We start from the raw sequence: 66,782 nt of genomic DNA on the forward strand, positions 1-66,782 counted from the left end.
TTGGTGTCAATTGCATGTCTTTATTCTTCTTGCATTTTTTGAATACATGCATTATGTTCTTCATTAATCTTCAAGTTGTTCTTGATGATTTCATTGCTCTGATCTTTAAATTCTCTTGTTTTGTGTGTGTTGTTGTTTCTCATATGCATTCTCAATTTGTTAGTGTCTCTTATATGAAAATTTTTAAGTTTGGTGTCCTGCATGCATTGTTTGTTTGATTTGAGTTTCCTAAGATTAGTTGTATTTTGATTGTTTCTCCTCATTAAAAATTCAAAAATATTTTCAAAACTATGTCTTTTCAAGTCAATAATACAGAGAATTGAAGATTCAGAACATTCAGCAGAGGAATCAAACAGAAAAAGCTGGGCGTTCAAAATGCCCAATGAAGAAGGAAAACTGGTGTTTAAACGCCAACCAGGGTTAACGCCCAAAAGGGTAGCATTTTGGGCGTTAAACGCCAGAATGGATAGCATTCTGGGCGTTTAACGCCAGAAGGACACTAGAGAGAAGATTTTGTTTTTAATTCAAATCTTTTTCAAATTTCATAATTTTTCAAAATCAAATCTTTTTCAAATCATATCTTTTCAATCATATCCTTTCAAAATCAATTTCTTTCCTTTTTTTATTATTATAATTTTTGAAAATCCTTGCTACTATTAATGATTTACTTCAAAATTTTCAAGTTGTTACTTGCCTATTAAGAAATGATCAAATTTTAAATTTTAAGAATCATATCTTTTAATTTCTTGTTAGTCAAGTAATCAACTTTAATTTTAAAAACTTTCCTTTTAAAATTGATTTTCAATCATATCTTCTCAATCATATCTTTTCAATCACATCTTTTTTAAAATTAACTCTCAATCATATCTTTTTGATTTCTAATTTCAAAATCTTTTTCAAAAATCACTTAATTTCTTTCCTAATCTTAATTTTCAAAAATCTCAATCAAATTTTCAATTTTTTTTATTATTTCAAAATCTTTTTAATTAATTTTCAAAAATTCTTCCCCTCTTCTCACATCCTTCTATTTAAGGGACTAACACTCCTCCTCAAGGTGCAATTCGAACTCTATCTCCCTTGATAAGTTCGAATTCTCTCTTCTCTACCTCCTCCTTCTATTCTTCTTTTCCTCTGACACCTCAAGGAATCTCTATACTCTAACATAGAGGATTCCATATTTTCTTCTCCTCTCTTTTCAGATGAGCAGGAGCAAGGACAAAGGCATACTTGTTCAAGCTGATCCTGAACCTGAAAGGACCTTGAAGAGAAAGCTAAGAGAAGCTAAAGCACAATTCTCTCTAGAGGGCCTAACAGAGCTTTTCAAGGAAGAAGAAGCCATGGCAGCTGAAAACAACAATGCCAACAATGCAAGGAAGGTGCTTGGTGACTTTACGGCACCTACTCCCGACTTCTATGGGAGAAGCATCTCAATCCCTGCCATTGGAGCAAACAACTTTGAGCTTAAGCCTCAATTAGTTTCTCTAATGCAACAAAATTGCAAGTTTTATGGACTTCCATTGGAAGATCCTCATCAGTTCTTAGCTGAATTCTTGCAAATCTGTGACACTGTCAAGACCAATAGGGTTGACCCTAAAGTCTACAGAATTATGCTCTTTCCTTTTGCTGTAAGAGACAGAGCTAGGACATGGTTGGATTCACAACCTAAAGAAAGCATGAACTCTTGGGAAAAACTAGTCAATGCCTTCTTGGCAAAGTTCTTTTCACCTTAAAAATTGAGCAAGCTTAGAGTGAAAGTCCAAACCTTCAGAAAAGATGAAGGTGAATCCCTCTATGAAGCTTGGAAAAGATACAAGCAATTGATCAGAAGGTGTCCTTCTGACATGCTTTCTGAATGGAGCATCATAGGTATCTTCTATGATGGTCTGTCTAAACTATCCAAGATGTCATTGGATAGCTCTCCTGCAGGATCTCTTCATCTGAAGAAGACGCCTGCAAAAGCTCAGGAACTCATTGAAATGGTTGCAAATAACCAATTCATGTACACTTCTGAAAGGAATCCTATGAATAGTGGGACGACTCAGAAGAAAGGAGTTCTTGAGATTGATACTCTGAATGCCATACTAGCTCAGAATAAAATATTGACTCAGCAAGTCAATATGATTTCTCAGAGTCTGTCTGGAATGCAAGTAGCAACAGGCAGTACTAAGGAAGCTTCCTCTGAAGAAGAAGCTTATGATCTTGAGAACCCAGCAAGAGGTGAATTACATGGGAGAACCCTATGGAAACACCTATAATCCTTCATGGAGAAATCATCCAAATCTCTCATGGATGGATCAACAGAGACCTCAACAAGGTTTCAACAATAGTAATGGTGGAAGAAATAGGTTTAGCAATGGCAAACCTTTTCCACCATCTTCTCAGCAACAGGCAGAGAATTCTAAGTAAAGCCACTCTGACTTAGCAACCATTGTCTCTGATCTAATCAAAACCACTCAAAGTTTCATGACTGAAACAAGGTCCTCCATTAGAAATTTGGAGGCACAAGTGGGTCAACTGAGTAAGAAAATTACTGAACTCCCTCCTAGTACTCTCCCAAGCAATACAGAAGAGAATCCAAAGAGAGAGTGCAAGGCCATAAACACGTCTCACATGGCCGAACCTGGAGAGGAGGAAGAGGCAATGATCTCCACTAAGGAAGACCTCAATGGACGTCCACTGGCCTCCATGGAGTTCCCTGATGAGGAACCATGGGAATCCGAGGCTCACATAGAGACCATAGAGATTCCATTGAATTTACTTTTGCCATTCATGAGCTCTGATGAGTATTCTTCCTCTGAAGAGGATGAAGATGTTACTAAAGAGCAAGTTGCTAAGTACCTTGCAGCAATCATGAAGCTAAATACCAGGTTGTTTGGTAATGAGACTTGGGAGGATGAACCTCCATTGCTCATCAAAAAACTGGATGACTTGACTAGGCAGAGATTACCTCTGAAGAGACAAGATCCTGGAAAGTTCTCAATACCTTGTACCATAGGCACCATGACCTTTGAGAAGGCTCTGTGTGACCTAGGGTCAAGCATAAACCTCATGCCTCTCTCTGTAATGGAGAAACTAGGGATCGTTGAGGTACAAGCTGCAAGAATCTCACTGGAGATGGCAGACAATTCAAAGAAACAAGCTTATGGACTTGTAGAAGATGTCTTGGTAAAGGTTGAAGACCACTACATCCCTGCTGATTTCATAATCCTAGAGACTGGGAAGTGTGTGGATGAATCCATCATCCTTGGCAGACACTTCCTAGCCACAGCAAAAGCTGTGATTGATGTTGACAGAGGAGAATTGATCATTCAAGTGAATGAAGACTCCCTTGTGTTTAAAGCTCAAGGATACCCCTCTGTAACCATAGAGAGGAAGCATGAAGAGCTTCTCTCAGTACAGAGACAAGCAGAGCCCCCACAGTCAAATTCTAAGTTTGGTGTTGAGAGGCCACAACCAAACTTTAAGTTTGGTGTTGAACCCCCACGCTTAAACTCTAAGTTTGGTGTTGGGAGGTTCCAACATTGCTCTGAACATCTGTGAGGCTCCATGAGAGCCCACTGTCAAGCTATTGACATTAAAGAAGCGCTTGTTGGGAGGCAACCCAATTTTTACTTATCTATGTTAAATTTTTATTTTCTTTTGCTATTTTATGTTTTCTGTAGTTTGATGATCATGTGAAGTCACAAAACAATTGAAAGAGCAAAAACAGAATGAAAAATAGAACACCTTGGAGGAGAAACTTACTGGCGTTTAAACGCCAGAAATGGGCACCAGCCTGGCGTTTAACGCCAGGAATGGGCAAGAAGCTGGCGTTAAACGCCAGAAGGGGGAAGCAGCCTGGCGTTTAACGCCAGGATTGGCAGCAAGGGGCGTTTTGCATGCCACATGGTGCAGGGATGAGAAATCCTTGATACCTCAAGATCTGTGGACCCCATAGGATCCCCACCTACCCCACCTCTCTCTCTCTTCTTCATCCATTCACTAATCACCTCAATACCTCTTCCCCAAAACCCCTCACCTATCAAATCCCACCATTCTCTTCACCACTCACATCCATCATTCATAAAACCCCACCTACCTCACCATTCAAATTCAAACCACTTTTCCACCCAAACCCACCCATAATGGCCGAACCATACCCCCCTCTCCACTCCTATATAAACACATCTTCACTCCTTCATTTTCACACAACATACACACTACCTATCCCCTTGGCCGAAACACTAAGCCCCCTCCATCTCCTCTATTTCTTCTTCTTCTACTCTCTTCTTTCTTCTTTTGCTCGAGGACGAGCAACCTTCTAAGTTTGGTTTGGTAAAAGCTAAACCTTTTTTATTTTTCCATAACCATTAATGGCACCAAAGGACGGAGAAACCTCTAGAAAGAGGAAAGGGAAGGCAAAAGCTTCCACCTCCGAGTCATGGGAAATGGAGAGATTCCTCTCAAGGGTGCATCAAGACCACTTCTATGAAGTTGTGGCCAAGAAGAAGGTGATCCCCGATGTCCCTTTTAAGCTCAAAAAGGGTGAATATCCGAAGATTCGACATGAGATCCGAAGAAGAGGTTGGGAAGTTCTCACCAACCCCATTCAACAAGTCGGAATCTTAATGGTTCAAGAGTTCTATGCCAATGCATGGATCACCAAGAACCATGATCAAAATGTGAACCCGGACCCCAAGAATTGGCTTACAATGGTCCGGGGGAAAGACTTAGACTTTAGTCCGGAAAATGTAAGGTTGGCATTCAATTTGCCTATAATGCAAGGAGATGCACACCCATACACTAGAAGGGTCAACTTTGATCAAAGGTTGGACCAAGTCCTCATGGACATCTGTGAAGAGGGCACTCAATGGAAGAGAGATTCAAGAGGGAAGCCGGTTCAACTAAGAAGGCATGACCTCAAGCCCGTGACTAGGGGATGGTTGGAGTTCATCCAACGCTCAATCATTCCTACTAGCAACCGATCTGAAGTTACTATAGACCGGGCTATCATGATTCATAGCATCATGATTAGAGAGGAAGTAGAAGTTCATGAGGTTATATCCCAAGAACTCTACAAGGTGGCGGACAAGTCCTCTACTGTGGCAAGGTTAGCCTTTCCTCACCTCATTTGTCATCTCTGTAACTCAGTTGGAATTGACATAGAGGAATTTAGGGGTGTTCATGGTTTGGTTAATCCAAAAACCAAACCAGTTTTTTGGTTAACCAAAAATATAGTATTGGTTAATTAACCAAATTGGTTTTACATGATGAAACTGGTTATTAACCGGTTAGTGAATTTTAAAACCGGTTTTTAACCGGTTATTAAAATAAAAACCGGTTTTTATACCAAAAACCGGTTTTTGTACCAAAAAACCAGTTTTTGTACTAAAAACCGGTTTTTGTACTAAAAAATTGGTTTTTATACCATAAAATTGGTTTTTACATGTAAAAATATATTTTTACACAAAAATTAATATTTTTACATATAAAACCCAAATTTTTACACAAAAAACCGGTTTTTGTCCCAAAAACCGATTTTTATACTAAAAAATTGGTTTTTATACCATAAAATTGGTTTTTACATGTAAAAATAGATTTTTACACAAAAATTAATATTTTTACATACAAAACCCCTAAATTTTAAATCTTTTTTAATTGAATTTTTTTAATCTAATTTTTTTCTTTCTAAATGATACGAGTAACATTTGTAAATAATGAAGTCCCTTCCATTGCTTTCGTTCCATTTTCTTTCTTATCTCTTTTCAATATTTTCTATAAATAATTTTTTCTCTTTCTCTCTCTCTCTCCTCTTCTCTTTCTTTTCTCTCTCTCTCTCTCTCTCTCTCTCCCATTTTTCTCTCTCCTCCTCTCTTTCTCTTCTCTCTCTCCCCCTCCTCTCTATCTATCTCTCTCTCTCTCTCCCCTTCCCCTTCCCCCTCTTTCTTCCCCTCCCCTTTCGTTCTCTCTATCCTTCTCTCCCTCTCTCTCCCCATGCTCTCTCTCTCCCCCTCCCTCTTTCTCTCTCCCCTCATCTCCCTCTCTCCTTCTCTCTCTCCTCTTCTCTTTTCTCTCTCTCCTTCTTTTTTTCTGTCTCTCTCTCCTTCTCTCTCCCCATCCTCTCTCTCTCCTCTCTCTTTCTCTCTCTTTGTCCTCTTTCTCTCTCTGCTTCTCTCTCTTATCCTTCTTCTCTCTTCTTATCTCTCTTCTTTTTTTTCTTTCTCCTCCTCTATCTTCGCCTCCTCTCTCTCTTCTCTCTCGCTTTAGAGAGAAGAGGAGAAAAGAGATAGAAGAGGGATAGAGATGGAGAGAAGGTTGAGAGAGAAAGAGAAAAGAGAGAGTAAGAAAAGAAAGAAGAGAAGGAGAGAAAATGAAGAGAGGAAGAGGAGGAGAGAGAGAGAGAAAGAAGAAAAAGAAAGAGAGATGAGCGAGAGAGAGAAAGAGAGAAAAGAAAAGAGAGAGAGAGAGAGAAAGAGAGGGGAGGTAAAGGAGAGAGAGAGAGAGAGGAAGGAGAGGGGAGAAAGAGAGAAAGAGAAAGAGAAAGAGAGAGAATGGAAAAGAGAGGAGAAAGTAGAGAGATATGGGAGAGAGAGAAAGAGAGGAGAGGAGAGAGAGAGAGAGGAGGGGAAAGATAGAAAAAGGGGAGAGATGATTAGAGAGAGAAAGGGGAGGAGAGAGAGAGGAAGAGAGAACAGAGGGGGAGAAAGCGGGCAAGGAAAGAGAGAGAGAGAGGGGGGGGGAAGTGAGAGAGCGGAGAGAAGGAGAGAGAGATAGAGAGAAAAGGAGAGAAATAGAGAGGGAGAGAGAGAAAGAGGGAAGGGGAGAGAGAGGGAGAGAAGGATAGAGAGACAAGGGAGAGAGAAAGAAAGACGAGAGAGAGAGAGAGAGGGAGGGAGGGGAGAGAGGGAGAGAGAAAAAGAGGAAGATAGGGAAAGAGAGAGATAGGGGAGAGAGAGGAGGAGAGAAAGAGAGAAAAGAGAGAGAGAGAGAGAGAGAGAGAGAGTGAGAGAGAGAGAAGCGGAGAGAGAAGGAAAGGAGAGAGGAGATAAAGAGAAAAATGAGTTAGAGAGAAGGGAGAGAGAGATAGGGGAAGGAAAAGGGGAGAGAGAGGGAAAAGGGAGAGAAATAGGGGGAAAAGAAGAGAGAGAAAAGGGGATAGAGAATAGAGAGAGAGAGAGAGAGGATAGGGAGAGAGAAAAGGAGAGGAGGAGAAAGAGAAAAATGAGAAAGAGAGAGAGAGAGAGGAGGGAGAGAGAGAAAGAGAGAGAGAAAAAGAAGGGAGAGAGAGAGAGAGAGAAAGAGAGAGTAAGGGGGAGAGGGAGGGAGAGAGAAAGGGAGAGGAAGTGGGAGATAGAGAGAGAGAGAGAGTGAGTGAGAGAGAGAGAGAGAAAGAGTATGTAATTTGGTTTTAAAATTAAGTTTTGATTTTAATTTGGTTTTGGTTTTGGTTAACCGGTTAAAAACCGGTTTTTTTTAATTTGGTTTTGGTTAACCAATTCTAAAAAATTTGGATATGGTTTTTAAATTGTTTCATTAAACTGGTTAACCAAAATGTGGTTATGGTTTTTTAACCGGTTAACCACATTTTGGTTTTTTTATGAACACCCATATAGAGGATGACATCCTCATTGATGAGGACAAGCCCATCACTAAGAAAAGGATGGAGCAAACAAGAGATCCCACTCATGGACAAGAGCATGAGGAAACTCCTCATCATGAAATCCCTGAGATGCCTCAAGGGATGCATTTTCCTCCACAAAACTATTGGGAGCAAATCAACACCTCCCTAGGAGAATTAAGTTCCAACATGGGACAACTAAGGGTGGAGCACCAAGAGCATTCCATCCTCCTCCATGAAATTAGAGAAGACCAAAGGACCATGAGAGAGGAGTAACAAAGGCAAGGAAGAGACATTGAGGAGCTCAAGCACTCCATAAGATCTTCAAGAGGAAGAACAAGCCGCCATCACTAAGGTGGACCCGTTCTTTAATTTCCTTGTTCTTTATTTTCTGTTTTTCAAAAATTGTGCTTTATGTTTATTTATGTTTGTGTCTTTATCACATGATCATTAGTGTCTAAGTGTCTATGCCTTAAAGCTATGAAAATGAATCCATCACCTCTCTTAAAATGAAAAATGTTTTTAATTGAAAAAGAAAAAGAAGTGCATGAATTTCAAATTTTAAAACAGTTTAATTATTTTGATGTGGTGGCAATACTATTATTTTTCTGAATGAATGCTTGAACAGTGCATATTTTTGAATTTGATTGTTTATGAGTGTTAAAATTGTTGGCTCTTGAAAGAATGAGGGAAAAGGAAAAATGCTATCTGATGATCTGAAAAATCATAAAATTGATTCTTGAAGCAAGAAAAAGCAGTGAAAAGCTTGCAAAAAAAAGGATATATGCAAAAAAAAAGAAGAAAGAAAAAAGGAAAAGCAAGCAGAAAAAGCCAATACCCCTTTAAACCAAAAGGCAAGGGTGATAAAAAGGGATCCAAGGCTTTGAGCATCAGTGGATAGGAGGGCCCACAGGAATAAAATCCTGGCCTAAGCGGCTAAACCAAGCTGTCCCTAACCATGTGCTTGTGGCGTGAAGGTGTCAAGTAAAAACTTGAGACTGAGCGGTTAAAGTCGTGGTCCAAAAGCAAAGAGAGTGTGCTTAAGAGCTCTGTACACCTCTAATTGGGGACTCTAGCAAAGCTTAGTCACAATCTGAAAAGGTTCACCCAGTTATGTGTCTGTGGCATTTATGTATCCGGTGGTAATACTGGAAAATAAAATGCTTAGGGTCACGGCCAATACTCATAAAGTAGCTGTGTTCAAGAATCAACATACTTAACTAGGAGAATCAATAACACTATCTAGATTCTGAGTTCCTATAGAAGCCAATCATTCTGAACTTCAAAGGATAAAGTGAGATGCCAAAACTGTTCAGAAGCAAAAAGCTAATAGCCCCGCTCATCTAATTAATACTGATCTTCATAGATGTTTTTGGAATTTATTGTATATTCTCTTCTTTTTATCCTATTTGATTTTTAGTTGCTTGGGGACAAGCAACAAATTAAGTTTGGTGTTGTGATGACCGGATAATTTATACGCTTTTTGGCATTATTTTTAGTATGTTTTTAGTATATTTTAGTTAGTTTTTATTATGTTTTTATTAGTTTTTAAATAAAAATCACTCTTCTGGATTTTACTATGAGTTTGTGTGTTTTTCTGTGATTTCAGGTTTTTTCTAGCTGAAATTGAGGGACCTGAGCAAAAATCTGATTCAGAGGCTGAAAAAGGACTGCAGATGCTGTTGGATCCTGACCTCCTTGCACTCAAAGTGGATTTTCTGGAGTTACAGAAACCCTATTGGCGCGGTCTCAATTGAGTTGGAAAGTAGACATCCTGGGCTTTCCAGCAATATATAATAGTCCATACTTTGCCTGAGATTTGATTGCCCAAATAGGCGTTCCAAGTCAGCTCAAGAATTCTGGCGTTTAACTCCAAAACTGGCACAAAAGCTGGAGTTAAACGCCGAAACTGGCAAAAAAGCTGGCGTTTAACTCCAAAAAAGTCTCTACACATGGAAGCTTCAATGCTCAACCCAAGCACATACCAAGTAGGCCCGGAAGAAGATTTATGCATTAATTACTCATTTCTGTAATCCTAGGCTACTAGTTCTCTATAAATAGGACCTTTTGATATTGTATTTTCATCTTTGGACGTTTAGTCCCTAGACCTTGGAGGCTGGCCATTCGGCCATGCTTACACTATTATCACTTTTGTATTTTCAACGGTGGAGTTTCTACACACTATAGATTAAGGTGTGGAGCTCTGCTGTTCTTCATGAATTAATACAAAGTAATATTGTTTTTCTATTCAACTCAAGTCTATTTCTTCTCCAAGATATTCATTCGCACCCAAGAACATGATGAATGTGATACTCATCACCATTCTCACCTATGAACACGTGACTGACAACCACTTCTGTTCTACATGCAAACAAGCTTGAATGTGTATCTCTTAAGTTTCTAATCTAAGATTAGAACCTTCGTGGTATAGGCTAGAATTATTGGCGGTCATTCTTGAGATCCGGAAAGTCTAAACCTTGTCTGTGGTATTTCGAGTAGGATCTGGGAAGGGATGACTGTGACGAGCTTCAAACTCGCGATTGTTGGGCGTGTGACAGACGCAAAAGGATCAATGGATCCTATTCCAACATGATCGAGAACCGACAGATGATTAGCCGTGCGGTGAAAGCATGCGTAGAACATTTTCACTGAGAAGACAGGAAGTAGCCATTGACAACGGTGATGCCCAACATAAAGCTTGCCATGGAAAGGAGTATGAATGATTGGAAGAAGGCAATAGGAAAGCAGAGGTTCAGGAGGAACAAAGCATCTTCATACGCTTATCTGAAAATCCAACCAAAGAATTACATAAGTATCTCTATCTTTATTTTATGTTTTATTTATCTTTTAATTATCAATTCTCCATCACCATCTGAATTCGCCTGACTGAGATTTACAAGGTGACCATAGCTTGCTTCAAGCCGACAGTCTCCGTGGGATCGACCCTTACTCACGTAAGGTTTATTACTTGGACGACCCAGTGCACTTGCTGGTTAGTTGTGCGGAATTGTGACAAAGTGTGATTCATGTTTAAGAGCTCCAAGTCCTTTGGCGCCATTGTTGATGATCACAATTTCGTGCACCAGTGACCCGTCCCTGGTTCGAATTGCTTTGGGTACTGTCTGACTTATTTCTGTACTTGTTTCTTAGTTTTGCTTCCTCTTTTTGTGATTGTAACCCCTTACTGTGGTTGATTCTGTATTTTCAGAGATGTCTAAGAATAATGATTCCATGAAGGCTTTCAAAAAGGCACGGAAGGCTGCTGCTGCTCAAAATATCTCGGCCAAGATGACAGGAGAGGGATCGTCTTAGGTTCCGGTGAAGCTGCCCGTGCCGAGTTCTCCTGGGCTGAAGAAGGTGATCCCCACTCCTCGGGTTCGTCTGGCCAACCCTCTACAGACTTCTGCCGCTACTTCTGGTGCTCCTCCCAACAAGAAACAAAAAATAATTGAGCCTTTCAACCTTGACGCTCCTGACTTCGATGCGGTGGAGTTTGTTGATCAACAAATCGGTCCTTATGGTGCCCTCCCCATGGATGATGTATCACTCCTTCGCTATTTAGATTTTATAACTCGGAGTAGCATTAAGATGGCATATATGGGAGCTGCCCTGTATCGGACTGCCCAACATCTTCCCCTTCACACTACCAAAGCCTTCATGGAGGAGGCTAAACAGGAGTTCGATCGGATGAAGAGCCTGAAGGAGGAGCTTGAAGTAAAAGTAGCCAAACTCGAGAAGGAGCTGAAAAACGAGAAGGCTAGCTCTCTTGCCCTGGCGGCTTCTGTGAGGTTGGCCGAGGACACTGTATTGAGGCATAAAGATAGTTATGTTACATCCTATCGGGAGGTGATGCGTCTGAGGAAGGAGTTGGAGTCTACCCGGGTTGATTACTCTGAGCTCCAAGGTCACCTTGTCGGCAGCGTAAATGCTGCTTATGAGAACCTGAAGGAGCAGGTTCAAGTTCTTGCTCCTGAGGTTGACCTTACTCTCTTCAGCTTAGACAATATTGTGAGGGATGGTAAGATTGTCCCCGATGACCCGGATGATGATGATGTCGGACCTCCCTCTGTGCCTGATGCCAAAGTGTCAACTTCCACAGTTCCTCCGTCTGGGGTCGTTCATCCAGAATTAGATCCTAATTGCCAAATTCTGAATAGGGACGATGGTACAATGGATGCAGTGCCTCTCCAGGCTCGCCCTCCTTCTCCCTATACTGAAGCTACCGAGAAGCCTTCTGATGTTTGACTGAATTTCGTATCTGTTTGTGTATATTGCCCGGCTTGTGGGCTTTTAAACTCTTTATTAATGTTTTGCTAGCTGTTGACACTTCTTAGTTACTTGTTTAGCAACTTTATTTTGAAAAACAAAAGTAGCTTCCAAGCTTTTGGGACAGATTTTGGTGGCCTCTGAAGCTTGTTATAACTTCGCATTTTTATATCATGCTTATTTGCGCTGGACTTGGCATCTTTCTGGGTTTTGAGAATGTTGGAGCCTTGCTGTTCGACCTCCTTTGCGCTTGTAACTTTGATTCCTTTAAGGCTAAAAATCCTGTTTTGTGTGGACCTTTTGTGAGGTCTCTACCAAGTGTAGCTTTCGCACTTTTATGTGGGTCGACTTCATCATGTCGGGTCCTTCTCGACATCGTTATGTCGTATCCAGTTATTTTGTAATCCTCTTTTTTGGACTTTTGTTCAAGTTACTTTCAGGGATTACTTCTATAACTTTATGTTTTAGGCCGACATCTTCGTGTCAGGCCCTTTTGAGTTATTTTGTAATCCTCTTTCTTGGACTTTTGTTCAAGTCTCTTTCAGGGATTACTTCTATAACTTTATGTTTTGGGCCGACTTCTTCGTGTCGGGCCCTTTTGAGTTATTTTGTAATCCTCTTTGTTGGACCTTGTTCAGGTCTCTTTCAGGGATTACTTCTATAACTTTATGTTTTGGGCCGACTTCGTCATGTCGTGCCCTTCTAAGTTATTTTTGTAATCCTCATTTTTGGACCTTGTTCAGGTCTCTTTCAGGGATTACTTTTATAACTTTCGTGTTTTTGGGCCGACTTCGTCATGTCGTACCCTTCTAAGTTATTTTTGCAATCCTCTTTCTTGGACCTTGTTCAGGTCTCTTTCAGGGATTACTTCTATAACTTTTAAATTTTGGGCCGACTTCGTCATGTCGTGCCCTCCTAAGTTATTTTTGTAATCCTCTTTCTTGGACCTTATTCAGGTCTCTTTCAGGGATTACTTCTATAACTTTTAAATTTTGGGCTGACTTCGTCATGTCGTGCCCTTCTAAGTTAAAGTAATCCTCTTTTATAGGGTTGGCCAGACCTCTTTCCAGGGTTTACTTATAACTTGGTTTGACTTGGTCCGACTTCTTAACGTCGGCCAGTCTTTTAAGTTATTATTTAGCAATCCATTAGGACCTCGTCAGGTCCTTTCTCCGAATCACTTTCGATAACTTCTTGCATTATTCTATTTTCATCTTTGCCGATTTGTGGAAGGTGGATTAAATCCTCGTTTAATTGACCTTTAGATGAATTTGGTTTTCATCTCTGTTGGTCTTTATCGTGATTGTGTAGTGAATTTGTTTCACTTTCTGCCAATCTGTCGCTTTATAATCGGACGATGAATGTTTCAGATTAATGCGTCTTGAAGACTTGTAGAACATTTAATATATTTTATTTAAAATGTAAAATGAAAATATGTACATATAGGGTTTTTATCCTTTTGAGTCGGATAATTTCTGGATCTCAACTTGGTGCCTCATTAAAAAACCTTTTCAGAAAAAAGAGTGCATCCTATGATGAGATCTTTTACCTTCTCTAACTATAGTACCTTCTTAGGTTGCAGGCGTGCCACGACCTAGGAAGTTCTCGTTCGTCGAGTTCGGCTAGTTTGTAGTAGCCCTTCCCAAGTACTTTTATGACTCGGTAGGGTCCTTTCCAGTTTGCTGCCAGCTTTCCTTCTCCGGGTCGAGTTGTTCTAATATCATTTTGGATTAGGATGAGATCGTTCTTAGCATAACCTCTTGGCACTACCTTTTGATTATATCTGGAAGCCATTCGACGTTTTAGTGCTTCTTCCCTGATCCGAGCTCTTTCTTGGATTTCAGGAAGTAGGTCGAGCTCTTCCCTTTGAAGTTGGAAGTTGGCTTCTTCATTGTAATGGACCACTCTAGGCGACCCTTCCTCGATCTCTACTGGGATCATTGCTTCCATTCTGTATGCTAATCGGAAGGGTGATTCCTTTGTGGTTGAATGCGGCGTCGTTCGATACGCCCATAGGACTTGTGGAAGTTCTTCGGCCCAAGCTCCCTTTGCGTCTTGTAACCTCCATTTTAACCCGGCCAATATGACTTTGTTAGCAGCTTCGGCTTGTCCATTGGTTTGGGGATATTCGACAGAGGTAACTGGTGCTTTATGTTCAAGTCGGCTACTAATTTTTTGAAGCCTGCATCTGTGAATTGAGTGCCATTGTTTGTGGTGATGGAGTATGGAACCCCGAACCTTGTGACAATGTTCCTATATAGGAATTTCTGGCTTCTTTGAGCAGTGGCGTTAGCTAGGGGCTCTGCCTCGATCCACTTTGTGAAATGGTCTACCCCTACTATGAGGAATTTAACTTGTCCCGATCCCTGGGGAAAGGGTCCGAGAAGATCGAGTCCTCATTTTGCAAATGGCCAAGGTGAGGTTACGCTGATGAGCTCTTCTGGCGGGGCGATGTGAAAGTTGGCATGTTTCTAGCATGGTGGACATGTCTTTACAAACTCTGTAGCTTCCTTTTGTAGAGTTGGCCAATAAAATCCCGCCCGGAGTACTTTTTTATAAGAGCTTGTGCTCCGAGATGATTGCCGCAAATGTCACTGTGTACTTCCTCTAAGACTTCCCTTGTGTTGGAGGTCGGCACACATTTTAATAATGGTATTGAAATCCCTCTTTTGTATAGGGTGTTGTTTATGATAGTGTAGTATTGTGCCTTCCGTTTTAACCTCTTTGCCTCCTTTTCATCTATGGGGAGTGCTTCTATTTTGAGGTAGTTAATTATGGGGGTCATCCGTCCTTGATCCTGACTTGTTATGGCTAGGACTTTTTCCTCTTCCGAGATTGACGGGTTCTGTAGCATTTTCTGGATGAGGCTTCTATTGTTGCCCCCTGGTTTGGTGCTGGCTAGTTTTGAGAGTACGTCAGCTCGGGCGTTTTGTTCGTGGGTATGTGGCGGATCTTATATTCCCCGAGTTGTTCGAGCTGTTCCCTGGTTTTATCCAAATACTTTTTCATGGTGGGATCTTTGGCCTGGTAGCTCCCTGTTATTTGTGATGTGACTACTTGTGAGTCGCTGAAGATGTTGAGTTTTTTATCTCTAACCTCCTTAGCCAGCTTCAAACCAGTTAGTAGTGCTTCATATTCCACCTGGTTGTTTGAGGCCGGGAACCCGAATTTGAGGGAAAGCTCAATTTGGGTTCCTTGGTTGCTTTTAATTATCACACCTGTGCCGCTTCCAGTCTTATTTGAGGAGCCGTCCACGTAAATATTCCATTCTATGGGGGTCTCTAGGGTGTCTGTAAATTCTGCAATGAAGTCGGCTAAGTATTATGATTTAATGGCTGTCCGAGCTTCGTATTGGAGGTCGAATTTGGACAACTCAACAGCCCATTGTAGGATTCTGCCTACTAGATCTGTTTTCTGCAACATCCCTTTTATAGGCTGGTTGGTCCGAACTTTAATGGTGTGAGCTTGGAAGTACGGGCGGAGACGTCGAGATGTTAGTATGAGCGCATAGGCAAATTTTTCTATTTTTTGGTAGTTCAACTCGGATCCTTGTAGCGCTTTACTAATGAAGTATACAGGTTGTTGCCCTTTGTCATCCTCTCGAACCAGTGCTGAGGCTACTGCCCGACTTCCTACCGCGAGGTATAATACGAGTGGTTCTTCTTCTCGTGGCCGAGTTAGGATAGGTGGTTGTCCCAGGAAACTTTTGAAATCCTGGAAGGCTTACTCACACTCTGTTGTCCATTCGAACTTTTTTCCTTTTATTAGAGTGGCGTAAAAGGGGAGAGACCTTATTGCTGATCCCGCTAGAAATCTGGATAAGGCCGCCAACCTCCCGTTGAGTTGTTGTACCTCTTTGACACAAGTTGGGCTCTTCATGTTGAGTATAGCCTGGCATTTATCCGGATTTTCCTTGATTCTTCTTTGTGTTAGCATAAAACCCAAGAACTTGTCAGCTTCTACTGCAAAGGTGCATTTTGCAGGATTGAGTCGCATGCCATGCTTCCTTATAGTGTCGAACACTTGGACCAAGTCGGACAATAATGTCTCTTCACTTTGTGTCTTTATCAACATGTCGTCCACATAGACTTCCATGATTTTTCCGATATGGTCTGAAAAGACTTTGTTCATTAGCCTTTGATAAGTTGCTCCTGCGTTTTTAAGACCAAAAGGCATTACGATGTAGCAATAGTTTACTTTTGGTGTTAGAAACGAGGTTTTTTCCTGATCAGGTGGATACATTGGGATTTGGTTGTATCCAAAATATGCATCCATAAACGAGAGGTATTTATATCCGGATGAGGCATCCACCAGAGCGTCGATACTTGGGAGTGGATAAGGATCTTTTGGGCAGGCTTTGTTGAGATCGGTGTAGTCGGTGCACATTTCGCCACTTCCCATTAGATTTTTTCACCAAGACGACGTTGGCTAGCCATAGTGGGTACTTGACTTCTCTTATGAATCTGCCTCCAGTAATGCTTGTACCTGTTCTTCCACAGCTTGGGATCGTTCTGGCCCAAGTTTTCTTCGTTTCTGCTATACCGGCCGAGATCTTGGATAGACCGCCAACTTGTGGCACATTTGTTTGGGGTCTATGCCTGGCATGTCTGCAGCTTTCCATGCGAAGAGATCGACATTATCTCGTAAGAACTGTACTAGTGATTCTTTTGCGCCTCCTTGTAGGATCATGCCAATATTAGTTATTTTGTCTGAAGTGTCTCCGATCTGGACTTTCTCTACTTCACCTTCGGGCTGTGGACGAAGTTCTTCACGTCTCTGAACTCCACCAAGCTCAATTGTATGGAATTCTTCTCCTCTGCCTCTGAGGTTTAGACTTTTGTTATAATAGTGGTGTGCCATCTTTTGATCTGCTTTTATTGTAGCTATCCCTTCTGCAGTTGAAAATTTCATGCATAGATGCGGAGTTGAGACTATTGCGCCGAGTTGATTTAAGGTTGTCCGTCCTATTAAGGCATTGTAGGCTGAACTCACGTCAACCACGATGTAGTCTATTTTGAGTGTTCTAGATTGGTTTCCTTTTCCAAAGGTTGTGTGTAGTGGCACGTATCCCAATGGTTGTACCGGGGTATCTCCCAGTCCGAACAGGCTGTTCGGGTATGCTTTAAGCTCTTTTTCTTCTAAGCCGAGCTTGTCGAAGGCAGTTTTGAATAAGATGTCGACGGAGCTCCCTTGGTCTATTAAGGTGCGGTGGAGATTGGCGTTTGCCAGTATGATGGTGATGACCATGGGATCGTCGTGTCTCGAGATGATACCGGATGCATCTTCCTTGGTGAACGAAATTGCAGGGATGTCGGGCGCTTCCTCCTTTCCTTCAACATGATATACTTCTTTAAGATATCTTTTGCGGGATGATTTGGAGATTCCTCCTCCTGCAAATCCTCCGTGTATCATATGAACATGTCTTTCTGGTGTACGAGGTGATCGCTCGGTTTGCCCGGCCTCTTCATCCCTCCTCCTTTTTCTTTGCTTATCATCTCGGGTGGCCAAATACCGATCTAGTTTTCCTTCTCTTACTAACTTTTCTATGACGTTCTTTAGATCGAAGCATTAGTTGGTGGAATGTCCACAGACACGATGGTATTCGCAATATTCATTTCGGTTTCCTCCTCCTCTTTTGCCTTTGAGTGGTCGAGCTAGGGGTATTTTTTCTGTGTGGCAGACTTCTTTGTACACGTCCACAAGAGACACCCAAAGGGGGGTGTAATTATGATATTTTTTAATTTTTTCCCCATGTCGATCTTCCTTCTTTTTGGGCTCTTTATCTTTATCTCAGTAGGAGAATCCGGATTTTGAGGTTTCTCCTAGTCGAGAATTTTCTTCCATGTTGATATACTTCTCCGCCCGTTCTTGCACTTCGTCTAGGGATGTGGGGTATTTCTTTGATATAGATTGACTGAAAGGTCCCTCTCGTAGACCATTGATGAGGCCCATGATGGCGGCCTCTGTTGGTAAACTTTGTATGTCTAGGCATGTTTTGTTGAATCTCTCCATGTAGTTGCGAAGACTTTCCCGATCTCCTTGCTTGATTCCTGGTAGACTGGGGGCGTACTTAGCTTTGTCTTTTTGGATGGAGAATCTGGCCAGGAACTTTTTGGCTGGATCATCAAAGCTTGAGATGGACTTTGGAGGTAGGCTGTCGAACCATCTGATTGCTATCTTTGTGAGAGTTGTTGGAAAAGCTTTGCAACGGACTGCATCTAAGGTGTCGGTGAGGTACATTCTACTTCTGAAATTGCTGAGGTGATGGTTGGGGTCTGTAGTGCCATCGTACAAGGTCATGTTTGGAAGTTTGAAGTTCTTAGGAATTTTGGTCTTCATAATTTCCCTAGTGAATGGATCTTGATCTTTGCGTGGGCTATCCTCAGGGGTGGATCGAGTAGCTTTGGCTTTGAGATCGGCTTCGAGTTTTAGAAGTTTATCTTCTAATTCTCGACGTCGCCTTACTTCTCTCTGTAGATCCTTCCCGGCTTCCCGTTGATGATGGGTTTCTTTTTCAAGTTGCTTTAAACGATCGTGAAGTGCTTCTATAACTCCCGGATTTGATGAATTTTTGTCCCTGTTGGATTCCGGAGTATCTTTTAGCGTAGTGTCCGCGTTTTTATGCGGTGTTCTATCCTCTAGATCTGAATCATGGTCGTTGTCGTGATCATCTGCCATGGTGATGGGATGACTTCCAAGTTCCCCGGCAACGGTGCCAATGTTCCGAGGTTTACCTGAAACTGTAAGTCGATCTTGGACGAGATCTTCTATACTGGTCGGCGATGACGTGTCCGGCTGATGGGTGGTGGCCGGAGCTGTCGTGTCCGACTTGTTGGACTGGCTGCACTGCTGATCCTTAGTCACCGGAGGGTGGGGGGTATCTGCAAGAGACTCCGATGCTTAAGTTAGCATGGGTATTAAACAGGTTTTTTTAGTAGAATCAGAGTATGAGTTATAACTGGGTGCTCCAGTGTATTTATAATGGTGTAGAGTGACCTTTTTAGATAAGATAAGTTAGTTATCTTATCTTATCTTATTTTTGAGTGAGGTCATCTTATCTTCAAGGGAACCGCCTTTATCTCTGTAGGCTTGGGTTGCCTTTGGATTTGGATCGTGTTCCTCTGTTTGGGCCCTTTACTGGGCTTTCCTGTCGAATTGACCGAGCTCTTTAAAAAGAGGTCGGATAATCTGACCCGCGGAGGTCGGTCGCTTTGTCGCTATCATCCCGGGTCGGACAGCTCGATCCAGGGTATGAACACCCTCGTTCTTTAAATCACGCTATCTTGGATAGTTTAGCTAAAACGAGCCTCAATGACCTGATTTTCGACAAGTTCGCACGGGCCCCGCAGGGCTTCGCAGCTCGACTTACCCTACGTCGCGAGACATGCTTATGATAATTGTGTGTGCATACTTTAATAGGTGCGATCATACCATCACTAATGCACCAGATCCCATCAGAATTTCGCAATTAAGCGTGCTTGGGCGAGAGTAGTGCTAGGATGGGTGACCTTCTGGGAAGTCCTCGTGCTGCACCTCTTTTTTTTTTTTTTTTTACGTCGTTCTTTAAACAACGCTATCTTGAATAATTTAGCTAAAGCGAGCCTTAATGACCTGATTTCCGGCAGGCTCCCATGGGCCCGCAGGGCTTCGAAGCTCGACTTACCCTACGTCGTGACACATGCTTATGATAATAGTGTTGATGACATGTCACCATGTCATATTTTTCTATGCTTTTTTCCTTTGTTTTCAATAGGTTTTATGCACTTTCTTGAGCCTTAACTAAGCCAATTGGGCAGAATTTCATATTTCCTTTGATTCAATCAACCATGGATGAATTAATGCAATTTCATGAGATTTTATGCTATAATTGTCATATATTATGAAAGAATAAAAAACTCATGATTTTGAGCATAGCTTTGATGTGTTTGGTTGATTGATGATAGGTGAAAAGAGTTTTGAAGAAGGTTGAAGGAAGAAGGAATGGCTAGGAGCAAGAGAGGAAAAAAGTTTGAGCCAAAGTTTGCCTCAAACTTTAGCTCAAACTTTTGGAAGAATTGAAAACACCCTGGAGGAAAAAGATTGAGCCAACGTTTGCCTCAAACTTTTTGGCAAACGTTGGCATCACAAAAACGACACCCTGGAGGAGAAAAGCTTGCGCCAACGTTTGCCTCAAGCTTTTTGGCAAACGTTGGCGCCACACACCACAACAGCCTAAAGGGGTATACTTCCAACAAGAATAACTTGAGCTACAGAGCTCCAAATGAGGTGATTCAAAAAGCAATGGAAAGTAGGAATCGAGAGCTTTCCAAGCATATATGGCACTGCATGATGAACACTAAAATTAAGGGAGAAAACTGCCCCGCAATGTGCATAAACGAACATGATAGCAACCTGCAGTGAGGCCAACTGACCTCTGCACTTTCGACGGAGTATAACTCGAGCTGTAGAGCTCCAAATGATGTGCTTCCAACGGCATTGGAAAGTAGAAATTTAGGGCTTTCCAACAATATATAATAGTATGGGGTGGACAATGCGTTTGAGGCATCAGAACTGGCGTTTTCGACCACGTTTGAGGCAAACTTTTCCTCAAACGCTGCACACCAAAGCCAGCGATCCTGTCCTCTTCAAATGAGCATAACTTGAGTTGTAGATGTCCAATTGAGGTGATTCTAATTGGGTTAGAAAGCTGACATTCAGAGCTTTCCAACCATATATAATAGTCTATAGTTGGCTTGAAATTGGCAATGTTGACAAGAGGACAAAGTAGCACCCCACACATGCACACAAGGGGATCCACGTTTGGCTAAAAGTTTGACCTCAAACTTTAGCTCAAACGTGGATATCAGCAAAAGGGGGTGGCTGATATAAAAAGCTTGAGCAAAAGTTTGCCTCAAACTTTGACTCAAGCTTTTGTGCTTTATGTCCCAATTCACAATGGGTTTCTCTCCAAATCCAAGTGCAATCAACAGAGGCCATCTTCAACCCAAATCCAAAGCACGCAAAGCCCATTATCATCACTCAAAGGCACAAGAAACAATTTGATTAGGAATTTCATTTTCTTTGTAATTTGCTTTTCAATTTCATTTTCATTTGTCATGTTTGTAAAATCCTATAAAAAGGCATCATTTTCATTTTAGAAAGGGGGCCGGAATAGAGAGAATAGAAGGTTAGCTCCATTAGAGAGCATTGAAGGTTGGCTCCTCGAGGGAGCATTAGCATTAGAGAGCTCTCTCTCTTTAGTTTTTCTCTTTGTTTTGAATCTTGGGTTGAGAATTGAAGGAATTCTGTTTCATTCTCACTTTGAGATTTCTCTTGTTCTTCTTCTACAAAAGTTCAGTGAATTAAGGATTTGAATCAACACTCTGTTTACTGCTTTCATCTTCATTTCTTTTGCAAATTGTTCTTTATTGGATCAAGGAAGGACTTGAGATCTAGACTTGTTTTCTAGTCTCATTGAGCCCCTGAGATCTTCAATTTCTCATTGAGATTTTGAAATTGAGCCAAGCTGCTCTCTGTTTTGATTTTAAAGTGATTTTCCAAATCTGTTGAACCTGCTGCATCTTTTACTTCTCTGTTTGATTGTTATTTACACTTCCGTGTTTGATTTCATGAATCCCAGTACCTAATTTCCTTTATTCTTCTTGCAATTTAACTTTCCAGTTACTTGATCTACTGCTTTCTTTTAATTTCCAGCACCCACTCCCTTTTAATTTTATGCAATTTACATTTCTTGCAATTTAAGATTCTTGCAATTTACATTTCTTGCTCTTTAAGTTTCAATGCAATTTACTTTCTGCACTTTATAATTCCTTGTCATTTACATTCTGTTGCTTTAAGTTTCACCCAATCTCGCTTAAATGTTAGCTTGACTAAACTAATCACCCACTAAAGTTGCTTGATCCATCAATCCTCGTGGGATCGACCTCACTCACGTGAGTTTTATTACTTGATGCGACCCGGTGCACTTGCCGGTTGATTTGGGTATTTTGAAAATTCGTTTTTCCACAAATATTCACATCAAGTGTGCGCATACTTAAATAGATACGATCATACCATCACTAATGCATCGGACCCCATCAGAACTCCGCAGTTAAGCGTGCTTGGGCGGGAGTAGTACTAGGATGGGTGACCTCCTGGGAAGTCCTTGTGTTGCACCTCTTTTTCTTTTCTTTTTTTTTTTACATCGTGCTTACCATCATTCTTTAAACGACGCTATCTTGAATACTTTAGCTAAAGCGAGCCTTAATAACATGATTTCCGGCAAGCTTCCACGGGCCCACAGGGCATCGCAGCTCGACCTACCCTACGTCGCGACACAAGCTTATGATAATTGTGTGCACATACTTTAATAGGTGCGATCATACCAGCACTATTGCACAGGATCCCAACAGAACTCCGCAGTTAAGCGTGCTTGGGCGAGAGTAGTACTAAAATGGGTGACTTCCTGGGAAGTCCTCGTGTTGCACCTGTTTTTTTTTTTTACGTCGTTCTTACCCTCGTTCTTTAAACGACGCTATCTTGAATGGTTTGGCTAAAGCGAGCCTTAATGACCTGATTTCCATTAAGCTCCCACGGGCCCGTAGGGCTTCGCAGCTCGCTTACCCTATGTCGCGACACATGCTTATGATAATTGTGTGCGCATACTTTAATAGGTGCGATCATACCAGCACTAATGCACCGGATCCCATCAAAACTCCGCCGTTAAGCGTGCTTAGGCGAGAGTAGTACTATGATGGGTGACCTCCTGTGAAGTCCTCGTGTTGCACCTCTTTTTTCTTTTTTTTTCTTTTTTTTTACATCGTGCTTACCCTCGTTCTTTAAACGACGCTATCTTGAATTGTTTAGCTAAAGTGAGCTTTAATGACCTGATTTTCGGCAAGCTCGCACAGGCACCGCAGGACTTCGCAGCTCGACTTACCCTACGTCGCGAGACATGCTTATGATAATTGTGTGCGCATACTTTAATAGGTGTGATCATACCAGCACTGTTGCACCGGATCCCAACAGAACTCTGTAGTTAAGCGTGCTTGGGCGAGAGTTGTACTAGGATGGGTGACCCCTGGGAAGTCCTCGGGTTACACCTCTTTTCTTTTTTACGTCATTCTTACCCTCGTTCTTTAAACGACGCTATCTTGAATAGTTTAGCTAAAGTGAGCCTCAATGACCTGATTTTCAAAAAGCTCGCACGTGCCCCGCAGGGCTTCGCAGCTCGACTTACCCTACGTCGCGAGACATGCTTATGATAATTGTGTGCGTATACTTTAATAGGTGTGATCATACCAGCACTCGTGCACCGAATCCCATTAGAACTCCGCAGTTAAGCGTGCTCAAGCGAGAGTATTACTAGGATGGGTGACCTCCAGGGAAGTCCTCGTGATGTAACGTTTTTTTTTTTTTACGTCGTGCTTACCCTCTTTCTTTAAACGACGCTATCTTGAATAGTTTAGCTAAAGTGAGCTTCAATGACCTGATTTTTGACAAGCTCGTACGGGCCCCGCAGGGCTTCGCAGCTAGACTTACCCTACGTCGCGAGACATGCTTATGATAATTGTGTGTGTATACTTTAATAGGTGCGATCATACCAGCAGTAATGCACCAGATCCCATCAAAACTCCGCAGTTAAGCGTCCTTGGGCGAGCGTAGTACTAGGATGGGTGTCCTCCTGGGAAGTCCTCATGTTGCACCTCTTTTTTTTTTTACGTCGTGCTTACCCTCGTTCTTTAAACAACGCTATCTTGAATTGTTTAGCTAAAGCGTGCCTCAATGACCTGATTTTCGACAATCTCGCACGGGGCCCGCAGGGTTTCGCAGCTCAACTTACACTACGTCACAAGACATGATTATGATAATTGTGTGCTTATACATTAATAGGTGCGATCATACCAGCACTAATGCACCGGATCCCATCAGAACTCTGCAGTTAAGCGTGCTTGGGCAAGAGTAGTACTAGGATGGGTGACCTCCTGGGAAGTCCTCGTGTTGCACCTCTTTTTTCTTTTTTTTATTTTTTTTACGTCGTGCTTACCCTGATTCTTTAAACGACGCTATCTTAAATTGTTTAGCTAAAGCGAGCCTTCATGACCTGATTTTCGGCAAGCTCGCACGGGCCCCGCAGGGCTTCGCAGCTCGACTTACCCTACGTCGCGAGATATGCTTATGATAATTGTGTGCGCATACTTTAATCGGTGCGATCATACCAGCACTATTGCACCGAATCCCAACAGAACTCTGCAGTTAAGCGTGCTTGAGCGAGAGTTGTACTAGGATGGGTGACCTCTTGGGATGTCCTCGGGTTGCACCTCTTTTCTTTTTTACGTCGTTCTTACCCTCGTTCTTTAAACGACGCTATCTTGAATAGTTTAGCTAAGGTGAGCCTAAATGACCTTATTTTCGACAAGCTCGCACGTGCCCCGCAGGGCTTCGCAGCTCGACTTACCCTACGTTGCAAGACATGCTTATGATAATTGTGTGCGCATACTTTAATAGCTATTATCATACCAGCACTCATGCACCGGATCCCATTAGAACTCCGCATTTAAGCGTGCTTGAGCGAGAGTAGTACTAGGATGGGTGACCTCCTGGGAAGTCCTCGTGATGCAACGTTATTTTTTTTTACGTCATGCTTACCCTCGTTCTTTAAACGACGCTATCATGAATAGTTTGACAAGCTCGTACGGGCCACGCAAGGCTTCGCAGCGCGACATACCCTACGTCGCGGGGCATGCTTATCATAATTGTGTGCGCATACTTTAATAGATGCGATCATACCAGCACTAATGCACCTGATCCCATCAGAACTCCGCAGTTAAGCGTGCTTGGGCGAGAGTAGTACAAGGATGGGTGTCCTCCTGGGAAGTCCTCGTGTTGCACCTCTTTTTTTTTTTAGGTCCTGCTTACCCTCGTTCTTTAAACGATGCTATCTTGAATTGTTTAGCTAAAGCGAGCCTCAATGACCTGATTTTCGACAAGCTCGCACGGGCCCCACAGGATTTCGCAGCTCAACTTACCCTACGTCGCAAGATATGATTATGATAATTGTGTGCGCATACTTTAATAGGTGCGATCATACCAGCACTAATGCACCGGATCCCATCAGAACTCCGCAGTTAAGCGTGCTTTGGCGAGAGTAGTACTAGGATGGGTGACCTCCTGGAAAGTCCTCCTGTTGCACCTCTTTTTTCTTTTTTTTCTTTTTTTTTTACGTCGAGCTTACCCTCGTTCTTTAAACACGCTATCTTGAATTATTTAGCTAAAGCAAGCCTTAATGACCTGATTTTCGGCAAGTTTGCACGGGCCCCGCAGGGTTTCGCAGCTCAACTTACCCTACGTCGCGAGACATGCTTATGATAATTGTGTGCGCATACTTTAATAGGTGCTATCATACCAGCACTAATGCACTGGATCCCATCAGAACTCCGCAGTTAAGCGTGCTTGGATGAGAGGAGTACTAGGATGGGTTACCTCCAAGGAAGTCCTCGTGTTGCACCTCTTTTTTTTTTTACGTCGTGCTTACCCTCGTTCTTTAAACGACGCAATCTTGAATAGTTTAGCTAAAGCGAGCCTCAATGACCTGATTTTCGACAAGCTCGCACGGGCTCCGCAGGGCTTCGCAGCTTGACTTACCCTACGTCGCGAGACGTACTTATGATAATTGTGTGCGCATACTTTAATAGGTGAGATCATACTAGCACTCATGCACCGGATCCCATTAGAACTCCGTAGTTAAGCATGCTTGAGCGAGAGTAGTACTAAGATGGGTGACCTCCTGGGAAGTCTTTATGATGCAACGTTTTTTTTTTTACGTCGTGCTTACCCTCGTTCTTTAAATGACTCTATCTTGAATAGTTTAGCTAAAGCGCGCCTCAATGACCTTATTTTCGACAAGCTCGTATGGGCCCCGCAGGGCTTTGCAGCTTGACTTACCCTATATCGCAAGACATGATTATGATAATTGTGCGCGCATACTTTAATAGGTGCGATCATACCAGCACTAATGCACCGGATCCCATCAGAACTCCGCAGTTAAGCGTTCTTCGGTGAGAGTAGTATTAGGATAGGTGACCTCCTAGGAAGTCCTCGTGTTGCACCTCTTTTTTTTTTCTTTTTCTTACGTCGTGCATACCCTCGTTCTTTAAACGACGCTATCTTGAATTGTTTAGCTAAAGCGAGACTTAATGACCTGATTTTCGGCATGCTCGCACGGGCCCCGCAGGGTTTCGCAGCTCGATTTACCCTACGTCGCGACACATGCTTATCATAATTTTGTGCGCATACTTTAATAGGTGCGATCATACCAGCACTAATGCACCGGATCCCATCAAAACTCTGCAGTTAAGCGTGCTAGGGTGAGAGTTGTACTAGGATGGGTTACCTCCTAGGAAGTCCTCGTGTTGCACTTCTCTTTTTTTTTTACGTCGTTCTTACCCTCGTTCTTTAAACGACGCTATCTTGAATAGTTTAGCAAAAGCGAGCCTCTTTGACCTGATTTTCTGCAAGCTCGCACGGGCCCCGCAAGGCTTTGCAGCCCGACTTACCCTACGTCGCGAGACATGCTTATGATAATTGTGTCCGCATACTTTAATAGGTGTGATCATACCAGCACTAATGCATCGGATACCATTAGAACTCCGCAGTTAAGCGTGCTTGGGCGAGAGTAGTACTAGGATGGGTGACCTCCTGGGAATTCCTCGTGTTGCACCACTTTTTTTTTTTACGTCGTGCTTACTCTCATTCTTTACACGACGCTATCTTGAATTGTTTAGCTAAAGCGAGCCTCAATGACCTGATTTTCGACAAGTTCGCACTGGCCCCGCAGGGTTTCGCAGCTCAACTTACCCTATGTCGCAAGACATGATTATGATAATTGTGTGCGCATACTTTAATAGGTGTGATCATACCAGCACTTATACACCGGATCCCATCAGAACTCCGCAGTTAAGCGTTCTTCGGCGAGAGTAGTATTAGGATGGGTGACCTCCTGGGAAGTCCTTGTGTTGCACCTCTTTTTTCTTTTTTTTTTTTTTTTTTACGTCGTGCTTACCCTCGTTCTTTAAACGACGCTATCTTGAATTGTTTAGCTAAATCGAGCCTTCATGACCTGATTTTGGGCAAGCTCGCACGGGCCCCGCAGGGTTTCACAGCTCGATTTACCCTACGTCGCGACACATGCTTATGATAATTTTGTGCGCATACTTTAATAGGTGCGATCATACCAGCAGTAATGCACCGGATCCCATCAGAACTCTGCAGTTAAGCGTGCTTGGGTGAGAGTAGTACTAGGATGGGTTACCTCCTAGGAAGTCCTCGTGTTGCACTTCTTTTTTTTTACGCCGTGCTTACCCTCGTTCTTTAAACGACGCTATCTTGAATTGTTTAGCTAAAGCGAGCCTCAATGACCTGATTTTTGACAAGTTCGCACGGGCCCCGCAGGGTTTCGCAGCTCAACTTACCCTATGTTGCAGGACATGATTATGATAATTTCGTGCGCATACTTTAATAGGTGCGACCATACCAGCACTAATGCACCGGATCCCATCAGAACTCCGTAGTTAAGCGTTCTTCGGCGAGAGTAGTATTAAGATGGGTGACCTCCTGGGAAGTCCTCGTGTTGCACCTCTTTTTTCTTTTTTTTTTACGTCGTGCTTACCCTCGTTCTTTAAACGACGCTATCTTGAATTGTTTAGCTAAAGCGAGCATTAATGACCTGATTTTCGGCAAGCTCGCACGGGCCCTGCAGGGTTTCGCAGCTCGATTTACCCTACGTCGCGACACATGCTTATGATAATTTTGTGCGCATACTTTAATAGGTGCGATCATACCAGCACTAATGCACCGGATCCCATCAGAACTCTGCAGTTAAGCGTGCTTGAGTGAGAGTAGTACTAGGATGGATTACCTCCTAGGAAGTCCTCGTGTTGCACTTCTTTTTTTTTTACGTCGTTCTTACCCTCGTTCTTTAAACGACGCTATCTTGAATTGTTTAGCTAAAGCGAGCCTCATTGACCTGACTTTCTGCAAGTTCGCACGGGCCCCGCAAGGCTTTGCAGCTCGACTTACCCTACGTCGCGAGACATGCTTATGATAATTGTATGCGCATACTTTAATAGGTGTGATCACACCAGCACTAATGCATCGGATCCCATTAGAACTCCGCAGTTAAGCGTGCTTGGGGGAGAGTAGTACTAAGATGGGTGACCTCCTGGGAAGTCCTCGTGTTGAACCTCTTTTTTTTTTTACGTCGTGCTTACCCTTGTTCTTTAAACGACGTTATCTTGAATTGTTTAGCTAAAGCGAGCCTCAATGACCTCATTTTCGATAAGTTCACACGGGCCCCGCAGGGTTTCGCAGCTCAACTTACCCTATGTCGCAAGACATGATTATGATAATTGTGTGCGCATACTTTAATAGGTGCGATCATACCAGCACTAATGCACCGGATCCCATCAGAACTCTGCAGTTAAGCGTGCTTGGGTGAGAGTCGTACTAGGATGGGTTACCTCCTAGGAAGTCCTCGTGTTGCACTTCTTTTTTTTTTACATCGTTCTTACCCTAGTTCTTTAAATGACGCTATCTTGAATAGTTTAGCAAAAGCGAGCCTCATTGACCTGATTTTTGACAAGCTCGCACGGGCCCCGCAAGGCTTTGCAGCTCGACTTACCCTATGTCGCGAGACATGCTTATGATAATTATGTGCGCATACTTTAATAGGTGTGATCATACCAGCACTAATGCACCGGATCCTATCAGAACTCTGCAGTTAAGCGTGCTTGGGCGAGAGTAGTACTAGGATGGGTGACCTCCTGGGAAGTGCTCGTGTTGCACCTCTTTTTTTTCTTTTACGTCGTGCTTACACTCGTTCTTTAAACGACGCTATCTTGAATTGTTTAGCTAAAGCGAGCCTCAATGACCTTATTTTCGACAAGTTCACACGGGACCCCGCAGGGTTTCGCAGCTCAACTTACCCTATGTCGCAAGACATGATTATGATAATTCTGTGCGCATACTTTAATAGGTGCGATCATACCAGCACTAATGCACCGGATCCCATCAGAACTCCTCAGTTAAGCGTTCTTCGGGGAGAGTAGTATTATGATGGGTGACCTCCTGGGAAGTCCTCGTGTTGCACCTCTTTTTTCTTTTTTTTATTTTTTTTACGTCGTCCCTACCCTCGTTATTTAAACGACGCTATCTTGAATAGTTTAGCTAAAGCGAGCCTCATTGACCTGATTTTCTGCAAGCTCGCACGGGCCCCGCAAGGCTTTGCAGCTCGACTTACCCTACGCCACGAGACATGCTTATGATAATTGTGTACGCATACTTTAATAGGTGCGATCATACCAGCACGAATGCACCGGATCCCATCAGAACTCCGCAGTTAAGCGTGCATGGGCGAGAGTAGTACTAGGATGGGTGACCTCCTGGAAAGTCCTCGTGTTGCACCTCTTTTTCCTTTTTTTTTTTTACATCGTGCTTACCCTCACTCTTTAAACGACGCTATCTTGAATATTTTAGCTAAAGCAAGCCTTAATGACCTGATTTTCGGCAAGCTCCCACGGGCGCGTAGGGCTTCGCAGCTCGACTTACCCTACGTCGCGACACAAGCTTATGATAATTGTGTGCGCATACTTTAATAGGTGCGATCATACCAGCACTATTGCACCGGATCCCAACAGAACTCCGCAGTTAAGCGTGCTTGGGCGATAGTAGTACTAAAATGGGTGACCTCCTGGGAAGTCCTCGTGTTGCAGCTGCTTTTTTTTTGCGTCGTTCTTACCCTCGTTCTTTAAACGACGCTATCTTGAATAGTTTAGCTAAAGCGAGCCTTAATGACCTGATTTTCGGCAAGCTCCCACGGGCCCATAGGGTTTCGCAGCTAGACTTACCCTATGTCGCGACACATGCTTATGATAATTTTGTGCGCATACTTTGATAGGTGCGATCATACCAGCACTAATGCACCGGATCCCATCAAAACTCCGCCGTTAAGCGTGCTTGGGCGAGAGTAGTACTAGGATGGGTGACCTCCTCAGAAGTCCTCGTGTTGCACCTCTTTTCTTTTTCTTTTTTTTAAGTCGTGCTTACCCTTGTTCTTTAATCGACGCTATCTTGAATTGTTTAGCTACAGCGAGCCTCAATGACCTAATTTTTTACAAGCTCGCACGGTCCCCGCAGGGTTTCGCAGCTCAACTTACCCTACGTCGCAAGACATGATTATGATAATTGTGTGCGCATACTTTAACAGAGGCGATCATACCAGCACTAATGCACCGGATCCCATCAGAACTCCACAGTTCAGCGTGCTTAGGAGATAGTAGTACTTGGATGGGTGACCTCTTGTGAAGTCCTCGTGTTGCACCTCTTTTTTCTTTTTCTATTTTTTTACGTCGTTCTTACCCTCGTTCTTTAAACGACGCTATCTTGAATAGTTTAGCTAAAGCGAGCTTCAATGACCTGATTTTCGGCAAGCTCGCACGGGCCCCGCAGGGCTTCGCAGCTCGACTTACCCTACGTCGCAAGACATGCTTATGATAATTGTGTGCGCATACTTTAATAGGTGTCATCATACCAGCACTCATCACCAGATCCCATTAGAACTCCGCGGTTAAGCGTGCTTGAGCGAGAGTAGTACTAGGATGGGTGACCTCCTGGGAAGTCCTTGTGACGCAACGTTTTTTTTTTTTACGTCATGCTTACCCTCGTTGTTTAAACGACGCTATCTTGAATTGTTTAGCTAAAGCGAGCCTCAATGACCTGATTTTCAACAAGCTCGCACGGGCCCCGCAGGGTTTCGCAGCTCAACTTACCCTATGTCGCTAGACATGATTATGATAATTGTGTGCGCATACTTTAATAGGTGCGATCATAACAGCACTAATGCACCGGATCCCATCAGAACTCCGCATTTAAGCGTGCTTCGACGAGAGTAGTATTAGGATGGGTGACCTCCTGAGAAGTCCTCGTGTTGCACCTCTTTTTTCTTTTTTTTTTCTTTTTTTTAACGTCGTGCTTACCCTCGTTCTTTAAACGACGCTATCTTGAATTGTTTAGCTAAAGCGAGCCTTAATAACGTGATTTTCGGCAAGCTCGCACGGGCCCCGTAGGGTTTCGCATCTCGACTTACCCTACGTCGCGAGACAGGCTTATGATAATTGTGTGTGCATACTTTAATAGGTGCGATCAACCCAACACTGTTGCACCCGATCCCAACAGAACTCTGCAGTTAGGCGTGCTTGGGGGAGAGTTGTACTAGGATGGGTGACCTCCTGGGAAGTCCTCGAGTCGCACCTCTTTTTTTTTTTACGTTGTTCTTACCCTCGTTCTTTAAACGACCCTATCTTGAATAGTTTAGCTAAAGCGACCCTCAATGACCTAATTTTCGGCAAGCTCGCACGGGCTCCGCAGGGCTTCGCAGCTCAACTTACCCTACGTCGCGAGACATGCTTATGATAATTGTGTGCACATACTTTAATAGGTATGATCATACCAACACTCATGCACCGGATCCCATTAGAACTCCGCAGTTAAGCGTGCTTGAGCGAGAGTAGTACTAAGATGGATGATCTCCTGGGAAGTCCTTGTGATGCAACGTTTTTTTTTACATCGTGTTTACCCTCGTTCTTTAAACGACGCTATCTTGAATTGTTTAGCTAAAGCGACCCTCAATGACCTGATTTTCGGCAAGCTCGCACGGGCTCCGCAGGGCTTCGCAGCTCGACTTACCCTACGTCGCGAGACATGCTTATGATAATTGTGTGCGCATACTTTAATAGGTGTGATCATACCAGCACTCATGCACCGGATCCCATTAGAACTCCGCAGTTAAGCGTGCTTGAGCGAGAGTAGTACTAAGATGGGTGACCTCCTGGGAAGTCCTTGTGATGCAACATTTTTTTTACATCGTGTTTACCCTCGTTCTTCAAACGACGCTATCTTGAATAGTTTAGATAAAGCGAGCCTCAATGACCTGATTTTCGACAAGCTCGTACGGGCCCCACAGGGCTTCGTAGCTCGACTTACACTACGTCGTAAGACATGATTATGATAATTGTGTGCGCATACTTTAATAGGTGCGATTGTAACAGCATTAATGCACCGGATCCCATCAGAACTCCGCATTTAAGCGTGCTTCGGCGAGAGTAGTATTAGGATGGGTGACCTCCTAGGAAGTCCTCGTGTTGCACCTCTTTTTTCTTTTTTTTTCTTTTTTTTTAACGTCGTGCTTACCCTCGTTCTTTAAACGACGCTATCTTGAATTGTTTAGCTAAAGCGAGCCTTAATGACGTGATTTTCGGCAAGCTGACACGGGCCCCGCAGGGTTTCAAAGCTCGACTTACCCTACGTCGCGAGACATGCTTATGATAATTGTGTGTGCATACTTTAATAGGTGCGATCATACCAACACTGTTGCACCGGATCCCAACAGAACTCTGCAGTTAAGCGTGCTTGGGCGAGAGTTGTACTAGGATGGGTGACCTCCTGGGAAGTCCTCGTGTTGCACCTCTTTTTTTTTTATTTTACGTCGTGCTTACCCTTGTTCTTTAAACGACGCTATCTTGAATAGTTTAGCTAAAGCGAGTCTCAATGACCTGATTTAAGGCAAGCTCGCACGGGCCCCGCAAGGATTCGCAGCTCGACTTACCCTACATCGCGAGACATTCTTATGATAATTATGTGCGTGTATTTTAATAGGTGCGATCATACCAGCAATAATGCACCGGATCCCATCAGAACTCCACAGTTAAGCGTGCTTGGGCGAGAGTAGTACTAGGATGGGTGACCTCCTGGGAAGTCCTCATGTTGCACCTCTTTTTTTTTTACGTTGTTCTTACCCTCGTTCTTTAAACGACCCTATCTTGAATAGTTTAGCTAAAGCGACCCTCAATGACCTAATTTTCGACAAGCTCGCACGGGCTCCGCAGGGCTTCCCAGCTCGACTTACCCTACGTCGCGAGACATGCTTATGATAATTGTGTGCGCATACTTTAATAGGTGCGATCATACCAGCACTCATGCACCGGATCCCATTAGAACTCCGCAGTTAAGCGTGCTTGAGCGAGAGTAGTACTAAGATGGATGATCTCCTGGGAAGTCCTTGTGATGCAACGTTTTTTTTTACATCTTGTTTACCCTCGTTCTTTAAATGTCGCTATCTTGAATTGTTTAGCTAAAGCGACCCTCAATGACCTGATTTTCGGCAAGCTCGCACGGGCTCCGCAGGGCTTCGCAGCTCGACTTACCCTTCGTCGCGAGACATGCTTATGATAATTGTGTGCGCATACTTTAACAGGTGTGATCATACCAGCACTCATGCACCGGATCCCATTAGAACTCTGCAGTTAAGCGTGCTTGAGCGAGAGTAGTACTAAGATGGGTGACCTCCTGGGAAGTCCTTGTGATGCAACATTTTTTTTTACATCATGTTTACCCTCGTTCTTCAAATGACGCTATCTTAAATAGTTTAGATAAAGCGAGCCTCAATGACCTGATTTTCGACAAGCTCGTATGGGCCCCACAGGGCTTCGCAACTCGACTTACACTACGTCGCAAGACATGATTATGATAATTGTGTGCGCATATTTTAATAGGTGCGATCATACCAGCACTAATGCACCGGATCCCATCAGAACTCCGCAGTTAAGCGTGCTTGGGCGAGAGTAGTACTAGGATGGGTGACCTCCTGGGAAGTCCTCGTGATGCACCTTTTTTTCTTTTTTTTTTTTTTACATCGTACTTACCCTCGTTCTTTAAACGACGCTACCTTGAATATTTTAGCTAAAGCGAGCCTCAATGACCTGATTTTCGACAAGCTCGCACAGGCCCCGCAGGGCTTCGCAGCTCGACTTACCCTACGCCGCAGGACATGCTTATGATAATTGTGTGCGCATACTTTAATAGGTGCGATCATGCTAGCACTAATGCACCGGATTCCATCAGAAATCCGCAGTTAAGCTTACTTGGGCGAGAGTAGTACTAGGATGGGTGACCTCCTTGGAAGTCCTCGTGTTGCACCTCTTTTTCTTTTTTTTTTTTTTACATCGTGCTTACCCTCATTCTTTAAATGACACTATCTTGAATACTTTAGCTAAAGCGAGCCTTAATGACCTGATTTCCAGCAAGCTCCCACGGTCCCACAGGGCTTCGCAGCTCGACTTACCCTACGTCGCGACACAAGCTTATGATAATTGTGTGCGTATACTTTAATAGGTGCGATTATACCGGCACTACTGCACCGGATCCTAACAGGACTCTGCAGTTAAGCGTGCTTGGGCGAGAGTAGTACTAAAATGGGTGACCTCCTGGGAAGTCATCGTGTTGCACATGTTTTTTTTTACGTCGTTCTTACCCTCGTTCTTTAAACGACGCTATCTTGAATAGTTTAGCTAAAGCGAGCCTTAATGACCTATTTTCCGGTAAGCTCCCACGGGTCCGTAGGGCATCGCAACTCGACTTACCCTATGTCGCGACACATGCTTATGATAATTTTGTGTGCATACTTTAATAGGTGCAATCATACTAGCACTAATGCACCGGATCCCATCAGAACTCCGCAGTTAAGCGTGCTTGGGCGAGAGTAGTACCAGGATGGGTGACCTCCTGGGAGATTGTTGGTATGAAGCAAGTGCACTGGGTCGTCCAAGTAATACCTTACGTGAGTAAGGGTCGAATCCCACGGAGATTGTTGGTATGAAGCAAGCTATGGTCACCTTGTAAATCTCAGTCAGGTAGATATAAAGTGATAATGGTGTTTTCGAATATTATATAATAAGATAGGGATAGAGGTACTTATGTAAATCATTGGTAGGAATTTCAGATAAGTGAATGGAGATACTTTTCGTTCCTCTGAACCTATGCTTTCCTGCTATCTTCATCCAATCAGTCTTACTCCTTTCCATGGCTGGCTTTATGCAAGGGCATCACCGTTGTCAGTGGCTACATCCCCTCCTCTCAGTGAATAATATGCTCACGCACCCTGTCACGGCACGGCTATTCATCTGTCGGTTCCCGATCATGCTGGAATAGGATTCACCCTCCTTTTGCGTCTGTCACTAACGCCCAGCACTCGCGAGTTTGAAGCTCGTCACAGTCATTCAATCATTGAATCCTACTCAGAATACCACAGACAAGGTTTAGACCTTCCGGATTCTCTTGAATGCCGCCATCATTCTAGCTTACGCCACAAAGATTCTGGTTAGGAGATCTAAGAGATACTCATTCTAGCTTAATTCATGTAGAACAGAAGTGTTTGTCAGGCACGCGTTCATAAAGGAGAAGGATGATGAGCGTCACACATAATCATCACCTTCATCACGTTCTTGGGTGCGAATGGATATCTTAGAAGCGAAATAAGAAGAATTGAATAGAAAACAGAAGTACTTTGCATTAATCTTTGAGGAACAACAGAGCTCCACACCTTAATCTATGGAGTGTAGAAACTCTACCGTATGAAAATACATAAGTGAAGGTCCAGGCATGGCCGAGATGGCCAGCCCCCTAAAACGTGATCAAAGGATCATAAGGTAATCCAAAGATGGTCAAAAAGACGTCTAATACAATAGTAAGAGGTCCTATTTATAATAAACTAGTCACTAGGGTTTACATGAGTAAGTAATTGATGAATAAATCCACTTCCGGGGCCCACTTGGTGTGTGTTTGGGCTGAGCCTAAGTGTTGCACGTGCAGAGGCCATTTGTGGAGTTGAACGCCAGTATTTGTGCCAGTTTGGGCGTTCAACTCTGGTTTTGAATCCTTTTCTGGCGCTGGACGCCAGATTTGGTCAGAGAGCTGGCGTTGAACGCCAGTCTACGTCGTCTATTCTTGGTCAAAGTATGGACTATTATACATTGCTGGAAAACCCTGGATGTCTACTTTCCAACGCAATTGGAAGCGCGCCATTTCAAGTTCTGTAGCTCCAGAAAATCCACTTTGAGTGCAGGGAGGTCAGAATCCAACAGCATCAGCAGTCCTTCTTCAACCTCTGAATCTGATTTCTGCTCAAGTCCCTCAATTTCAGCCAGAAAATACCTGAAATCACAGAAAAACACACAAACTCATAGTAAAGTCCAGAAATGTGAATTTAACACAAAATCTATTAAAAACATCCCTAAAAGTAACTAGATCCTACTAAAAACATACTAAAAACAATGTCAAAAAGCGTATAAATTATCCGCTCATCACAACACCAAACTTAAATTGTTGCTTGTCCCCAAGCAACTGAAAATCAAATAGGATAAAAAGAAGAGAATATACTATAAATTCCAAACTATCAATGAAACAGAGCTTCAATCATATGAGCGGGACTTATAGCTTTTTGCCTCTTGAATAGTTTTGGCATCTCACTTTATCCATTGGGTTCAGAATGATTGGCATCTATAGGAACTCAGAGTTCAGATAGTGTTATTGATTTTCCTAGTTTAGTATGATGATTCTTGAACACAGCTATTTCATGAGTCTTGGCCGTGGCCCTAAGCACTTTGTTTTCCAGTATTACTACCGGATACATAAATGCCACAGACACATAATTGGGTGAACCTTTTCAGATTGTGACTCAGCTTTGCTAAAGTCCCCAATTAGAGGTGTCCAGGGTTCTTAAGCACACTCTTTTTTTTTTTTTTTGCTTTGGACCTTGACTTTAACCGCTCAGTCTCAAGTTTTCACTTGACACCTACATGCCACAAGCACATGGTTAGGGACAGCTTGGTTTAGCCGCTTAGACCAGGATTTTATTCCTTTAGGCCCTCCTATCCACTGATGCTGAAAGCCTTGGGATCCTTTTTATTTCCCTTGCCTTTTGGTTTTAAGGGTTATTGGCTTTTTGCTCTTGCCTCTTGGTTTTAAGAGCTTTGGCTTTTTCTGCTTGCTTTTTCTTTTTCTTTCTATATTTTTTTTTTCGCCTATTTTTTATTTTTTTTTTCTGCAAGCTTTGTTCTTTGCTGCTTTTTCTTGCTTCAAGAATCATTTTTATGATTTTTCAGATTATCAAATAACATGTCTCCTAGTCATCATTCTTTCAAGAGCCAACATATTTAACATTCTTAAACAACCACTTCGAAAGACATATGCACTGTTCAAGCATACATTCAGAAAACAAGAAGCATTGTCACCACATCAATATAATTAAACTAAGTTCAAGGATAAATTCGAAACTCATGTACTTCTTATTCTTTTGAATTAAAACATTTTTCATTTAAGAGAGGTGATGGATTCATAGGACATTTATAACTTTAAGACAAAGTTACTAACTACTAATGATCATGTAATGAAGACACAAACATAGATAAGCACATAACATAGAAAACGAAAAGCAGAAGAATTAAGAACAAGGAATGAATCCACCTTAGTGATGGTGGCATTTCCTTCTTGAGGAATCAATGATGTCCTTGAGCTCTTCTATGTCTCTTCCTTGCCTTTGTTGCTCCTCCTTCAGTGCTTTTAGATCTTCTCTGATTTCATGAAGGATGATGGAGTGCTCTTGATGTTCCACCCTTAGTTGCTTCCAATAATTGTGTGGAAGAAAATTTATCCCTTGAGGTATCTCAGGGATCTCTTGATTTGCAGTCAAATGTTCTACCACTGAGCTATAGACCCTTGATGGAAGCTTTTGTCTTCCCTTTCCTCTTTCTAGAGGTTTCTCTAGCCTTAAGTGCCATCAATGGTTATGGAAAAAAAACAAAAAAGCTATGCTTTTACCACACCAAACTTAGAATGTTGCTCGCCCTCGAGCAAAAAAAGAAAGAATAGAAGAATAAGAAGAAGATATGGAGGAGATGGATGGGAGTGTGTATTCGGCCATATGGGTGGGATTGGGTGGGAGAGAGATGTTGAATTTTTGAAGGTAGTGGGTGTATGGATGTGAATGGTAAATGGAAAAAAAGAAGGGATGATCATGAATGGAAAGAGAGATGATGAGGTAGGTGGGGATCCTATGGGGTCCACAGATCCTGAGATGATCCTGTGGGGTCCACAGATCCTGAGGTGTCAAGGCATTTACATCCCTGCACCAATTTAGGCATGTAAAATGCCCTTGCACACAACTCTGGGCGTTCAGCGCCAGGTTGGTGCCCATTTTGGGCGTTCAACGCCCCTTTGCTGCCATTTCTGGCGTTGAACGCCAGAACCATGCTTGTTCTGGGCGTTCAGCGCCAGGATGCTCCCATTCTGGGCGTTCAACGCCAACGCCCAGAACTATGCTCTGTTCTGGCGTTTGAACGCCAGACAGATGCTCCTCCAGGATGTGATTTTTCTTCTGCTGTTTTTGATTCCGTTTTCAATTTTTATATTTATTTTGTGACTCCACATGATCATGAACCTAAGAAAACATGAAAAACAATAAAAATAAGGATTAGATAAACATTGGGTTGCCTCCCAACAAGTGCTTCTTTAATGTCAATAGCTTGACAGTAGGCTCTCATGGAGCCTCACAGATGTGCAGAGCTTTGTTGAGACTCTCCAACACCAAACTTAGAGTTTGGATATGGGAATTCAACACCAAACTTAGAGTTTGGTTGTGGCCTCCCAACACCAAACTTAGAGTTTGACTGTGGGGGCTCTGGTTGACTCTGCTTTGAGAGAAGCTTTTCATGCTTCCTCTTCATGGTTGCAGAGGGAGATCCTTGAGTTTTAAACACAAGGGAGTTCTCATTCCATTGAAGGAATATTTCACCTCTGTCAACATCAATCACAGCTCTTGCTGTGGCCAGGAAAGGTCTTCCTAGGATGATGGATTCATCCTCTTCCTTTCCAGTTTCCAGGACTATGAAATCAGCAGGGATGTAAAGGCCTTCAACCTTTACTAACACGTCCTCTACTTGTCCATAAGCCTGTTTTCTTGAGCTGTCTGCCATCTCTAATGAGATTCTAGCAGCTTGCACCCCATAGATTCCCAGTTTCTCTATTACAGAGAGGGGCATGAGGTTTATCCCTGAACCAAGGTCACACAGAGCTTTAAAGATCATGGTGCCTATGGTGCAGGGTATTATGAACTTTCCAGGATCCTGTCTCTTCTGAGGCAATGTCAGTTGATCCAGATCACTTAGTTCATTGATGAACAAGGGAAGTTCAACTTCCCAAGTATCAATGCCAAATAATTTGGCATTCAGCTTCATGATTGCACCAAGAAACTTGGTAGTTTGCTCTTCAGTAACATCCTCATTCTCTTCAGAAGAGGAATACTCATCAGAGCTCATGAAGGGCATAAGGAGGTTCAATGGAATCTCTATGGTCTCTAGAAGAGTCTCAGATTCCTTTGGTTCCTCAGAGGGAAGCTCCTTATTGACCACTGGACGTCCCAGGGGGTCTTCCTCCTTAGGATTCACGTCCTCTCCTCTCCTCACAGGTTCGGCCATGGCGCTTATGTCAATGGCCTTGCACTCTCCTTTTGGGTTCTCTTCTGTATTGCTTGGGAGAGTACTAGGAGGGATTTCAGTGATCCTTTTACTCAGCTGGCCCACTTGTGCTTCCAGATTTCTAATGGAAGACCTTGTTTCATTCATGAAACTTACAGTGGCCTTAGATAGATCAGAGACTAGATTTGCTAAATTAGAAGCATTTTGTTCAGAGTTCTCTGTCTTTTGCTGAGTTGATGATGGAAAAGGCTTGCTATTGCTAAACCTGTTTCTTCCACCATTATTAAAGCCTTGTTGGGGCTTTTGATCCTTCCATGAGAAATTTGGATGATTTCTCCATGTTGAGTTATAGGTGTTTCCATAAGGTTCACCTAAGTAATTTACCTCTGCTATTGCAGGGTTCTCAGGATCATAAGCTTCTTCTTCAGGAGAAGCCTCTTGAGTACTGTTGGATGCAGCTTGCATTCCATGCAGACTCTGAGAGATCATATTGACTTGCTGAGTCAATATTTTATTCTGAGCCAATATGGCATTCAGAGTATCAACTTCAAGAACTCCCTTCTTCATAGGTGTCCCATTACTCACAGGATTCCTTTCAGAAGTGTACATGAACTGGTTATTAGCAACCATGTCAATGAGTTCTTGAGCTTCTGCAGGCGTTTTCTTTAGGTGAATGGATCCACCTGCAGAAGTGTCCAGTGACATCTTTGATAGCTCAGATAAACCATCATAGAATATATCCAGGATGGTCCATTCTGAAAGCATGTCAGAAGGACACTTTTTGGTCAACTGTTTGTATCTTTCCCAAGCTTCATAGAGGGATTCACCTTCTTTCTGTCTGAAGGTTTGAACATCAGCTCTAAGCTTGCTCAGCTTTTGAGGAGGAAAGTACTTGGCTAAGAAAGCCGTGACCAGCTTATCCCAAGAGTTCAGGTTGTCTTTAGGTTGAAAATCCAACCATAATCTAGCTCTGTCTCTTACAGCAAAAGGGAAAAGCATGAGCCTGTAAACTTCAGGATCTACTCCATTAGTCTTAACAGTATCACATATCTGCAAGAATTCAGTTAAGAACTGAAAAGGATCTTCAGATGGAAGTCCATGAAACTTGCAGTTCTGCTGCATCAGAGAAACTAATTGAGGTTTCAGCTCAAAGTTGTTTGCTCCAATGGCAGGAATGGAGATGCTTCTTCCATGTAAATTGGAATTAGGTGCAGTAAAGTCACCAAGCATCTTCCTTGCATTATCATTATTTTCGGTTGCCATCTCCTCTGCCTGTTCGAAAATTTCTGAAAGGTTATCTCTGGATTGTTGTATTTTTGCTTCTCTTAATTTTCTCTTCAGAGTCCTTTCAGGTTCTGGATCTGCTTCCACAAGAATGTTTTGGTCCTTGCTCCTGCTCATATGACAAAGAAGAAGGCACAGAAAAATAATAATAATAATAATAGAGATCCTTTATACCACAGTATAGGGATCCCTTTATGAGTGGAAGAAAAGAGGGGGAGACAAAGAATGTGATGTAAAGGAAGAAACACAACTGTACGAATGGAAGAGATGTGAGATGAGATGTTAGGATATGAATGAATAAATAGAATGAGATGGGGAGGGATAATTTTCGAAAATTATTTTGAAAAAGAGTTAGTGATTTTTGAAAAATGGTTTTTGAAAAAATGTTAGTAATTTTCGAAAATTTTTGAAATAAAAAATAAAAGATAAAAATAATTAGTTAATTAAAAAGAAATATTTGAAAAAGAGGGAAGATATTTTCGAAAATGAGAGAGAGAGAGTTAGTTAGGTAGTTTTGAAAAAGTTAAGAAACAAACAAAAAGTTAGTTAGTTAGTTGAAACAATTTTGAAAAGATAGGAAGTTAGGAAGTTAGAGAAGATATTTTGAAATCAAATTTTTGAAAAAGATAAGATAAGAAGATATTTTTGAAAAGATATGATAGAAATTAGTTTTTGAAAAAGATTTGATTTTTAAAATCTCAATTAATGACTTGATTCATAAGAAATCACAAGATATGATTCTAGAACTCAAAGTTTGAATCTTTCTTAACAAGCAAGTAACAAACTTCAAATTTTTGAATCAAAACATTAATTGATTATGTTATTTTCGAAAATTTGATATAAAAATAAGAAAAAGATTTTTAAAAAATATTTTTGGAATTTTCGAAAATAACTAAGAATTTTGAAAAAGATTTGATTTTTGAAAAAGATTTTGAAAAAGATAAGATTTTCAAATTGAAAATTTGATTTGACTCATGAGAAACAATTTGATTTTAAAAATTTTTGAAAAAGTCAATCCAAATTTTCGAATTTGATGAGAGAAAAAGGGAAAGATATAATTTTTTGATTTTTGAATTTTTATGATGCAAGAGAAAAACACTAAAAAGATGCAATGCATGAAATTTTTAGATCAAAACAATGAATGCATGTATGAATGATATGAATGTCAAGATGAACACCAAGAACACTTTGAATGTCAAGATGAACATCAAGAACATATTTTTGAAAAATTTTTAATGCAAAGAAAACATGCAAGACACCAAACTTAGAATTCTTTAATGCTTAGACACTAAGAATTCAAGAATGCATATGATAAACATGAAAAGACACAAAACAAAAAATCATCAAGATCAAACAAGAAGACTTACCAAGAACAACTTGAAGATCATGAAGAACACTATGAATGCATGAAATTTTCGAAAAATGCAAGATGCACATGCAATTGACACCAAACTTATAACATGACTCAAGACTCAAACAAGAAACACAAAAAATATTTTTGATTTTTATGATTTTCTAATTTTTTTGGATTTTTCGAAAATTAATAGAAAAAGGAAAATAAGGATTCCAAAATTTTTAATATGAATTCCAGGAATCTTGCATTCTTAGTCTAAAGCTTCAGTCCAGGAATTAGACATGGCTCACTAGCCAGCCAAGCTTTCAATGAAAGCTCCGGTCCAAAACACTAGACATGGCCAATGGCCAGCCAAGCTTCAGCATTTAACACCAGAGTATATTGATCTTGATAACGAATTGCTGCTCATCATTTATCAAGTATGTAACTTACCTCTGATGGTTTGGAAGCCTCAGTCCAAAAGAATTTAGACATGGCTTTACAGCCAGCCAGGCTTCACATGCTTCATGAAACACTAGAATTCATTCTTAAAAATCTTGAATAAAATTTTTGAAAACATTTTTATTTATTTTTTTTTTCGAAAACAGATGAGAAATTTTTTTGAAATATTTTTGAAAAGAAAACAAAAAGAAAATTACCTAATCTGAGCAACAGGATGAACCGTCAGTTGTCCAAACTCAAACAATCCCCGGCAACGGCGCCAAAAACTTGGTGCACGAAATTGTGATCTCTGGTAATGGCTTCTTAGGCCAGATACTCTGATCTAGTTTTACAGTCTGTCACAACTTCGATACAACTAACCAGCAAGTGCACTGGGTCGTCCAAGTAATACCTTACGTGAGTAAGGGTCGAATCCCATGGAGATTGTTGGTATGAAGTAAGCTATGGTCACCTTGTAAATCTCAGTCAGGTAGATATAAAGTGATAATGGTGTTTTCGAATATTATATAATAAGATAGAGATAGAGGTACTTATGTAAATCATTGGTAGGAATTTCAGATAAGCGAATGGAGATACTTTTCGTTCCTCTGAACCTATGCTTTCCTGCTATCTTCATCCAATCAGTCTTACTCCTTTCCATGGCTGGCTTTATGCAAGGGCATCACCGTTGTCAGTGGCTACATCCCCTCCTCTCAGTGAATAATATGCTCACGCACCCTGTCACGGCACGGCTATTCATCTGTCGGTTCCCGATCATGCTGGAATAGGATTCACCCTCCTTTTGCGTCTGTCACTAACGCCCAGCATTCGCGAGTTTGAAGCTCGTCACAGTCATTCAATCATTGAATCCTACTCAGAATACCACAGACAAGGTTTAGACCTTCCGGATTCTCTTGAATGCCGCCATCATTCTAGCTTACGCCACGAAGATTCTAGTTAGGAGATCTAAGAGATACTCATTCTAGCTTAATTCATGTAGAACAGAAGTGTTTGTCAGGCACGCGTTCATAAGGGAGAAGGATGATGAGCGTCACACATAATCATCACCTTCATCACGTTCTTGGGTGCGAATGGATATCTTAGAAGCGAAATAAGAAGAATTGAATAGAAAACAGAAGTACTTTGCATTAATCTTTGAGGAACAGCAGAGCTCCACACCTTAATCTATGGAGTGTAGAAACTCTACCGTATGAAAATACATAAGTGAAGGTCCAGGCATGGCCGAGATGGCCAGCCCCCTAAAACGTGATCAAAGGATCATAAGGTAATCCAAAGATGGTCAAAAAGACGTCTAATACAATAGTAAGAGGTCCTATTTATAATAAACTAGTCACTAGGGTTTACATGAGTAAGTAATTGATGAATAAATCCACTTCCGGGGCCCACTTGGTGTGTGTTTGGGCTGAGCCTAAGTGTTGCACGTGCAGAGGCCATTTGTGGAGTTGAACGCCAGTATTTGTGCCAGTTTGGGCGTTCAACTCTGGTTTTGGATCCTTTTCTGGCACTGGACGCCAGATTTGGTCAGAGAGCTGGCGTTGAACGCTAGTTTACGTCGTCTATTCTTGGCCAAAGTATGGACTATTATACATTGCTGGAAAGCCCTGGATGTCTAATTTCCAACGCAATTGGAAGCGCGCCATTTCAAGTTCTGTAGCTCCAGAAAATCCACTTTGAGTGCAGGGAGGTCAGAATCCAACAGCATCAGCAGTCCTTCTTCAACCTCTGAATCTGATTTCTGCTCAAGTCCCTCAATTTCAGCCAGAAAATACCTGAAATCATAGAAAAACACACAAACTCATAGTAAAGTCCAGAAATGTGAATTTAACACAAAATCTATTAAAAACATCCCTAAAAGTAACTAGATCCTACTAAAAACATACTAAAAACAATGTCAAAAAGCGTATAAATTATCCGCTCATCAGAGCCCAGGGGAGAATTTTCAAGTTCCAACGTTAGCCTCCAAGTTAGGGGGCTAACGTTGGGGCTAACTTTTCAACCAAAAGTTTGTGCAAAAGTTTGATGCTAACTTTAGGTCCAGCTTCTTGCTTCCTGGTTCAGTTTCACTTATTCCATTGTCCTCTCTTCACTCCTAGCCATTCCTTCTTGCTTCAACCTTTCTCCAAGCTTTCTTCACCTATCATTAATCAACCAAACTCATCAAAGCTATGCTCAAAATCATGAGATATTCATTCTTTCATAATATGCAACAAATATAGCATGAAACCTCATGAAATGGCATGAATTCATATATGGTTGGTTCAATCAAGGGAAACATGAAAATCTACTCAATTAGCTTGCTTGTAGCTCAAGAAAGTGCATAATTCTAATGAAAACAAAAGAAAAGGACTAGCTAAAATAGGCTAGGATGACTTGTCATCACAACACCAAACTTAAAGCTTGCTTGTCCCCAAGCAAGAAAAGATTTATTGAGAAGAAAGAATGAAATAGAAGAGGATGTTCATGCTAGCAGAGTATTATTGATAGTTCATGGGGTTTTGTGTGGATATGCAAATACTCACTTCTTATTGACTCCTAGGCCTAGAAAGTCTCCTTCAAGCTTCAAGTGACATACTGCTATGACCTCTCATTATTCCTTTATCCTTGGCTATTACTTTGTTCATAAGCTTTATTTGAGTGTCATGTGTAACAAATTCATTTTCTTTATTTTATACTTGACACATTATTCACTATAGACACTTGGCTCACATTCCTTCTTAGAACATTGGTGCCCAGCACCTCTTTGGGTTACTAAATGCCTTGTAGTTAGGTTGCTCTTGATAGTGGACTTTCAGCTGATGATCCCGGGTTAGTTAACCCAAGTCACCAAGTGTTGAAGCACTCCAAAGAGCTTAATAATCCAAGCAGATCCTAATACACAGACACCACAGGCATATATTCTAAGGTTCAAGCTATTGGTGTCCAGCTTTGTTTCTTTTTGTTTTTCTTTTGTTCTGCCACTTTTTGGCTATCTTTTTTTTCTTTTCTTCTTTTTGTTTTTCTTTCTAACCAAGGAAATTAATTCAATTGAGATTCATAGACAGTAGGCCACTCTTTACTTAGAAGGAGATATCCTGGCTCTTTATCCACTAAAAGTGAGCTATTATACAATCACACACATACCACCACTTACTTTTATTCCACTTCTATCTAACAGAAACCATTTTACTTCACATTCAAACTGTTCTTTTATTGAATTTAGAGATGCAGGGGACAACACATGCTTCTTGTCAAGTGAAAATAAACACCCAAGCACACACATAGACTAGCCTACTTATTTTAAAATAAACAAACATAATGCAAAGACTTTTAAATGACTACTTAAAAATGCAAAGACAACTTAGAACAGATAGATTTTGTAGTGATGAATAAGGAGCAAGTCCACCTTTCATTTGTCATGCCTTTTCTTTCTCCTTTCATACACTTGGCTGCTAGTGTTCCCACCATCCTTGTTTGGTGCCTGTTGATCTTGCCAAAAGCCAGCCTTATTCATAGCCTCCTCCACTCTATCTTCAAGTCTCATAGCCCTGCTTACTTCTACCTCACTTCTCATTTTGAAGAATTCATCAAAAGTTGGGAACGCCGGATCCATGTTGTGCAAATGTTCTCCAATATAGTTTAGTTTGATTTGGCTATTGACGTTGTAATCGGCTTGTACTTCATACCTTGCATCTTGGAGTGTTGTGAACTCCTTGAAAGCCTTCAAACTTTCAGCTTGCATTTGTTCCAACTTCCCAAAAGATTCATGAGATTGAAAGGCATGTTCTTCTTGCATCACAAGGAATCTTGACTCGAATTCACTTTGTTTGCTCATTATTCTTAGCTCTCTTTCTTCTTGTGCTTGTTGGTTCTTCATGTACAGAGAATGGTATTCCTCTTGCCTTTCTTGGATTCTCGTGTACTGTTGAGACAATCTTCCTATTGCTTCTTGCATTTGAGTCATATCCATATTACCATGTGGGAAAAAGTGTGGCTGTTCCTCCTTCTCTTGTGGCTCTTCTTCTATGTGTGGCTCATCTTCTTCCATTGGCTCTTCTCTTTCCCTTCCTCCATGTGGTCTTCGGCCTTGATGTGCTTCAAGGGGCATCATCATTCGTTCAATGGTTATGGGCATGCCTTGGCTTAACCACATTGGATTCTCCTCTTCCAATGGAACTTTAGCCTTTGCACACAACCTCCAAATGGTACTTGGATAATACAACCAAGATCCGGCCGAATTCTTTTCAGCTAGCTTTTGAATGTCTCTTGCAAGGATTTCATGAACTCTTATCTCTCCACCCACCATGATACAATGCAGCATCACGGCTCTCTCCCTGTTAACTTCCGAGGTGTTTACTGTGCCCAGAATTGATCTTTTCATCAACTCATACCATCCTTTTGCTTCCGGAGTGAGGTTACATCTCTTCAGGAACTTATATCTGTTCTTGTTATCTCCTTCCCACTCTGAGTTCTCAAAACAAATGTCTCTCGCAATCTCTTCATAATCCTGATCCTCATTCAATCTTTGTTGGTATCCCGGTTCATCAAAGCGGACTGACTTTAGTTTCAAGACTTTTTTGATTGCATCCGGGCTAAAGTCTACTTCCACCCCCCGCACATAGCTCTTGTACGTTGGGGGCTCACGCATGTCAAGCCTTGGGACATTTGCATAGAATTCTCTTATGATATTGGTATTAATTCGGGTGGCTGGTGATGTAAGTTCCTCCCATCTCCTCTTCCGGATTTTGTTCTTCATTTCTTGACATCCATCATCCGGCAACATGAATGGAATTTCAGGATAGATTCTTTTCTCGTGTATCCATTGAATTTGCATTTGATGAAACCAAGACTTGAACCTCCGTTGGTCATATTCATGTGTTTCTTCCTCTACTATTGGATCTTTTCCTTTTCGTCGTTTGGTTCTTGAGGAGGATGCCATGATCACTTGGTTGGTTGAGAGGGAATGTGAAGAGTGTTGGAGAGTTTGATGTGTGTTTGGAGGAAAAAGAAATTAGGACCGGACTTGCTATGACAAGAAATTATGAAGAGAAGTTTAAGTGGTTGGAGTTTAAAGTAAGAGAAAGGTTGCACAAAGCTTGTTATGTTGAGGAGTGATTCGGTCATGTGCATGGCTTGAAGGTGGTATGCTTTTAAATGAGCAATGAAGGGCTAGGATGCAATTAGACACTATGGGGATCAAAGGTGTGCATGTATGGATGAATGAAGACAAAATTTGCTCTTTCCCTTGCCTTTGCCGTGATCATTCTCAAGGAGTGGCAGATTTCTTTCTTGAAGCATGTGATGGGATTTTGTCCTTATGCTATGCTTTCCTTTGTCTTGTCTTTTTCATTGAAGATTCTTTGACCTCCTAGTCATCACAACAAGACAACATATATTAGTCTTATCCAACCGTAGCAAGAGTGTTCTTTTTAGAAATACTATGTGAACCATCAATTCTTATCTCATTTGAACCGTGATACTCTCTTTGGAGGACACCAAACTTAATGTTTGGTCATGTATAAAGAAAACGAGTCTTTTCCTCCAATTAGTGAAGTTCAAACGTTAAATGTCCATAAGAATTGTTTCCATTACACTTTCTTTTTCTTTTTTTTTTTCATGAAGGATTAATTGTATCCTTGAATCGGTGCATCAAGGTTTGATGAACACCAAACTTGTTTCTTGTCAAAGGGTACATCACAATTAATGCCTTCATTACTGAATAAGAATTTTTTCATTTATAAGATTTTGAAGAATAACAAATGTATGATTATTGATGCATGAGTTTCAAATTTTCATGAAGCTATGTGGACACCAAACTTAGCATATGTTTCAAAATAGTGCATGCAGTCAATGGACATGTTCATGAAAAGAGAAAAGAATTCATGCTCAATTGATCATAACTTATTGAATTTAAAATGACATGAATCTTAAAGCATGGGTTGCCTCCCATGGAGCGCTCTTTTATTGTCATTAGCTTGACATTGAAGCTTTCTTTTATGGTGGTTGGTGCTTGTAGGGCCTTAATTTGTCTCCTCTGACCGTGATCCTCTTCTTTGTTTTCTGGTGTTCAATTTTAGCATGCTCTAATGATAGTATGTTACTGACAGTATAGTAATCCTCGGTTTGTTGATTTGCCCCCAGCTGTTGATATATCAGTTGCACTTTGTCACCTTTGGAAAGCCCCTCTGTTGGAATCTTTCTATTCTTCCAGCCCCTTTTTGCTTTGTTTCTGCGTTTCATCTTTCCTTTTGTTGATCTTTCTTTTCTGGCCGTAGGTCTTTCTTGGGGACCTCTCTTTTCAGTGGCTGATACTCTAACATCCTCTTGGGCTTTTTCATCAGTCTGCACAATCCTTAGCATTGGGATGTTGCTGTGACTTCCCTGGTCATTTTTCATATAGTCTTTCTTTTCCTTGCTAAATTGTGCCTCTGGCAACACCTTCAGAGTGACACTCTGGTCATGCATCCTTAGAGTTAATTCCCCTTCCTCTACGTCTATGATAGCTCTAGCAGTGGCCAAGAATGGCCTTCCCAGTATAACAGAGTCACCATCATCATCGTTTGATTCTAGAACCACAAAGTCAACAGGGTATATAAAACTGTCCACCTTGACCAAAAGATTTTCAATTACACCCCTGGGGTATACTATTGACTTGTCTACCAGCTCCAGAGACATTTGTACTGGTTTGACCTCCTCTATATGCAGCTTTTTCACCAAGGAAGATGGTATTAAGTTAATACTTGCTCCGAGATCCCACATTGCTTTAGTGATGGTCAATTCCCCAATGGTGCAAGGCAACAGGAAGCTCCCTGGGTCCTCAAGCTTGGGAGGAAGCCCCTTTTGAATCAAGGCCCTGCATTCCTCAGTAATCATTATGGTTTCTTTCTCATCCCAGCTTCTTTTCTTGTTGATGAGATCCTTCAGAAACTTGGAGTATAGAGGCATTTGCTCAATTGCTTCAGCAAAGGGGATATTAATTTCTAGCTTCTTAAAGATCTCAAGGAATTTGTGAAAATGCTGGTCTTTAACCTCTTTGTTGAACCTCTGGGGATATGGCAGTGGAGGTGTGATGCTTTTTCCTATTTGCTGCTGTCCCTGAGCTACTTCCTTTGAGCTATGTGGCTGGTTGTTCTTCTCTTTAAGTTTCTCAGTGCTTTTGTTTGGCATCACAACTTGCTCCTCAGCCTCATCTGCCTTTGTTTGCTTCTCATCCTCCGTTGGTTCTTTGATGTTCTCTGCTTGCTTCTTTGTAGTGTCATTGTTGCTTCTCAATACTCTCCCACTCCTTAATTGTATTGCCTTGCATTCCTCCTTGGGATTTGGAATTGTGTCACTGGGCAGTGAGTTTGAAGGTCTCTCAATAGATACTTGCTTGGAGAGTTGCCCCATCTGTCTCTCTAGGCTTTTCAGGGAGGCTTCCTGATTCTTGGTTACCATTTCTTGGTGTTTCAACATTTTGTCTATCATGGCCTCCAAGTGAGTGATTCTTTGGGCTTCAGGTGATACTTGAGGTGGGTTATGAGATGTGGGTGGTAGATGGTAGGCATTTTGGTTGGTGGGTTGGTTATTAGATTGGTATTGGTTGAAGTTGGGGTAGTTGTTTTGAGGTTTTCTGTAGGGGTTTTGGTTAGTCTGCTGCTGGTTGTGATTTTGGTTGCTTCTTGGGTTGTGTTGGTTTGAGTTCCTCTGCCATGGTTGTTGGTTTTGGGTATGGTTATCTCCCCATCTGAGGTTTAGGTGGTTCTTCCAGGATGGATTGTATGTATCACCATACACTTCCTTTGGTCCTTGGTTGTGCATATACTGTACTTGCTCTTGTTGTTGTTCTTCTTGAGTTTCTTCATTCTGTCCCCATGTGGTTGATGGTTGGCTAGTGTTGACTGCTGCAACTTAGAGACTATCAATTCTCTTGGCCATTTGCTCAAATTGTTGCTGAATTTGCTGCTGCATCATCTTGTTTTGAGCTAGGATTGAATCCACTCCTTCTAGCTCCATTACTCCTCTCCTTTGTGATGGTTGGCGGCCTCTTTGATGAGCAAAGAAATACTGGTTGTTAGACACCATATCAATGAGTTCTTGAGCTTCTTCTGCAGTTTTCATGAGTTGCAAGGAACCTCCAGCTGAATGATCCAAAGCTTCCTGGGATTTCAGTGTCAAGCCTTCATAAAAGTTTTGAAGTTTCTCAAACTCATTAAACATGGCAGGGGGACATTTCCTGATCAGAGCCTTGTACCTCTCCCATGCCTCATAAATGGGTTCGGCCTCCATTTGTGTAAATGTTTGTACCTCAGCCTTTAACCTTATAATCCTCTGAGGTGGATAAAATTTGGCAAGAAACTTAGTTACCAAATCATCCCAGTTGTTAATGCTGTCCCTTGGAAACGATTCCAACCATTTAGTGGCCTTGTCCCTGAGAGAAAATGGGAATAGCATCAGTTTGTAACTGTCAGGGGGCACTCCATTAGTTTTGACAGTGTTGCATATCCTCAAGAAAGTGGATAAATGTTGGTGTGGGTCCTCAAGTGGTCCTCCACCAAAAGAGCAGTTGTTCTGAACCAAAGTGATGAGTTGTGGCTTGAGTTCAAAATTATTAGCATTGACATTTGGAGCCAAGATGCTGCTCCCACAATGTCTAGGATTTGCAAAGGTATAGGAAGCCAAAACTCTCCTTTGGGGTGGGTTGCCATTGTTGTTGTCTTCTCCACCTGGTGGATTGGTTAGATGTTCCTCCATCTCTTGGAATTCTTCGTCTGATTCCTCTTCCCCAACAATATTTTTCCCTCTTTCAGCTCTTCTTAACCTCCTGAGAGTTCTTTCGTCTTGTTCATGAAAATTGGGTATGGTTCTTCTTGTACCTAACATACAAGCAGAGCATGAGAAATGCACAAAACCAGTGACACTTCAATTTACTACCAGATTGAAGTGTTAGTTAGTTTAAGCAAAAAATCAAACAGTTAGTGGGTTAATCAAAATTAAAGAAAAAGTGCTTGATCTAGATCACCACCTCACTTAATCATTGTCAATCTAATCAATCCCCGGCAACGGCGCCAAAAACTTGATGAGATATTTTGTAGGAAAATAAATTTCTCCCAAAATACACAAATATAACCGGCAAGTGCACCGGGTCGTATCAAGTAATAAAAACTCACGGGAGTGAGGTCGATCCCACAGGGATTGAAGGATTGAGCAATTTTAGTTTAGTGGTTGATTTAGTCAAGCGAATCAAGATTTGGTAGATGGTTTTGTGACTTGCAGAATTAAATTGCATTGAAGTAAAGAGAACAAGAAATAAATTGCTGAAACGTAAAGAACAAGAAATTAAATGGCGGAAGCTTAGAGTGCAAGAAATGTAAATTGCGGAATCTTAAAGCGCAAGGAATGTAAATTGCTTGAAATGTAAAGGGGATTGGGATGTGGATTTGCAGAAATTAAACAAGGAAAAATTAAATTGCATCAAACAGAAGAGGGAAAGGGAATTGGGATTGAACCAGATATGAAGCAGAAAAGTAAATGAACATAGAAAGCAGTAAACAGAGAAGTGAAATGGGAAATTCAGATCTCAGGACCCAGAGACTAGAAAACCAAGTCTAGATCTCAATGCCTTCCTAGATCCAACAAGAACAATTGCAAGGAAATTGTAAATTGCAAGGAAAATAGATAAAGAGCAATTAACCGGAAATGAAATTCAATTAGCAGTAAAGAAACAGAGATCCAAGATTGAGATTGAAACAAAATTTCTTCAATTCTCCAATCCAAGATCCAAGACAAGTGTAAATGAAATTGAAAGCAATGAAAACAAAGAAATTAAAGTTTAAAAGCTCTCCGAAAACTATTATGAAAATTCCAAAAGGAAAGCTCCCCGAAGAACTTGAATTCTATCCTATTTATACACTTTCTTCAAATGATCTTCAAGCCTTGAGTTGGGCCTTTGCTCTTGGTGGAATTGGATTGAAAGAGGCCTTGGTTGATTGCTCTTGAAGTTTGGAGAAGAACCAAAGTGAACCAATTGAACCGGTTTTGAGGTTAGCAAAAGTTGGACCAAAAGTTTGAGAACTTTTCATAGCAGCCAGCACAATTTGCTGGTATGAACGTTGGTGCCAACGTTAGGGGTCTAACTTTGACCCTAACGTTGGCCTTGCCTAATGTGTTTGTGGCGCCAACGTTAGCCACCAAGTTAGGGGGCTAACGTTGGCGCAAACTTTTGCTCCTTCTCCATTGAAAATTCATGTGCCAACGTTAGCCTCCAAGCTAGGGGGCTAACGTTGGCGCAAACGTTGGATGGCCAGGGAGGAATTCATGTGCCAACGTTAGCCTCCAAGTTAGGGGGCTAACGTTGGCGCAAACTTTTGGAGCCCAGGGGAGAAATTCATGTGCCAACGTTAGCCTCAAAGTTAGGGGGCTAACGTTGGCGCAAACTTTTGGAGCCTGGTGCACGAAATTATGATCTCTGGTAATGGCTTCTTAGGCCAGATACTCTGATCTAGTTTTACAGTCTGTCACAACTTCGATACAACTAACCAGCAAGTGCACTGGGTCGTCCAAGTAATACCTTACGTGAGTAAGGGTCGAATCCCACGGAGATTGTTGGTATGAAGCAAGCTATGGTCACCTTGTAAATCTCAGTCAGGTAGATATAAAGTGATAATGGTGTTTTCGAATATTATATAATAAGATAGGGATAGAGGTACTTATGTAAATCATTGGTAGGAATTTCAGATAAGCGAATGGAGATACTTTTCGTTCCTCTGAACCTATGCTTTCCTGCTATCTTCATCCAATCAGTCTTACTCCTTTCCATGGCTGGCTTTATGCAAGGGCATCACCATTGTCAGTGGCTACATCCCCTCCTCTCAGTGAATAATATGCTCACGCACCCTGTCACGGCACGGCTATTCATCTGTCGGTTCCCGATCATGCTGGAATAGGATTCACCCTCCTTTTGCGTCTGTCACTAACGCCCAGCACTCGCGAGTTTGAAGCTCGTCACAGTCATTCAATCATTGAATCCTACTCAGAATACCACAGACAAGGTTTAGACCTTCCGGATTCTCTTGAATGCCGCCATCATTCTAGCTTACGCCACGAAGATTCTGGTTAGGAGATCTAAGAGATACTCATTCTAGCTTAATTCATGTAGAACAGAAGTGTTTGTCAGGCACGCGTTCATAAGGGAGAAGGATGATGAGCGTCACACATAATCATCACCTTCATCACGTTCTTGGGTGCGAATGGATATCTTAGAAGCGAAATAAGAAGAATTGAATAGAAAACAGAAGTACTTTGCATTAATCTTTGAGGAACAGCAGAGCTCCACACCTTAATCTATGGAGTGTAGAAACTCTACCGTATGAAAATACATAAGTGAAGGTCCAGGCATGGCCGAGATGGCCAGCCCCCTAAAACGTGATCAAAGGATCATAAGGTAATCCAAAGATGGTCAAAAAGACGTCTAATACAATAGTAAGAGGTCCTATTTATAATAAACTAGTCACTAGGGTTTACATGAGTAAGTAATTGATGAATAAATCCACTTCCGGGGCCCACTTGGTGTGTGTTTGGGCTGAGCCTAAGTGTTGCACGTGCAGAGGCCATTTGTGGAGTTGAACGCCAGTATTTGTGCCAGTTTGGGCGTTCAACTCTGGTTTTGGATCCTTTTTTGGCGCTGGACGCCAGATTTGGTCAGAGAGCTGGCGTTGAACGCCAGTTTACGTCATCTATTCTTGGCCAAAGTATGGACTATTATAAATTTCTGGAAAGCCCTGGATGTCTACTTTCCAACGCAATTGGAAGCGCGCCATTTCGAATTCTGTAGCTCCAGAAAATCCACTTTGAGTCCAGGGCGGTCAGAATCCAACAGCATCAGCAGTCCTTCTTCAACCTCTGAATCTGATTTCTGCTCAAGTCCCTCAATTTCAGCCAGAAAATACCTGAAATCACAGAAAAACACACAAACTCATAGTAAAGTCCAGAAATGTGAATTTAACACAAAATCTATTAAAAACATCCCTAAAAGTAACTAGATCCTACTAAAAACATACTAAAAACAATGTCAAAAAGCGTATAAATTATCCGCTCATCACAACACCAAACTTAAATTGTTGCTTGTCCCCAAGCAACTGAAAATCAAATAGGATAAAAAGAAGAGAATATACTATAAATTCCAAACTATCAATGAAACAGAGCTTCAATCATATGAGCGGGACTTATAGCTTTTTGCCTCTTGAATAGTTTTGGCATCTCACTTTATCCATTGAGGTTCAGAATGATTGGCATCTATAGGAACTCAGAGTTCAGATAGTGTTATTGATTTTCCTAGTTTAGTATGATGATTCTTGAACACAGCTATTTCATGAGTCTTGGCCGTGGCCCTAAGCACTTTGTTTTCCAGTATTACTACCGGATACATAAATGCCACAGACACATAATTGGGTGAACCTTTTCAGATTGTGACTCAGCTTTGCTAAAGTCCCCAATTAGAGGTGTCCAGGGTTCTTAAGCACACTCTTTTTTTTTTTTTTTTTTTTTTTTTGCTTTGGACCTTGACTTTAACCGCTCAGTCTCAAGTTTTCACTTGACACCTACACGCCACAAGCACATGGTTAGGGACAGCTTGGTTTAGCCGCTTAGACCAGGATTTTATTCCTTTAGGCCCTCCTATCCACTGATGCTCAAAGCCTTGGGATCCTTTTTATTTCCCTTGCCTTTTGGTTTTAAGGGTTATTGGCTTTTTGCTCTTGCCTCTTGGTTTTAAGAGCTTTGGCTTTTTCTGCTTGCTTTTTCTTTTTCTTTCTATATTTTTTTTTCGCCTATTTTTTATTTTTTTTTCTGCAAGCTTTGTTCTTTGCTGCTTTTTCTTGCTTCAAGAATCATTTTTATGATTTTTCAGATTATCAAATAACATGTCTCCTAGTCATCATTCTTTCAAGAGCCAACATATTTAACATTCTTAAACAACCACTTCGAAAGACATATGCACTGTTCAAGCATACATTCAGAAAACAAGAAGCATTGTCACCACATCAATATAATTAAACTAAGTTCAAGGATAAATTCGAAACTCATGTACTTCTTATTCTTTTGAATTAAAACATTTTTCATTTAAGAGAGGTGATGGATTCATAGGACATTTATAACTTTAAGACAAAGTTACTAACTACTAATGATCATGTAATAAAGACACAAACATAGATAAGCACATAACATAGAAAACGAAAAGCAGAAGAATTAAGAACAAGGAATGAATCCACCTTAGTGATGGTGGCATTTCCTTCTTGAGGAATCAATGATGTCCTTGAGCTCTTCTATGTCTCTTCCTTGCCTTTGTTGCTCCTCCTTCAGTGCTTTTAGATCTTCTCTGATTTCATGAAGGATGATGGAGTGCTCTTGATGTTCCACCCTTAGTTGCTTCCAATAATTGTGTGGAAGAAAATGTATCCCTTGAGGTATCTCAGGGATCTCTTGATTTGCAGTCAAATGTTCTACCACTGAGCTATAGACCCTTGATGGAAGCTTTTGTCTTCCCTTTCCTCTTTCTAGAGGTTTCTCTGGCCTTAGGTGCCATCAATGGTTATGGAAAAAAAACAAAAAAGCTATGCTTTTACCACACCAAACTTAGAATGTTGCTCGCCCTCGAGCAAAAAAAGAAAGAATAGAAGAATAAGAAGAAGATATGGAGGAGATGGATGGGAGTGTGTATTCGGCCATATGGGTGGGATTGGGTGGGAGAGAGATGTTGAATTTTTGAAGGTAGTGGGTGTATGGATGTGAATGGTAAATGGAAAAAAAGAAGGGATTATCATGAATGGAAAGAGAGATGATGAGGTAGGTGGGGATCCTATGGGATCCACAGATCCTGAGATGATCCTGTGGGGTCCACAGATCCTGAGGTGTCAAGGCATTTACATCCCTGCACCAATTTAGGCATGTAAAATGCCCTTGCACACAACTCTGGGCGTTCAGCGCCAGGTTGGTGCCCATTTTGGGCGTTCAACGCCCCTTTGCTGCCATTTCTGGCGTTGAACGCCAGAACCATGCTTGTTCTGGGCGTTCAGCGCCAGGATGCTCCCATTCTGGGCGTTCAACGCCAACGCCCAGAACTATGCTCTGTTCTGGCGTTTGAACGCCAGACAGATGCTCCTCCAGGGTGTGATTTTTCTTCTGCTGTTTTTGATTCCGTTTTCAATTTTTATATTTATTTTGTGACTCCACATGATCATGAACCTAAGAAAACATGAAAAACAATAAAAATAAGGATTAGATAAACATTGGGTTGCCTCCCAACAAGTGCTTCTTTAATGTCAATAGCTTGACAGTAGGCTCTCATGGAGCCTCACAGATGTGCAGAGCTTTGTTGAGACTCTCCAACACCAAACTTAGAGTTTGGATATGGGAATTCAACACCAAACTTAGAGTTTGGTTGTGGCCTCCCAACACCAAACTTAGAGTTTGACTGTGGGGGCTCTGGTTGACTCTGCTTTGAGAGAAGCTTTTCATGCTTCCTCTTCATGGTTGCAGAGGGAGATCCTTGAGTTTTAAACACAAGGGAGTTCTCATTCCATTGAAGGAATATTTCACCTCTGTCAACATCAATCACAGCTCTTGCTGTGGCCAGGAAAGGTCTTCCTAGGATGATGGATTCATCCTCTTCCTTTCCAGTTTCCAGGACTATGAAATCAGCAGGGATGTAAAGGCCTTCAACCTTTACTAACAGGTCCTCTACTTGTCCATAAGCCTGTTTTCTTGAGCTGTCTGCCATCTCTAATGAGATTCTAGCAGCTTGCACCCCATAGATTCCCAGCTTGCACGGGCCCCGCAGGGCTTCGAAGCTCGACTTACCCTACGTCGCGAGACATGCTTATGATAATTGTGTGCGCATACTTTAATAGGTGCGATCATACCAGCACTGTTGCACCGGATCCCAACAGAACTCTGCACTTAAGCGTGCTTGGGCGATAGTTGTACTAGGATGGGTGACCTCCTAGGAAGTCCTCTGGTTGAACCTCTTTTTTTTTACGTCGTTCTTACCCTCGTTCTTTAAACGACGCTATCTTGAATAGTTTAGCTAAAGCGAGCCTCAATGACCTGATTTTCGACAAGCTCACACGGGCCCCACAGGGTTTCGCAGCTCGACTTACCCTATGTCGCGAGACATGCTTATGATAATTGCGTGCGCATACTTTAATACGTGTGATCATACCAGCACTCATGCACCGGATCCCGTTAGAACTCCACAGTTAAGCGTGCTTGAACGAGAGTAGTACTAGGATGGGTGACCTCCTGGGAAGTCCTCGTGATGCAACATTTTTTTTTACGTCATGCTTACCCTCGTTCTTTAAACGACGCTATCTTTAATTGTTTAGCTAAAGCAAGCCTCAATGACCTGATTTTCGACAAGCTCGCACGGGCCCCGTAGGGTTTCGCAGCTCAACTTACCCTACGTCGCAAGACATGATTATGATAATTGTGTGCGCATATTTTAATAGGTGCGATCATACCAGCACTAATGCACCAGATCCCATCAGAACTCCGCAATTAAGCGTGCTTGGGCGAGAGTAGTACTAGGATGGGTGACCTCTTGGGAAGTCCTCGTGTTGCACCTCTTTTTTCTTTTTTTTTTCTTTTTTTTTTACGTCGTGCTTACCCTCATTCTTTAAACGATGCTAACTTGAATTGTTTAGCTAAAGCGAGCCTTAATGACCTGATTTTCGGCAAGCTCGTACGGGCCCCGTAGGGCATCGCAGCTCGACTTACCCTACGTCGCGAGACATGCTTATGATAATTGTGTGCGCATACTTTAATAGGTGCGATCATACTAGCACTGTTGCACCGGATCCCAACAGAACTCGGCAGTTAAGCGGGCTTAGGCGAAGTTGTACTAGGATGGGTGACCTCCTGGGAAGTCCTCGGGTTCCACCTCTTTTTTTTTTACGTCGTTCTTACCCTCGTTCTTTAAACAACGCTATCTTGAATAGTTTAGCTAAAGCGAGCCTCAATGACCTGATTTTCGCAAAGCTCGCACGGGCCCCGCAGGGCTTCGCAGCTCGAGTTACCCTACGTCGCGAGACATGCTTATGATAATAGTGTGCGCATACTTTAATAGGTATGATCATACCAGCACTCATGCACCGGATCCCATTGGAACTCCGCAGTTAAGCGTGCTTGAGCGAGAGTAGTACTAGGTTGGGTGACCTCCTGGGAAGTCCTTGTGATGCATCGTTTTTTTTTACATCATGCTTACACTCGTTCTTTAAACGACGCTATCTTGAATAGTTTAGCTAAAGCGAGCCTCAATGACCTAATTTTCGACAAGCTCGTACGGGCCCCGCAGGGCTTCGCAGCTCGACTTACCCTTCGTCGCGGGACATGCTTATGATAATTGTGTGCGAATACTTTAATAGGTGCAATCATACCAGCACCATGCACCGGATCCTATCAGAACTCCGCAGTTAAGCGTGCTTGGGCGAGAGTAGTACTAGGATGGGTGTTGTTCATACCCTAGGTCGAGCTGTCCGACCTGGGATGATTCGAGGTAAAGCGACCAACCTCTTCAGGACAGACTATTCGACCTCGTCTCAAAGAGCTCGGCCAAATCAACAAGAGAGCCCAGTAAAAGGCCCAAATAGAGGAACACGACCCAAATCCTAAGGCGGCCTAAGGCTATAGAGATAAGGGCAGTTCCAATAAAGATATGCTGACCTCAACTCTAAAGATAAAGATAAGATAAGATAACTAACTTATCTTACCCAACGAAGGTCACATCTCTACACTATAAATACACTGGAGCACCCAGGTATAACTCATACTCTGATTCTACATAAAACCTTTTTAATACCCATGCTAACTTAAGCATCGGAGTCTCTTGCAGGTACCCCCCACACTCCGGTGGCAAAGGATCAGAAGTGCAACTAGTCCAACAAGTCAGACACAACAGCTCCGGCCGCCACCAGCCAGCCAGACACGTCATCTCCGACCTGTACAGAAGATCTCGTCCGAGATCGACCTACAATTTCAGGTAACCCTCGGAACATTGGCGCCGTTGCCGGGGAACCTGGAAGTCATCCCATCACCATGGCGGACAACCATGACAATGACCACGATTCAGGTCTGGAAGATCGAACACCGCACAAGAACGCAGATGTCACGCTACATGACACTCCGGAGACCAGCAAAGACAAAGATTTGCCAAATTCAGGAGCCATAGAAGCACTCTTAAATCGCCTAAAACAACTGGAAAAAGAAACCCAGCAACAACGAGAAATCGGAAGAGATCTACAAAGAGAGATGCGGCGACGTCGGGAGTTAGAAGAAAAACTGCAGCAATTGGAAGCCGATCTCAAATCAGAAGCCCCTCACGCTAATCTCAAAGAAAATTCACACAAAGAGCAAGACCCCTTCACTAGGGAAATCATGAAAACCAAAATTCCAAAAGACTTCAAACTCCCGGATATGACCCTGTACGACGGCACCACGGATCCCAACCACCATCTTAGTAACTTCAGAAGCAGAATGTGCCTCACTGACGCCCCAGATGCTGTTCGCTGTAAAGCCTTCCCAACCACTCTCACAAAGACAGCTATTCGGTGGTTCGACAACTTACCCCCAAAATCCATCTCAAGCTTCGACGACTTAGCCAAAAAATTCCTAGCCAGATTTTCCATTCAAAAGGATAAAGCTAAACACGCCCCCAGTTTATTAGGAATCAAACAAGGAGATCGGGAGAGCCTTCGAAACTACATGGAAAGATTCAACAAAACATGCATGGACATACAAAGTTTACCCACGGAGGCCGCAATCATGGGACTCATCAACGGCCTACAAGAGGGACCTTTCAGCCAATCTATATCAAAAAAGTACCCGGCCACCCTCAACGAAGTACAGGAGCGAGCAGAAAAATACATCAATATGGAAGAAAACGCTCAGTTAGGAGAATCCTCGAAGTCGGGAGCTTCCCACCGTAACAGAGACAAAGAATCCAAAAGAAAAAACGATAGAAAAGGGGAGAAAATTAAGAAGTACCATAACTATACTCCTCTTAGAGCATCCCTGGTCGAAATATATAAAGAGGTCTGCCATACGGAAAAAATTCCCCCAGCACAGCCGCTCAAAGGCAAAAAGGGAGGAGGAAACTGAAAGGAGTATTGTGAATATCATCGGGTCCGGGGACACTCCACCAACGAATGCTTCGAATTAAAAAATATCATAGAAAAATTGGTAAGGGATGGAAAACTAGACCGATTTCTGGCCACACGAGATGACGAGCAAAGAAAGAGACGAAGGGATGAAGACACGGAACGAGCGGAACGATCACCTCGGACGCCAGAAAGACATGTCCACATGATACATGGCGGCTTTACAGTAGGAGGGATCTCCAAATCCTCTCGTAAAAGATACCTCAAAGAGGTATACCATGTCGAAGGAGAGGAGGGAGCACTCAACATCCCGGCAATAACATTCACTAAAGAGGACGCAACCGGCATCATTACAGGACACGACGATCCAATGGTTATCACTATCATATTGGCAAATGCCAACCTACATCAGACGCTAATAGATCAAGGGAGTTCTGCCGACATCTTATTCAAAACAGCCTTTGATAAACTCGGCTTAGAAGAAAAAGAACTTAAAGCATATCCAAACAGTTTGTTCGGGCTAGGAGACACTCCGGTTTGACCATTAGGATACATACCACTGCATACAACCTTTGGAAAGGGAGACCAATCCAGGACCCTCAAAATAGACTACATTGTAGCCGACGTAAGCTCAGCCTACAATGCTCTCATAGGCCGGACCACGCTCAACCAACTCGGGGCAATAGTCTCGACCCCACACCTATGCATGAAATTCCCAACTCCAAAAGGGATAGCCACGATAAAAGCAGACCAGAGGATGGCGCGTCGTTGTTACAACGAGAGCCTCAACCTCAGGGGCAAAGGAGAAGAGTTCCACACAATAGAGCTGGTCGGAGTTCAACGATGAGAAGAGTTTCGCCCCCAACCAGAGGGCGAGATAGAAAAAATTCAGATCGGGGACACCTCGGAAAAAACAATTAATATCGGCACAATCCTCAAAGGAGATGCAAAAGAACGGCTAATACAATTTTTGCGAGATAATGCCGACCTTTTTGCATGGAAAGCCGCAGACATGCCAGGCATAGACCCTAAACTAATGTGTCACAAGTTGGCAGTTTATCCAGGATCTCGACCGGTCCAGCAGAAACGAAGAAAACTCGGGCCAGAGCGATCCCAAGCTGTGGAAGAGCAAGTGCAGGCACTGCTGGAAGCTGGATTTATAAGAGAAGTTAAATACCCACTATGGCTAGCCAACGTCGTTTTGGTGAAAAAATCAAATGGGAAGTGGCGAATGTGCATCGATTACACAGATCTTAACAAAGCTTGCCCAAAAGACCCATACCCACTCCCGAGTATTGACGCCCTGGTAGATGCTTCCTCTGGATATAAATATCTCTCGTTTATGGACGCGTATTCAGGATACAACCAAATCCCCATGTACCCACCGGACCAGGAAAAGACCTCGTTTTTAATGCCAAAGGCAAACTACTGCTACATCGTAATGCCTTTCGGCCTTAAGAACGCAGGAGCCACTTATCAAAGATTGATGAATAAAGTCTTCTCGGATCACATCGGGAAAATCATGGAAGTTTATGTGGACGACATGCTAATTAAAACAAAAAGCGAACAGACACTGTTGACCGACCTAGCCCAGGTGTTCGACACCATCCGGAAACATGATATGCGACTCAATCCAACAAAATGCACCTTTGCGGTAGAAGCAGGCAAATTCTTGGGCTTCATGCTCACACAAAGAGGAATCGAAGCAAATCCAGATAAATGCCAGGCCATACTCAACATGAAAAGCCCAACCTGCGTAAAAGAAGTACAATAACTCAACGAGAGGTTGGCTGCCCTATCCCGATTCTTAGCAGGAGCCGCAATAAGATCTCTCCCCTTCTATGCTACTTTAAGAAAGGGAAAACAGTTCGAGTGGACGACAGAATGCGAACAAGCGTTCCAAGACTTTAAAAAGTTCTTAGGACAGCCACCTATCCTATCCCGACCACAAGAAGGAGAACCACTCATACTATATCTTGCAGTAGGAGACAAGGCAGTAGCGTCAGCACTGGTCCGCGAAAGCGAAAACGGGCAACAACCCGTCTACTTCATTAGCAAAGCACTGCAGGGATCCGAGCTGAACTATCAGAAAATAGAAAAATTTGCTTACACTCTCGTTTTAACATCTCGGTGACTCCGCCCCTACTTCCAGGCCCACACCATTAAAGTTCGAACTAATCAGCCCTTAAAGGGAATACTGCAGAAAACAGATTTAGCAGGCAGAATTCTACAATGGGCAGTCGAGCTGTCAGAATTCGACCTCCAATATGAAGCTCGGACCGCCATCAAATCACAATACTTGGCCAATTTTATCGCCGAATTCACAGATGCCCTAGAAGCCCCCATAGAGTGGAATCTGTATGTGGATGGTTCTTCAAATAAAACGGGAAGTGGCGCAGGAATTATAATAGAAAGCAACCAGGGAACCCAAATTGAGCTCTCCCTCAAGTTCGGATTCCCGACTTCAAATAACCAGGCGGAATACGAAGCATTGCTAGCTGGTCTAAAACTGGCTGAGGAGGTGGGAGCTCGAAAACTTAACATTTATAGTGATTCACAAGTGGTCACATCACAGATAGCAGGGAGCTACCAAGCCAAAGATCCCACCATGAAAAGATATTTGGATAAGACCAAGCAACAGCTCGAACGAATCGGGGAATACAAGATTTGCCACATACCCCGTGAGCAAAATGTTCGAGCTGACGCACTCTCAAAACTGGCCAGCACCAAACCAGGGGGCAAAAATAGAAGCCTCATCCAGGAAATGTTACAGAACCCATCAATCTCGGAAACGAAAAAAGTCCTAACCATAACAGGCCAGGACCAAGGATGGATGACCCCCATAATTAACTACCTCAAAACAGGAACACTCCCCGCAGAAGACAAGGAAGCAAAGAAGCTAAAAAGGGAGGCACAGTATTACACCATCATAAGCAACATCCTATACAAAAGAGGGATCTCGGTACCATTACTAAAATGTGTGCCGACCTCCCACACCAGGGAAGTGTTAGAAGAGGTACACAGCGGCATCTGCGGCAATCATCTCGGAGCACGGGCTCTTGCCAAAAAGATACTCCGGGCAGGGTTTTACTGGCCAACTTTACAGAAAGAATCTACAGAATTCGTAAAGACATGTCCATCATGTCAGAAACATGCCAATTTCCACATCGCCCCGCCAGAAGAACTCATCAGCGTGACTGCCCCTTGGCCTTTTGCGAAATGGGGACTCGACCTTCTCGGCCCTTTTCCCCAGGGATCAGGGCAAGTTAAATTCCTCATAGTAGGGGTAGATTACTTTACAAAGTGGATCGAAGCAGAACCATTAGCCAATGCCACTGCCCAAAGAAGCCAAAAATTCTTATACAGAAACATTGTCACAAGATTTGGGGTCCCGTACTCAATAACCACAGACAATGGCACCCAATTCAGAGATACGGGCTTCAGAAAATTAGTAGCCGATTTGAATATAAAGCACCAGTACACCTCTGTCGAACACCCCCAAGCTAACGGACAGGCCGAAGCCGCCAACAAAGTCATATTGGCAGGGTTAAAACGGAGATTGTAGGATGCAAAGGGAGCCTGGGCAGAGGAACTCCCACAAGTCCTATGGGCATATCGAACAATGCCACATTCCACCACAAAGGAATCCCCATTCCGGCTAACATACGGAACGGATGCAATGATTCCAATAGAAATTGAGGAAGGATCGCATAGGGCAGTCCATTATAATGAGGGAGCAAACTCCCAACTCTAGAGGGAAGAACTCGACCTACTACCTGAGGTTCAGGAAAGAGCTCGGATCAGAGAAGAAGCACTAAAACGCCGAATGGCTTCTAGATATAACTAACGGGTAGTACCAAGAAGTTTCGCTGAAAACGACCTCATCTTAATCCGAAACGACATCGGAACAACACGACCCAGAGAGGGAAAGCTGGCAGCCAATTGGAAAGGACCATACTGAGTCATAGAAGTACTCGGGAAGGGCTACTACAGAGTGTCCGAACTCGACGGACGGGAGCTTCCAAGGTCATGGCATGCCTGCAACCTAAGAAGGTACTACAGTTAGAAAAGGTAAAGGATCTCATCAGTAGATGTGCTCTTTTTCCTGAAAAAGTTTTTTTTAATGAGGCACCAGGTTGAGACATACCCAACGTAAGAGGATGAGAAAATTCCCATATGTATATATTTGCATTTTTCTTTGAATAAAATTTATCTAGGCATTCTACAAAGATTTCAAGACGCATTAATCTGAAGTATTCATCATCCGATTATAAAGCTACAGGTCGGCAGAAAGTGAAAAACAATTTCACTGCACGACCACGATAAAGATGAGTCATCCGATAAAGGTAAAAACGCGATTCACCCAAAGGACGAGCTAAAGATGCCAACCACTTTCTACAAATCGGCAAAGATGAACACAGAATAATGTAAGAAGTTATAGAAAGCAATCTAAAAAAGAACCTGACGAGGTGTTACGGATAGCTAATAAAATAACTTAAAGACTAGCCGGCGTTCGGAAGTCGGACCAAGTCAACCCAAGTTATAAGTAAACCCTGGAAAGAGGTCTGGCCAACCCTATTAAAGAGGATTACTTTAACTTAAAAGGACTCGACCTAGCAAATCTAGCCCAAGATGAAAAAGTTATAAAAGTAATCCCTGAAAGAGACCTAACCAAGGTCCAAAAAAGAGGATTACGAAATAACTTAGAAGAGATCGACCTAACGAAGTCGACCTCCTACAAAAGACAAGAAGTAATCCCTGAAAGAGACCTAACAAAGGTCCAAGAAAGAGGATTACAAAACAGCTTAGAAGAAGTCGACCCGACGAGGTCGATCCACTACAAAAATCCAAGCAATCTCTGAAAGAGACCTCACGAAGGTCCGAGAAAGAGGATTATGAAAAAGAGTCTATCAGGGGACCAACGCAAAGAAGTCGGTCACAAGGCAGTAAAGAACACACGCAGAGCAAGAAAACCAAATTATATAAAGTTATAAAGGCCTTGAAGGGCCACTAACACTGACTACCCAAAGGGTAGCAAGCTACTTGTCCGTTTTTTAAATAAAAAGTTGCTAGGAAAGCAACTAAAAAGTCAACATCTTAATAAAGTTCCAAAAAACGCCCACAAGCCGGGCCAACTACAATCAACAAACATCAGAAGTTTTCTCGACAGCATCATGAGCTTTCTTGGCGACATCAGGACCAGGAGAAGGAGGGCGAGTTTGAAGCGGCACCGCATCAACAGTCCCATCCTTCCGATTCAGGATCTGGCAATCCAGGTCAGGTACAACAGGAGGAGTGGAAGAAGTCGGCACTTTGGTGGAAGACACAAGGGGAGGAACAACTTCATCATCATCACCCTCATCATCAGGGACAATCTTGCCGTCTCTGACAACATTATCCAAGCTCAAAAGGGTAAGATCGGCCTCGGGAGCAATAATTCGGACTTGCTCTTTCAAGTTCTCGTAAGCAGCAGTTACGCTGCCGACAAGATGACTTTGGAGCTCAGCATAATCCTCCTGGGCATTGTCGAGTTCTTCCCTCAGGCGCCTCCCCTCCCTATAGGAAGTCACATAGCTGTCCTTGTGCATCATGGCCGCATCCTCAGCCAACCTCAAGGAAGCAGCCAGCGCCTTAGAACTCGCCTTCTCATTTTCGAGGTCCTTCTCCAACTTGACCACCTTCACCTCGAGCTCCTCCTTCAAACCCTTCATCCGGTCAAACTCTCATTTCGCCTCCTCCATAAACGCCTCGGTAGCGTGGAGAGGAAGATTCTGGGCAGTGCGATGAAGTGCAGCCGACATAAAGGCCATCCTCACATGATTCTGAGCCATAAACTCCAAATGATGAAGAATGGACACATCATCCATAGGAATGGTACCATATGGCCCAATTTGTTGATCTATAAACTCAATGGCGTTGAAATCAGGAGCGTTGAGGTCGAAAGGCTCAGAAGTCTTTTGCTTTTTACTCGGAGGAGCGGCGGATGGAATCGCAGAAGAAGAAGGAGAATCCACCAAACGAACCCGAGGTACTGGGATCGCCTTCCTCACCCCGGGAGAGCTCGGCACGGCCGGCTTCTCACGGGGCTGGGAGGACCCCTCCCCAGCAGCCCGAGCGGCAACATTCCGGGCAGCAGTCGCCTTCTGTGCCCTCTTAAAAGCTTTCATAGACTCATTATTCTTCATTGCCTCTGTAAATAAAATAGAAGTCAAGCTACAAATCAAACAAGTTGAAAATACAACTAGAAGCATCGTAAGACAAACAGCAAAGGAAACACAAGATACCCAGTTCAGATTGAAGAAGAGAAGGATTGGTTAGAAACTTCTTTGTGTCAAGATGGGGAGGCTGACCCCAACGCTCCTCTAAAACAGTCACAAAGGCTCGCTCAGCCTCAT

At 42.5% G+C, this 66,782-nt stretch overlaps 33 non-coding genes and 16 pseudogenes across 33 annotated transcripts; all 49 read left to right on the forward strand.

Moving 5' to 3' along the window:
* The first annotated feature begins 19,280 nt into the window (after positions 1 to 19,280).
* On the forward strand, positions 19,281 to 19,399 carry LOC112759560 (5S ribosomal RNA; annotated as a pseudogene).
* A 2,503-nt stretch (positions 19,400 to 21,902) lies between these two features.
* LOC112759338 (5S ribosomal RNA) lies at positions 21,903 to 22,021 on the forward strand. Its single transcript, XR_003180107.1, has one exon. It is a non-coding gene; the product is annotated as a 5S ribosomal RNA (ribosomal RNA).
* A 192-nt stretch (positions 22,022 to 22,213) lies between these two features.
* Positions 22,214 to 22,332, forward strand: LOC112762238 (5S ribosomal RNA). Its single transcript, XR_003182584.1, has one exon. It is a non-coding gene; the product is annotated as a 5S ribosomal RNA (ribosomal RNA).
* Positions 22,333 to 22,513: 181 nt separating this feature from the next.
* LOC112762148 (5S ribosomal RNA) lies at positions 22,514 to 22,632 on the forward strand. The gene has a single exon (XR_003182499.1). It is a non-coding gene; the product is annotated as a 5S ribosomal RNA (ribosomal RNA).
* A 197-nt stretch (positions 22,633 to 22,829) lies between these two features.
* On the forward strand, positions 22,830 to 22,947 carry LOC112759258 (5S ribosomal RNA). Its single transcript, XR_003180037.1, has one exon. It is a non-coding gene; the product is annotated as a 5S ribosomal RNA (ribosomal RNA).
* Positions 22,948 to 23,129: 182 nt separating this feature from the next.
* LOC112759791 (5S ribosomal RNA) lies at positions 23,130 to 23,248 on the forward strand (annotated as a pseudogene).
* A 183-nt stretch (positions 23,249 to 23,431) lies between these two features.
* Positions 23,432 to 23,550, forward strand: LOC112759530 (5S ribosomal RNA). Its single transcript, XR_003180265.1, has one exon. It is a non-coding gene; the product is annotated as a 5S ribosomal RNA (ribosomal RNA).
* Positions 23,551 to 23,732: 182 nt separating this feature from the next.
* Positions 23,733 to 23,851, forward strand: LOC112759895 (5S ribosomal RNA). The gene has a single exon (XR_003180360.1). It is a non-coding gene; the product is annotated as a 5S ribosomal RNA (ribosomal RNA).
* A 195-nt stretch (positions 23,852 to 24,046) lies between these two features.
* On the forward strand, positions 24,047 to 24,165 carry LOC112759685 (5S ribosomal RNA; annotated as a pseudogene).
* Positions 24,166 to 24,347: 182 nt separating this feature from the next.
* Positions 24,348 to 24,466, forward strand: LOC112759671 (5S ribosomal RNA; annotated as a pseudogene).
* Positions 24,467 to 24,617: 151 nt separating this feature from the next.
* Positions 24,618 to 24,736, forward strand: LOC112762100 (5S ribosomal RNA). The gene has a single exon (XR_003182454.1). It is a non-coding gene; the product is annotated as a 5S ribosomal RNA (ribosomal RNA).
* A 182-nt stretch (positions 24,737 to 24,918) lies between these two features.
* LOC112762169 (5S ribosomal RNA) lies at positions 24,919 to 25,037 on the forward strand. The gene has a single exon (XR_003182519.1). It is a non-coding gene; the product is annotated as a 5S ribosomal RNA (ribosomal RNA).
* A 196-nt stretch (positions 25,038 to 25,233) lies between these two features.
* On the forward strand, positions 25,234 to 25,352 carry LOC112759249 (5S ribosomal RNA). Its single transcript, XR_003180028.1, has one exon. It is a non-coding gene; the product is annotated as a 5S ribosomal RNA (ribosomal RNA).
* A 182-nt stretch (positions 25,353 to 25,534) lies between these two features.
* LOC112759777 (5S ribosomal RNA) lies at positions 25,535 to 25,653 on the forward strand (annotated as a pseudogene).
* A 181-nt stretch (positions 25,654 to 25,834) lies between these two features.
* Positions 25,835 to 25,953, forward strand: LOC112759365 (5S ribosomal RNA). The gene has a single exon (XR_003180130.1). It is a non-coding gene; the product is annotated as a 5S ribosomal RNA (ribosomal RNA).
* Positions 25,954 to 26,143: 190 nt separating this feature from the next.
* Positions 26,144 to 26,262, forward strand: LOC112762310 (5S ribosomal RNA). Its single transcript, XR_003182650.1, has one exon. It is a non-coding gene; the product is annotated as a 5S ribosomal RNA (ribosomal RNA).
* Positions 26,263 to 26,445: 183 nt separating this feature from the next.
* On the forward strand, positions 26,446 to 26,564 carry LOC112762145 (5S ribosomal RNA). The gene has a single exon (XR_003182496.1). It is a non-coding gene; the product is annotated as a 5S ribosomal RNA (ribosomal RNA).
* A 182-nt stretch (positions 26,565 to 26,746) lies between these two features.
* On the forward strand, positions 26,747 to 26,865 carry LOC112762277 (5S ribosomal RNA). The gene has a single exon (XR_003182619.1). It is a non-coding gene; the product is annotated as a 5S ribosomal RNA (ribosomal RNA).
* A 196-nt stretch (positions 26,866 to 27,061) lies between these two features.
* LOC112762160 (5S ribosomal RNA) lies at positions 27,062 to 27,180 on the forward strand. The gene has a single exon (XR_003182510.1). It is a non-coding gene; the product is annotated as a 5S ribosomal RNA (ribosomal RNA).
* A 180-nt stretch (positions 27,181 to 27,360) lies between these two features.
* Positions 27,361 to 27,479, forward strand: LOC112762104 (5S ribosomal RNA). Its single transcript, XR_003182458.1, has one exon. It is a non-coding gene; the product is annotated as a 5S ribosomal RNA (ribosomal RNA).
* A 188-nt stretch (positions 27,480 to 27,667) lies between these two features.
* LOC112762313 (5S ribosomal RNA) lies at positions 27,668 to 27,786 on the forward strand. The gene has a single exon (XR_003182653.1). It is a non-coding gene; the product is annotated as a 5S ribosomal RNA (ribosomal RNA).
* A 181-nt stretch (positions 27,787 to 27,967) lies between these two features.
* On the forward strand, positions 27,968 to 28,086 carry LOC112759324 (5S ribosomal RNA). Its single transcript, XR_003180095.1, has one exon. It is a non-coding gene; the product is annotated as a 5S ribosomal RNA (ribosomal RNA).
* A 182-nt stretch (positions 28,087 to 28,268) lies between these two features.
* Positions 28,269 to 28,387, forward strand: LOC112762119 (5S ribosomal RNA). Its single transcript, XR_003182472.1, has one exon. It is a non-coding gene; the product is annotated as a 5S ribosomal RNA (ribosomal RNA).
* A 181-nt stretch (positions 28,388 to 28,568) lies between these two features.
* On the forward strand, positions 28,569 to 28,687 carry LOC112760760 (5S ribosomal RNA). Its single transcript, XR_003181184.1, has one exon. It is a non-coding gene; the product is annotated as a 5S ribosomal RNA (ribosomal RNA).
* A 185-nt stretch (positions 28,688 to 28,872) lies between these two features.
* On the forward strand, positions 28,873 to 28,991 carry LOC112759477 (5S ribosomal RNA). Its single transcript, XR_003180220.1, has one exon. It is a non-coding gene; the product is annotated as a 5S ribosomal RNA (ribosomal RNA).
* A 195-nt stretch (positions 28,992 to 29,186) lies between these two features.
* On the forward strand, positions 29,187 to 29,305 carry LOC112759703 (5S ribosomal RNA). Its single transcript, XR_003180288.1, has one exon. It is a non-coding gene; the product is annotated as a 5S ribosomal RNA (ribosomal RNA).
* Positions 29,306 to 29,494: 189 nt separating this feature from the next.
* Positions 29,495 to 29,613, forward strand: LOC112762296 (5S ribosomal RNA). The gene has a single exon (XR_003182636.1). It is a non-coding gene; the product is annotated as a 5S ribosomal RNA (ribosomal RNA).
* Positions 29,614 to 29,793: 180 nt separating this feature from the next.
* On the forward strand, positions 29,794 to 29,912 carry LOC112761498 (5S ribosomal RNA). Its single transcript, XR_003181892.1, has one exon. It is a non-coding gene; the product is annotated as a 5S ribosomal RNA (ribosomal RNA).
* Positions 29,913 to 30,102: 190 nt separating this feature from the next.
* Positions 30,103 to 30,221, forward strand: LOC112759704 (5S ribosomal RNA; annotated as a pseudogene).
* Positions 30,222 to 30,414: 193 nt separating this feature from the next.
* Positions 30,415 to 30,532, forward strand: LOC112759771 (5S ribosomal RNA; annotated as a pseudogene).
* Positions 30,533 to 30,714: 182 nt separating this feature from the next.
* LOC112759353 (5S ribosomal RNA) lies at positions 30,715 to 30,833 on the forward strand. Its single transcript, XR_003180119.1, has one exon. It is a non-coding gene; the product is annotated as a 5S ribosomal RNA (ribosomal RNA).
* A 198-nt stretch (positions 30,834 to 31,031) lies between these two features.
* On the forward strand, positions 31,032 to 31,150 carry LOC112759742 (5S ribosomal RNA; annotated as a pseudogene).
* A 182-nt stretch (positions 31,151 to 31,332) lies between these two features.
* Positions 31,333 to 31,451, forward strand: LOC112759754 (5S ribosomal RNA; annotated as a pseudogene).
* Positions 31,452 to 31,630: 179 nt separating this feature from the next.
* On the forward strand, positions 31,631 to 31,749 carry LOC112759284 (5S ribosomal RNA). Its single transcript, XR_003180057.1, has one exon. It is a non-coding gene; the product is annotated as a 5S ribosomal RNA (ribosomal RNA).
* A 178-nt stretch (positions 31,750 to 31,927) lies between these two features.
* LOC112759583 (5S ribosomal RNA) lies at positions 31,928 to 32,046 on the forward strand (annotated as a pseudogene).
* A 198-nt stretch (positions 32,047 to 32,244) lies between these two features.
* LOC112762138 (5S ribosomal RNA) lies at positions 32,245 to 32,363 on the forward strand. The gene has a single exon (XR_003182490.1). It is a non-coding gene; the product is annotated as a 5S ribosomal RNA (ribosomal RNA).
* A 186-nt stretch (positions 32,364 to 32,549) lies between these two features.
* Positions 32,550 to 32,668, forward strand: LOC112761581 (5S ribosomal RNA). Its single transcript, XR_003181969.1, has one exon. It is a non-coding gene; the product is annotated as a 5S ribosomal RNA (ribosomal RNA).
* A 181-nt stretch (positions 32,669 to 32,849) lies between these two features.
* On the forward strand, positions 32,850 to 32,968 carry LOC112759487 (5S ribosomal RNA). Its single transcript, XR_003180228.1, has one exon. It is a non-coding gene; the product is annotated as a 5S ribosomal RNA (ribosomal RNA).
* A 179-nt stretch (positions 32,969 to 33,147) lies between these two features.
* On the forward strand, positions 33,148 to 33,266 carry LOC112759405 (5S ribosomal RNA). Its single transcript, XR_003180162.1, has one exon. It is a non-coding gene; the product is annotated as a 5S ribosomal RNA (ribosomal RNA).
* A 179-nt stretch (positions 33,267 to 33,445) lies between these two features.
* Positions 33,446 to 33,564, forward strand: LOC112759785 (5S ribosomal RNA). The gene has a single exon (XR_003180296.1). It is a non-coding gene; the product is annotated as a 5S ribosomal RNA (ribosomal RNA).
* A 191-nt stretch (positions 33,565 to 33,755) lies between these two features.
* Positions 33,756 to 33,874, forward strand: LOC112759356 (5S ribosomal RNA). Its single transcript, XR_003180121.1, has one exon. It is a non-coding gene; the product is annotated as a 5S ribosomal RNA (ribosomal RNA).
* A 190-nt stretch (positions 33,875 to 34,064) lies between these two features.
* LOC112759613 (5S ribosomal RNA) lies at positions 34,065 to 34,183 on the forward strand (annotated as a pseudogene).
* A 179-nt stretch (positions 34,184 to 34,362) lies between these two features.
* Positions 34,363 to 34,481, forward strand: LOC112759711 (5S ribosomal RNA; annotated as a pseudogene).
* Positions 34,482 to 39,963: 5,482 nt separating this feature from the next.
* On the forward strand, positions 39,964 to 40,071 carry LOC112760945 (small nucleolar RNA R71). The gene has a single exon (XR_003181357.1). It is a non-coding gene; the product is annotated as a small nucleolar RNA R71 (small nucleolar RNA).
* Positions 40,072 to 57,142: 17,071 nt separating this feature from the next.
* On the forward strand, positions 57,143 to 57,261 carry LOC112759762 (5S ribosomal RNA; annotated as a pseudogene).
* A 180-nt stretch (positions 57,262 to 57,441) lies between these two features.
* On the forward strand, positions 57,442 to 57,560 carry LOC112759576 (5S ribosomal RNA; annotated as a pseudogene).
* Positions 57,561 to 57,739: 179 nt separating this feature from the next.
* Positions 57,740 to 57,858, forward strand: LOC112760221 (5S ribosomal RNA). The gene has a single exon (XR_003180672.1). It is a non-coding gene; the product is annotated as a 5S ribosomal RNA (ribosomal RNA).
* A 199-nt stretch (positions 57,859 to 58,057) lies between these two features.
* On the forward strand, positions 58,058 to 58,175 carry LOC112759690 (5S ribosomal RNA; annotated as a pseudogene).
* Positions 58,176 to 58,356: 181 nt separating this feature from the next.
* Positions 58,357 to 58,475, forward strand: LOC112759546 (5S ribosomal RNA; annotated as a pseudogene).
* The last annotated feature ends 8,307 nt before the right edge of the window (positions 58,476 to 66,782 follow it).

The sequence above is a fragment of the Arachis hypogaea genome, chromosome 16 (genome assembly GCF_003086295.3).
Source record: "Arachis hypogaea cultivar Tifrunner chromosome 16, arahy.Tifrunner.gnm2.J5K5, whole genome shotgun sequence".
NCBI lineage: Eukaryota > Viridiplantae > Streptophyta > Magnoliopsida > Fabales > Fabaceae > Arachis > Arachis hypogaea.